Source organism: Peromyscus californicus, unplaced genomic scaffold (genome assembly GCF_007827085.1).
Source record: "Peromyscus californicus insignis strain IS unplaced genomic scaffold, ASM782708v3 Scaffold_4__1_contigs__length_199733344, whole genome shotgun sequence".
Classification (NCBI taxonomy): Eukaryota; Metazoa; Chordata; class Mammalia; order Rodentia; family Cricetidae; genus Peromyscus; species Peromyscus californicus.
Genome location: NW_026294562.1, coordinates 2,590,884 through 2,662,972, shown reverse-complemented (window position 1 = coordinate 2,662,972; position 72,089 = coordinate 2,590,884). Strand labels below are relative to the sequence as shown.

General features: G+C 42.1%; 3 protein-coding genes across 3 annotated transcripts in view; all 3 read left to right on the top strand.

Annotated features, from left to right (window-relative positions):
* LOC128094600 (pancreatic triacylglycerol lipase) overlaps window positions 1-10,161 on the top strand; it is a 13,793-nt gene extending 3,632 nt beyond the window's left edge. The window contains exons 5-12 of the mRNA XM_052713054.1: window positions 887-998; window positions 2,599-2,718; window positions 2,831-2,950; window positions 3,659-3,777; window positions 5,798-5,927; window positions 6,350-6,458; window positions 7,222-7,386; window positions 10,098-10,161. Coding sequence (XP_052569014.1) covers window positions 887-998; window positions 2,599-2,718; window positions 2,831-2,950; window positions 3,659-3,777; window positions 5,798-5,927; window positions 6,350-6,458; window positions 7,222-7,386; window positions 10,098-10,161 — 939 coding nt within the window. The remainder of the gene's footprint in view (window positions 1-886; window positions 999-2,598; window positions 2,719-2,830; window positions 2,951-3,658; window positions 3,778-5,797; window positions 5,928-6,349; window positions 6,459-7,221; window positions 7,387-10,097) is intronic.
* Window positions 10,162-27,835: 17,674 nt separating this feature from the next.
* Window positions 27,836-50,665, top strand: LOC128125639 (pancreatic triacylglycerol lipase-like). The gene is made up of 13 exons (XM_052763237.1): window positions 27,836-27,959; window positions 28,096-28,141; window positions 29,330-29,484; window positions 32,387-32,509; window positions 33,651-33,785; window positions 38,795-38,906; window positions 40,420-40,539; window positions 40,653-40,772; window positions 41,522-41,640; window positions 44,465-44,594; window positions 45,652-45,760; window positions 46,346-46,510; window positions 50,547-50,665. The coding sequence occupies exons 1-13, from the start codon at window positions 27,957-27,959 to the stop codon at window positions 50,608-50,610; spliced, it is 1,401 nt and encodes a 466-aa protein (XP_052619197.1). The 5' UTR covers window positions 27,836-27,956; the 3' UTR covers window positions 50,611-50,665.
* Window positions 50,666-65,260: 14,595 nt separating this feature from the next.
* The window catches only part of Pnliprp1 (pancreatic lipase related protein 1), a 15,746-nt gene continuing 8,917 nt past the window's right edge, over window positions 65,261-72,089 (top strand). The window contains exons 1-5 of the mRNA XM_052713261.1: window positions 65,261-65,337; window positions 66,349-66,571; window positions 67,001-67,126; window positions 69,472-69,606; window positions 71,059-71,167. Coding sequence (XP_052569221.1) covers window positions 65,261-65,337; window positions 66,349-66,571; window positions 67,001-67,126; window positions 69,472-69,606; window positions 71,059-71,167 — 670 coding nt within the window. The remainder of the gene's footprint in view (window positions 65,338-66,348; window positions 66,572-67,000; window positions 67,127-69,471; window positions 69,607-71,058; window positions 71,168-72,089) is intronic.

Genomic DNA, 72,089 nt, shown 5'->3' with positions numbered 1-72,089 from the left:
AGGAGATATCTCTTGAATTTTGTTAGTATTTTTAGTTTAGTTTAGTTCTGGGCATGAACCCTGGGCTGCTCCTATTAAGGAACCATTCATCAGATGAATTATAGCACCAAACTGCCAGGGTTTATTTTAATTTTGCCCTTCATTATAAAATTTGATATGCTGAGATCAGCCACACACTTATGTTTATTTTTTGTTTTTATTTATTTATTCATTTATTATTTGTGTGTGTGTGTGTGTGTGTGTGTGTGTGTGTGTGTGTGTGTGTGTGTGTGTGTGGTGTATATGCTCATGTGGGTGTGCGTACATGCTTGCGTGTATGTGTGAGGAGTGTTTTCCTGGATTGCCATACACCCTATTTTTTGACACAGTCTCCCCCGAACATGGAACCCATCAGTTCTGCTACACCAGAAGGATTGAGTTCTAAGGACCTGCCTGTCTTGGCCTCTCTAGCACGGAGATGGCAGGCGTCCATTTTCACATGGGTGTTGGGGATCCTAACTCGGGTCCTTGTGCTGCACTGGCTGAGCTATCCCCCTGATTTTCATTTATTTTATTGAACAGAAGCCAACAGCAACAAGATGGTCTGACTGGGGCATAGGAAAGTCTTAAAAAATGTCAAACTTAAATGTGCCTGAGTAGTTGCCTCATGGATTTCTGATCTGAATGCTTGCTTCACCATCTCTGATAATGACTCACATGTCCTTCAGGGGTTTCCTCTCAGCAGTGGGAGAACATGCTAACATTTCCATTCCTTCATAGTGATGGTGGGGATGCTCTGAGGGGAGGTGGCGTCTTCTTAGAAACCGGAGTTTGGAGGCACGCCTTTTTGACCATCTGGCATTTTGTATTACTTGAAAACATTTTAACGAGGCTATCCTTTCTACAGTCTGAACTTGGCTACTCACTTAACAATGTCCACCTCATTGGCCACAGCCTGGGTTCCCACATTGCCGGGGAGGCTGGCAAGAGGACATTCGGTGCCATGGGGAGAATTACAGGTTAGTCCAACAACAAATGCTAGATGATTAGACTGTACTCTCTGTGGGGACCGCAGGGAGGCACAGGAGAGAACTTTGGTGGGTCTGCTCTGAACTTTTCACCCTTTCTGAATTGTGCCAGGTGATCAGATCTCAGTCCCCCATGACATGATGAGCTGTTTCCTCACTTTCAATCTTTGCTCATCATTGCATTGTTTAATATTTAAATATATTACATATAACTAAACATGAATTAAGAACACCCAGAAGCATTATGCCTATTTCCCCATTTTCAGATATTCAAAAAGTCAGTTTCTATAATAAATACCATAAATAGCAGTAGACTTCGATCCACAGAGTTTGTGTACAATCAATTGAACTCTGTTTTAATGCTAGTAGATAACAAGTCCTCAGCCTTGGCATCTACAGTCCCATTGCTGGGGGAGGAGACAGATGGTCAGGCTGTCTGGATTTCCAGTTCTGGGTCCTGCTAATTTGATTCCAAATGCCATTTGCAACCGCAGACTGGCTGCATTGTGCAGTGGTCCACAGGCTCGGGCTACCTGACAAGGAAGACATTGCTGTCCCGATCTGAGACATGGCTGCTTCAGGGGACAGCCAGGTCCCTGCTCTGTCTCCACCTCTCTGTGCAGACCTGGCAATGGTCTTGTTCCGTGTTCTGGAAAAGTTGGTTATAGGCGGAAGCTTCTTTCTTGCCTGCCTGTTCTCAAATACCTCACAGTGCTTCCCAAATAATTGACTCAGAGACTTAATATTACTTATAAATCCTCAGCTGGTAGCTCAGGCTTATTACTAACTAGCTCTTACACTTACATTAACCCATAATTCTTATCTATGTTTAGCCACATGGCTTGGTACCTTTTCTCAGTTAGACATTCTCATCTTGCTTCCTCTGTGTGTCGAGGGGGCGGGAAATCCAAGAGAGATAGGGAGAGAAGAAAGGTGGAGTCAGGGAGATGCCTTCCAGCTGCCCAAGGAACGAGATGCCAGCAGACCAGTAAGGCCACAGCAACGTGGCAAAATATAGATGAATAGAAATGGATTAATTTAAGATGTCATAGCTAGCTAGCAATAAGCCTCAGCCATAAACCAAACAGTTTGTAAATAATATTAAGCCTCTGACTGGTTTCTCGGGAATAGGCAGGCGGGAGAGATTCATCCATTTACAGCTGGTTGCATTGGATCAATGGGCACATCTAGAATCTTAATTGGCTTATTTAAAAAGCATTCTTCCAGAACATTCTTTCCCATAGTTTACAATTAATTACCACGGCCTATTCTGCCAGGTGCTGTACCATGACAGATCATGGACTGAATCTCAGAAAGCCTCTGCCTTCCTGGAAGATTAGAATCTGGTGGAAATCTTTAGTCTGAAGAACCTTTAGTTCAGTGATTGCTAGGGTCAGTCATTTGATGGGAACTGCTGCTGGTGAGCAGGGTTCTTGAAGGAGCTGAACATCCATAAGCAGAGGCAAATCCTGGTACAGCCAGGGAATGCGTCACCTCTCTCCACGCACACCTCAGCATAGTAACCAATTCTTGGTGGAGAAGGTGACTTCGCATGCTAACATTAACTGATGACGCATCCTCTTTGCTCCAGGGTTGGACCCAGCCGAACCTTACTTCCAGGGTACACCTGAAGAAGTCCGACTGGACCCCAGTGATGCTCAGTTTGTGGATGCAATTCACACAGATGCTGCCCCCATTGTCCCCAACTTAGGTGAGCTCCTCCAGTCTGTCTCCTGGAAGATTTTAATCTTGTTGTTAGAATGATTGGCAGTGCCTTGATCACACAGTAATAGAAACTTTCCATTATTTTTAAAAATCTTCAGGATTTGGAATGAGCCAAACTGTGGGTCACCTAGATTTCTTTCCAAATGGAGGAGTAGAAATGCCAGGATGTCAGAAGAATATTCTTTCCCAAATTGTTGACATCGATGGAATCTGGGAAGGTAAAAACCTTTGTGCGCACAGAGATTTCCACTGTGAAAGTTCATGTTTCTCATTGTTAAACTTGCTAGCCACTTTGGAATTGTACAGATCCCATATGTTTTATACCAAAGGACCTTCTGTTGTGTCCCTAGATGTGAGTTCCACTGTGACAAGTGAGCATGGGAAATTTAGGCAGAGATTGTATTTGCAACCCAACTTTTTCCTTTCTTTTAAAAAAAGAACTTATTTTTGTAGGTATTTGGTCGGTATGTATTTAAGGGCATCACATATGTGCCTCCCTGGTGCACGTGGGAGCCATAAAAATTCAGATGCTCTGGGACTGGAGTTATAGGTGGTTGTGAGCCACCATGTGGGTGCTGGTTCCTGAACCTGGGTCCTCTGTAGAAGCAGCACATGTTCTTTACAGCTGAGCTGGCTCTCCAGGTCTTGAAATTCAGTTCTCAGGGACCCAGTTCAGGGAACATATTACATATCTATATGTCTGTATGGACCAGACTTTCCCTTCCTAAGTTGCTTTTCCATTTTGCTTAATAACTATTATGATTCTAGAGTGTGTTTTAATCTCTGTGTCACATCCTACATGCACTTCACAAACTGTTCTGTGTTGTGACCTCCATGAGTTTGTCCTGACTAGATCACCCATTTATTAGCTCTATGTTCTCCTCATAACATAAAATCTGACACTGACGTTACGCCTGACTCCACAGGAAGTCGTAACTTTGCTGCCTGTAACCACCTGAGAAGCTACAAGTATTACTCCGACAGCATTGTCAACCCGACTGGCTTCGCCGGATTCTCCTGTACCTCCTACAGTGTTTTTGCTGCGGTAAGAAGCTTCCCTCTTCCCTGTGGATTTCATTTGATGTGTTATTTTGTCACCCCTCATTGCTGGAGATCCAGTCATGGGTATGCCAAGAGTTCTGTCTCTGGACCCCTATTTGAATTTGTGGCTGATTCTCTTTATAGGTATGACTCACTGTTATGTCTCAGGTAAATGTTCAGTCTTGTTGGGGGATGGAGAATCCTAAAGAAACACATAAAGTGCTAGTTTGTAACTATCTGAGAGCCATGTCTAGAGGATGCTGATGAGCATGGAAGATTTTATTTAAAGCTGATCTTTGTTGTTGTTGTTGTTTTGTTTTGTTTTTTGAGACAGGGTCTCTCTGTGTAGCTTTGCGCCTTTCCTGGAACTCACTCTGTAGCCCAGGCTGGCCTCCAACTCACAGAGATCCGCCTGCCTCTGCCTCCTGAGTGCTGGAATTAAAGGTGTGTGCCACTACTGCCCAGAGCTTAAAGCTGACCTTTACGCTACAGAATTATGGACATATGGATACATCATTGCAATCATATATTCATCGGTAGTTTTTAAGTTTTGTCATGCTTTGTATCCAGGTTGACTTCTTCAGTGTAATCTTGAACATGACATTTCTATTGACTTAGGTTTTGGAAAGTTGACTTTTCACTATAGCTTTTTTTAATAAACAAAATTAACCACTTCCATCCAACAAAGAAAATTTCAAGTAGTCAATATTCCATGTAAGTCACAAGTACTAGAGAGATATACCTTAGTTATTAAGAATGAGGACTTAAATGACATTGGGCAAAGTATTTCATTTCCCTAAGACTTTTTCTTCATCTAGAAATGTGATGATGTCATACTCAATGCCCTTAGTAAAGCAATTAGTTACATGTTAAGTGTTTGGCCCAGAACAAGAACAACAAAAACATAATAATCACAGTATGGGAGAGGGGTATGTATCCTGTTCACATAAAAGTTTTCTATACAGTAAAAGCTGAGCACCTCCCCCTGGTTTGATTTTTAACTTTGTCTTCCTGTAAACAAATGATCCAAAAAATGTTTAGATTCCATGCAACAAAATGGAATGCTTCCATTCAACTGGGTATGGGCCCAAGTCAATCCTATTGATGACCCAATTAAGTGTGTCCTTGGCAGATGGATGGCTGTGGTCCCTGGGTGCATGGTCTCCTGGTTCCTTCAGAATCCAGGCCACATCCCTGTCTGTCTTATGGATGAACACACTTGGAGATGAAGTCTGGGACTTTGGTACTTTTCTTGGGAGATGTCCTAGAAAGCCTCACGCATCTCTCCCTGGCTTTCCTAGTCTCTCATTAGTTTGCTGGTATCCAGACCTGAGACTCCTCCAGGCCTGTCATCTAATCTTCTGATTAAGAAGTCCTCCACGCCCCCTACTGTGGAGCAGTGCCCCCTCCAGAGTGGGAATTGGGCTGTCAGTCCTTCAATTCTGCTGTTTATGCTCTCTCCTCTTTACCATAATCTCTGATTGAGGAGAGCATTTTCTTGTACCTGTCTTCTTTAGATGCCAGCTTCCTGGCTAACAGACAGCTGGATCATTTTATTTCCACACTGGGAGACTCAGATTCTGAGAATGTGAACATGCTGAGGGAAGCGAAGGGAATGGAGACGGGCCTGAGTTTTGAGCCTGTTACCCTCTGAACGGACCTTGTTGGGCCTGGCAAACACTGTCATTTCTTGTTCTTTCTTAAAAAAATTCACCTAGCAAGAGAGTGAATGTCTTAGAACAAATGAAGTTCCAGGGGCAAAGGGGGAAACATAAATACTTAAAAAGCCAATTATCCTATGGTGTGGTTTTTATATTTTTGTGTAATCTAACAACGAAATCGAAGGCTTACCCTGTGGATAATGAGGTGCCCTATTACCTCTCACTGAGACACATAACTTTTTACTGCTCCACCACGATCATCAGGGACAGAATTAGATTTGACTCAATTATAAACATGTAGAAAAATATGGTGCCCTATTAAAAGTCAGAACATTGCCAGTCATCATGTCCTGGATTTTACAGGACAAGTGCTTCCCATGCCCGAGTGGAGGGTGCCCACAGATGGGTCACTACGCCGACAAATATCCTGGGAAAACAAAAGAACTATTCCAGAAATTTTATCTGAACACTGGTGATAAGAGTAACTTTGCACGTAAGTTTCTATTTTTATTAATTTTTGGTTTTGTTTTCCTTTTGGGGAGGTGCGGATAGTTCTGGGTGCAGATAGTTCTGAGTATGAAATCTAGAGTTTGATAAATGCTAGTAAAGCGTTCTACCACGGAGCTGTACTCCTAGCCAAAAATGTGAACAAGATGAACTTCTTAGACTCTTGGCTTGAAAAACAAAACAAAACAAAACAAGAAGTCCTCGTTCATCAGCTCTGGAAATGTTCTCTACATCTGCACTTCCAATGCTGACCCTGAACACTGAGGAAAACAACTGGGACATTCTACCAGAAGAACTGCCAACAACTCAATGGATTATTCACATTCTGAGTTGTTGGGTGTGTGTGAGCCTGTCCTCAGCACCACTCCTCCCCAAGCTGACAGTGTGCAAATGTTGCCTCCTATGCAGGTTGGCGGTATCAGGTGTCTGTCACCCTGTCTGGACAGAAGGTCACCGGACACATTTTAGTTTCTTTGTTTGGAAGTGGAGGAAACTCTAAACAGTATGAAATTTTCAAGTGAGTAAAATGTCTAAAATATCACTTGGTGCTTCTTAAATTTTGGAATTTTATGAATGTCTTGTGTACATTGTTGATGGTTTTTTCTCTATTATATGTATGTAGCATATAATCACATATAACAAAAAGAGAGCTGTCTTGTAGCCTACACATTAATAAATTTCAAAATTATATTTTTAACCACTCACGTTTATTTTGTTGCCTGACATTTGACTGACAGTGAGTAAATAATTACTCTCTACATAATAGTAAAGAAAAGATTTTTTATAAATAGCATCATTTATTAAACTATGAGAATTGTGACAAAGAAACATTTGAGTCCATGTTAAAGATGACTAAAATAGCCGGGCGGTGGTGGCGCACGCCTTTAATCCCAGCACTCGGGAGGCAGAGGCAGGCGGATCTCTGTGAGTTCGAGGCCAGCCTGGACTACCAAGTGAGTTCCAGGAGAGGCGCAAAGCTACACAGAGAAACCCTGTCTCGAAAAACCAAAAAAAAAAAAAAAAAAAAAAAAGATGACTAAAATAAATCTGAGTTATTGATAGAAAAATCTACCACTGGGCTCAAATACTTGTGTGAATTTACTTCAGACATTGGAACTGACAAATGTTTAATCAAGCAACTTAGATTAAAATGGAATGTGAACTGGTTTTAGAAACATATGCATATATTATTATACATATGTATATTTATATGTATGGTTAATTCTGTGCATGTTTATGCATGTTCATACAATTTTTTTGTTGACATCTTAACTTCTCAGGGGCTCTCTGCAACCAGGCACTGCTCATGTCAGTGAATTCGATTCTGATGTGGATGTCGGAGATTTGCAAAAGGTTAAATTTATTTGGTACAACAACGTGATCAACCCAACTCTACCCAGAGTGGGAGCATCAAAGATCACAGTGGAAAGAAACGATGGCAAAGTGTGAGTAATCAGAACCAAAAAGATAAGAAGGACTGAATGTGTCTATTCACACTAAAATAGTTGACATCTCTCATAGGGGATCACGCATGTCCCAGCCACTTCTGCTTCCTAAGACCTCCTGTGTTTTTAGGAGACAGTGTTGAATGTTAGGAATGTCACTTGGATAGATTCATAGACAAAGGGAGAAGAATGTTTCCTTTGGCAGACATGTTAATACTATGTGTGTGACTCATGTGCGCATCATCCCCCAAACTTCATGGGTTCACCAGATTGCCACTTAGGTTGCCGGGAACGTGTTAATACAAGACAGATATATACTGTTCTGTATCACGGTCTCCTTGGTGAAGCCTGGGGTCCAGAGATCAGTTCTCCATTTTTACTGAGACTGACTTGCCCTGAGCAAAGGGATGCCAGGAGGGGAGAACAGACACACTGATCACACCAGTGGCAGCCCCAGCATCTGTGAGTGGCAGCCACATTCGGCTGCAGAATGCTGTTTCTTCTGGTGACAAGTGCTTGGTCATCCTTCTGAAAGCAGTGAGACTACTTCTCTTGCCAGAGGTGGAGTCCAAGGCCCCTCAGATACCGAAGGAAATGACCAAAACTTCACACAAAACACATGAACATCAGCTTTCAAGAAACTGAACTTTAAGTAACAGTAGACAGTGAAGCCTGAAAGACAAAAACCAAACCAGGTAGAGCCTTAAAATTGCCTCAGTTGACAGCCCCGAGAGACTTCTGAGATGTGGTATAGCAAGCAGGGTTGGGTGGGCTCTCAACGTTTAGGAGATGGAGCTAAGAACTGAGGTTTTGAGCAGCTAGATTTTATGGCACAGCCCACCAGAGAAGATAGGGCTACAGAGAGACATGGTAGAGTTCTAGGAAGTCCCTTGGATATTTGACACAGTCTGATGATGTCACAGATGTGAATAAACAAGCCATGGCCAGGAAACAAGTCACTCAGGAGAACTAGAGTGGTGCCCATTTCTCTCCAGGGTGAGACTAAAGCATGTTTCTATGAGGCAGACTGACGAAGCCTGCCATTTTATTGATACCAGGTGGAGTATTTAGTAAGGTCCTGTTTTTTGCTAGATTCAGCAAGACCTGAAATGGCTTGAAATAACTACATCCCACAACACACTTCAATAAGATGTAAAATTGTATAGCAATAACAAGATAAAAATCCAATACCTGATATTTTTAACTCAAACATTCCAAGTTACACAAACAGTAGGACAGTACAACCTATAGTGAGGAAAGTAATCAATGAATTAACATCCAGTTGAGTTGGCATGAATGTTAGAATGACAGATAAGGATATTTTTTATACTTGTCAACACCCATTCAGTTTGTTCAAAAAAGTTCAGGAGAAGATAACACATGTTAATAGCAGTAGGTGGGTGATAGGAGGTATATGTACAAGTCTATCATATGATAATGGAGGGGAGGGCATGGCATATGTACAAGTCTATCATATGATAATGGAGGGGAAGGCATGGTATATGTATAAGTCTATCATATGATAATGGAGGGGAGGGTATGGTATATGTATAAGTCTATCATATGATAATGGAGGGTGAGGGCATGGTATATGTACAAGTCTATCATATGATACTGGAGGGGAGGGTATGGTATATGTACAAGTACATCATATGATAACAGAGGGGGAAGGCATGGTATAAGTACAGCATTTAATGATGGAGTGCAGGAGAATACAGTATGAATAAGTACAGCATATGATAACAACATCATAAAGGATAGGAGAGGAGAACTGGAAAGATACTGTTGCAAGGCCCTGTGCCTGTGAATTGGTATACTTTCATTGGCAAGTTTAATGTAATAAGTTAGGTCTGTGTATTGCCAATTCTAAAGGAAACACTGTAAAAATAAAGAAGTATAGCAAACAAATTAACAAAAGATTATCAAATGAAAATTTAAAAAATCTCCAAGTGAGTATAAAAAGGCAGAAAGAACAAAAAACAAAACAACAACAACAAAAAACCCCACAAAGAACGATGATGGATTACACACGACCAGAGCAGTAATTATATTAAATGAAAGTGGTCGAAACACCAAGATTGGGAGACAGAGATCATTGGGTTTTTAGTATCAATACACAATTGAATTATGCTTATCCAAAATGTATTTTAAATATAAGTCAAAAGTCAGACAAAGGAAAAGTTGTGCTATTGCTCACTAGAAAGTACAAACTGGTGAATGCCACCATGAATGTATTTAAATAGTTAATTTTTAAAAATTGATAATACCAAGCATGTTTGAAGACAAGGAGAATCTTGGCTCTCAGGCACTGTTCATGGCATATAAAATGATGCAACTATTCTAGAAAATAGTTTGATGACAAGTCCTTAAAAGCCAAGCATACAGCCATAAACTGTTAGAGTTCCTAATATCATGGCTTCACTTCCCACAGTTTCTGTTAAACACTGTCAACAGTGGTCTGGAATAATATGGAAAATGAGCACTTCTTGTTCTTTGGGGGTGACTGACAGCCCTTCTGTAGACTAAGTTTACAATCACATTGTAAGTTTGGGAGGTGATTCAGTCTCCTTTAATACCCTAATGTCTGTGCCCTTCTCAGACTGCTGGAGCAGCGATGTGGAGATGTGTGAAGGGACAGGCATGGCTGTCCTCATGACCAGATCTCTACTTGTGTGAGGAAGAGGTGACCTTTTTGTGTTTTCTTTCCTCAGGTACAACTTCTGCAGTCAAGAAACCGTGAGGGAGGATGTCCTGCTCACACTCTCTTTGTGTTAGGAGGTTGCTGACATGTGACCACTGAGTACCACCATAATAAAATCTAGTATTAAGGCAATACATTCTGTCATCAGTGTTGATTATTTCTAGGGAAACTTCTGGATGAGATAATAAAGCCTTAAGTTCTCAGTTGTTATGAAGAGCCATAAATGATTGTTAACTTTTGCTGTGGCATTTGGGTTTAGGAATATCACTTAAATAATACCACCATCATGCCCTCTGTTACTATTATTAATGCAATTCTGTTCATTTAAGACAAAGCTTCAGGCTCAAAGGATCTCCCTCTTTGTAGCCCTGTGATGACAGTGATAGATTTAGTCACTTTCTCCATCACTCTCTGGTCAGGCGTCTCAGGATGATGGACGAGCAGGAGTCAAGGATGGGACTCTGAGACATGTCTGCTCTTTTCTATGGTCTTGCTTCTCTGGCTGTGGTTCTCCCAGAACCTCTGCCTCTCAGCAATCTATTTTCTTCCAGAAGCACAGAGACTCAGGACAGAATTCCTAGTACATAGTCTTGCTGGGTCCTTCTCAACATGGCTTTCACCTAGAACACCAATCTCACCTCTTAGCACATTCCTTCTAAAACTCCATATTTGGGACTTATCCCCAGGGACAAATTCTTCGTTGTCTTACAAAGTTTTTTTCACTTATACCTGATCTCAAGTTATACTATATAACCATGGAAACAAAAACTGTATGGTACTGTCACAAAAAACATTCAGGTAGACCAACAGATGGCTGTGGCAAGATGTAAAAAAAAAGCATGCATTAAGGAAAAGAGAGACTCTTCATGTGGTGCTAGGGAAACTGGATATCTGCATGTCCAAGATGGAAACCAGATTCCCATCCCTCACCCTGAAAAAAAAAGTCAATTCAAAATGAAGTGAAGACCAGAAATTGCTGTGGGAAAGCAATTCTATATACAGCCACAGACAAGGACTTGCTGAAAGTGACTTCAGTGGCTCAGAAAGGAATTGCAATACTGAATACACGTGGTTACATGAAATCAAAACTCTGTGGTATGGTGAAGGAAGCAATCAGCAGAGTGAAGAGAGAGCCTACACAGGGGGAAACTGATCTTTTCTGCTACAACAGGGGGTTTTCCACAGCTTTCCCTTGGTCTGTTATATTACCCAGCAGTGTTTGGTCAGCTTCACCATTCCTGTTTTTCCTGTTTTATATACTAGTACCCAAACCCCAGGACTCTAGAGGGGTATTTCTACCCCAGTTCTTCTAGCACTATAGATAGATAGATGTCAGATAGATAGATAGATAGATAGATAGATAGATAGATAGATAGATAGATAGACAGGTGTACATACATACATACATACACACATTCACAAAAAAGACAATGAGAGAGAGACAGAGTCAGAGAGAGAGAGAGAGAGAGAGAGAGAGAGAGAGAGAGAGAGAACACCTAAAAGAAAACTGTAAGAAATAAACATGGACTTCTCAAATTCTGCCAAGTAAGGAGTTAATATATGTTACCTACTATATGTATGTGATGGTTATTCTTGGTTGCCAACTTGAATACATCTGGAATTAACTAAAACCCAAATGACTGGGCACACCTGTGAGGGATTTTTTTTAATTAAATCATTTGAAGATCTAATCCAGATCTTATAGGTGAGAAGATAAACCTTTAATCTGAATCTTTTGAGGTGTGAAAATCCACCTTCAATCTAGACTGCTGGCAGTGTATATAGAGGACATGGAAGAAGGAAGCTCTCTCTTTTGCCTGCTTGTTCTTGCCCTCACTAGCAAGTCCATTCCTTCATTGGCATTAGACCCCACTTTTTTGGGATTCTAGCATATACTGAAGACCAGCTGAGACATCCGGCCTTGTGGACTGAACAACAACTGGATTCTTAAACCTTCCATTCATAGGCAGTCATTATTGAGTTAGCTGGACCAAAGCCTGTATGTCATTCCAATAAACCCTAACTAATACAGATTTTGGTGCCAGAAGTGGTTCTAGAGCAACAGAAGTATAAGGATGAATACTTTAGGTATCTAGAATAGGTTTTCCAATTTGCCAATACCTATAGTTACCAAAGCCTCTCCAATTACCAAAGCCTCTCCTGGGAGCTTGGAGAATACTGAAAGGTCATGGTGTGAACTGTTTTATAACTTAAGGAGACAAATGCATGTGATTATCCTTACTCACCAATTGTGAGAGGCAACAGATTTGATGACTCTCTACATAAAACTTTTGACAATTTGTGGAAAAATAAGGAAAATGATGATGCTGGTTGGATGCTCTTAGCATCTCTGGATAAATTGACAAAGAAAAACAATGAGCTCTGTGATGAAATTAACCAACTTCTAGTATATCAGAATATGGTGAAGGACAATAATGAACTCAGTGATTAAATTGACTGACTCCAGATGCATGTAAACAGTCCAAAGGTTTCTAAATGTATCCTAGAAGAGAATCTTCTCTCCAGCAGCCACAGTGCTCAAGTTGCAGGAAATCAAGCCAAAGCCCTCATGATAAGGTTGGCCAAATTACAGTGACACTTCATGTCACAACCTTGGAGGGTGTCAGCAGTTAAAGTAAGGGCATTACTTCATAAAGAATGGAATCCTGGTCTCAACAATTCTCGCTCATACAAACCCTCCTCTTTCTCGCCAATTGGACTTCTGGAGCTCCACCTGGGGCCTGGCCGCAGATCTCTGCATCCGGTTCCCTCAGTCATTGGATGGGGTTTCTAGCACGACAATTAGGGTGTTTGGCCATCCTATCACCAGAGTAGGTCAGTTCGGGCTGTCTCTCGACCATTGCCAGTAGTCTATTGTGGGGGTATCTTTGTGGATTTCTGTGGGCCTCTCTAGCACTTTGCTTCTTCCTATTTCTCATGTGGTCTTCATTTATCATGGTCTTTTATTCCTTGTTCTCCCTCTGTGTTCTTGATCTCCCGCTCCCCTAAGCTCTCTTTCTCTCGATCCTTGCCCTTCATTACCCCCAATCTGAGGGGACTGGATGCAGAGATCCACGGCCAGGCCCCAGGTGGAGCTCCAGGAATCCAATTGGCGAGAAAGAGGAGGGTTTGTATGAGCGAGAATTGTTGAGACCAAGGTTGGATAAAGCACAGGGACAAATAGCCAAACGAATGGAAACACATGAACTATGAACCAATAGGTGAGGAGCCCCCAACTGGATCAGGCCCTCTGGCTAAGTGAGACAGTTGATTAGCTTGATCTGTTTGGGAGGCATCCAGGCAGTGGGACCGGGTCCTGTACTCATTGCATGAGTTGGCTGTTTGGAACCTGGGGCTTATGCAGGGACACTTTGCTCAGCCTGGGAGGAGGGGACTGGACCTGCCTGGACTGAATCTACCAGGTTGAACTCAATCCTCAGGGAAGTCTTTGCCCTGGAGGAGATGGGAATGGGGGGTGGGCTCAGGGGAAGGGGGGGCGGGAGGGGGGGGAGAACAAGGGAATCCATGGCTGATATGTAGAATTAAATTAAATTATATTAAAAAAAGAATGGAATCCTGTAATTTGGGATGGGGATATGTGGGAGGACCCTATTGAAGCTGAGAACTTTGAACCCTCCGATACTCAAGGCTTTATCTCACCTGAGGAAAGTCTCTCTACTCTCAGCAGAATTTATACTCCACCTCATCCCCTGAAATATTGCCCTTTTTGCCATTGATTGAGAAAATTAATCCTTCATTGTAGGCAAGACAATACTGATGTCACTCAGGGCCCTCCAATCGTTGGCTCTAGACCTATAGCCAGACTTAAGACAAAGCAGACTCCTGGAGGGGAGGTAGAAAGTGTAGTTCATACAGAGGTGCGCTACACTACTATGGAGCTTAATAAGTTTTTTAATTCATCCAAGCAGAAGTCTGGGGAATATGTGTGGAAATGGATTTTAAGGGTGTGGGATACTGGTGAAGGAACATAAAACTGGATCAGGCTGAGTTTATTGATAAGGGGCCCCTGAGTGTAGATTCTAGGTTTAATATGGAAGCCCTTACAGTTAAAAAAAATCTCAAAAGTTTGAATGGTTGGCTGAAGCATTTATCAAATGATGACCTACTGAAAAGGAGTTTGAGATGCCTGCTAGTCCTTGGCTTAGTGTTGATGAAGGGATTTTAAGGCTTAGGGAAATTGCAATGCTAGGGTTGGAATACTGTGTAAAATCCAATCCTTCACAGTGGAAAGGCCCAGAAAACATGCCCTTACCTCATCCTGTGAGACACAAAACAGTGAGAGGGGGCACCAGCACATTTGAAGAGCTTTGTTACTGCCCTTTTCCTTGTGCCAGACCTTAGGGTTGGAGATGCTGTTGCTCAGTGGACAATTTAAATGCAATAGGTTAAATTGGGACCCAAGGTAGCAAAGGCCAGCTGCAGCACTGAGTCACCAAAGGCAAGGTGATCGAAGTTATCATAATGGGAAGCATAGACAAAGCAATGTCCATAATAGCCTGACCAGTAATGGTCAGCACAGGCAAAGTGAATTTTATGGTGGCATGACTTGTATGGACCTTTGGTACTGGTTAATTCATCATGGTGTTTCCAGGCAGGAAATAGTAATGCAGCACCTGGAAGAACCAGCTTCTGGGCTGCAGATAGCGCTCAAAGGAAAAGTCCATAGCACTGAGAAGCTAAGACTTCTTTATCTGAGGGAGTTTTAGGGAAAGGAAAAAAACTCACACTCTCTAGATGGTTCCTTTTCTCTTTATTCTCTCATGTTGACTCTGCATCTCTTTGTTCTTCACAGCTAAATATACCCAACAGAATCTTTCGTGTTGAATATAGGAATTACATTTGAAGGTCACATTCCAGTAAATGATAAGAAGCAGAGTCATCCAGACAACTACATGCAATAAATCTCAACTCCCTAATTGGTGGGCTGCAGCTGCAAAGAAAGAACCAGTCACTTTTACCTAACCAGAGAGATAGTCTTATAAAGAATTTTAAAGGAGTTGTAAAACTAAACTATTGAGGAGGATAAGAAAAATAAGGAAATCATATACTACATCTTATATATCTGAGTGTAATAACATTTTGTGATTAACAGTCTCATAAAATATTGGGCTCTCTCAGACTTGGAGTGTTTAGGGAGAGAGAGTTGTGTCACAAATACTTTTGTTGGAACTCAGGTTTACCTTAATTCTCTTAATATGAGCTCACTTAGGCACTTCCCAAGGTACAGTGACACTAAAAGCATTTTAAATCTTAAAGTGCATTTTTCTGTCCTGTGTATAACTTTAGACCACAAAAAAGGAAACTTGCAACTCTTTCTCAGGGCTGCAAAGTCAGATTATTTTCTATAGCCCTGGCCAGTTGGAAAATCTTTTTCCTTTGATGTAGTTGAACAAAAGCCATTTGTTCCTAAACCTCAGTAAATTACACTCTGTCACTCACACAATTTTAAGACCCAAAATAAAAACAGTTAGTTGGCTGAACTTTGTGTCTTCAAGTTACATACCAATATCATAAAACTGAGGTTAGGAATTTGTGCAGAGAGTTTAGTCACTGTCCTATGTTATCAACCAGACCTAACAAGAGAAACCGCCGTGGCAAGTAAGTAGGTTGCTTTGCACCTTTAACCTTGGTTCAACAAATCAGAAAGCTTGCTGTTGTGTCCTTGTAAACTGGACTGCTTTTCCCAGGAATAGCCTATCTTAAAAACCATCAGCAAAGCACTTGGTCTAATCTAAAGCTACTTTGAAGTTTTATCTCACCTAATAGTGTACAACTGTCTTGGCAGCTAGGGAAATTCAACTATTTTCCTATGTCAACCTGAGCTGTGATGTAAAACAGTTCCCTGACTTGTGTATCATTACTTGGTATTTGTACTTATTCATCAAAAACTCTGTGTAAGCTAACATTATTGATATCAAATGGATAATAAATACAGCTAAAGGAGGAGTCATCTTTTAGACATTCTACAGATAGAGATCCCAATAGATTGAAATGTGTTCATGAGAAAAACACACTACAATACAGGCAGTAAGGGATTTCCCACAGCTGCCAGGGAAAATTGCAATAGCACATGTGTAATTACAGACAGAAGCAAACAATATTCCAGAGTCTATAGCCTCATGGCCTTGCCTAAAATTAAGTTTCTCATTAGAGAATTTTTCTTCTGGTGGGCTGTTCTTATGTCATGGCTCTTAGCAAAATAGATAAGAAGCCTACTGCATTTCTGTTTGATCTATATAAGTGGAAAAAATCTCAAACAAATGAAAGAAAGACTACCTTACATCATGGCAAAAGGGAATCTTGGCCTGTGAACCAATTTCCAGACTTGAGCCAGTTTGCAGACCCAGAACTTGAATGAAGGAATGGCCTGGTTCTCTGAGGAAGGCCCATGATAAATACTTAAAAGTTTCACTGTTAACTTCTCTCCAGTCCCTCCCCAGAGGAATCTACAACCCTTTACAAGGGTAACTGTACACTGGGGGAAAGACAACAATCAGACTCCTGGGTTATATTGAAAACTGGTTTTGAATTGGTGCTGATTACAGGAGACCCCTCAAAAAAAAAAACAAAAACAAAAAACCACTGTGGACCTCCAGCCTTCAGTTAAAGTTGGGTTTATGGAGATCAGGTAATTAATTCAGTTTTAACTGAAGTTTGACTCATAGTATGTCCAGTGAGTCCCTAAACTCATCCTGTGATTATTTTCCCAGTGCTAGAATGTCTAGCTGGGATAGATAGACTTAGAAATTGGCAGAATTCTCACACTGGTTCCCTGATCTGTGGAGTGAGGGATATTATGGTTGGAAAGGCTAAATGGAATACTTTAGCATTTCCTCTCTTAAGGAAAAATAGTACATAAAAACCAGTATTTCATCAATGTCACATTAATGCCACAAAGGCCTTGAAAGATGCAGGGGTGGCGGTTCCCACCACATTGTCCTTTATTTCTTCCATCTGGCCAGTGCAGAAGACAGATGGGTCATGGAGAATGATAGTTGACTATCAAAACCTCAGTTAAGTAGTGACTCTGATTGCAGCTGCTGTACCAGATGTGGTGTCCTTGTGTGAACAGATCGACACATCTTCTGGTACATGGTATGCAGCTATTGATCTAGCAAATGCCTTTTTCTCAATACCTGTCCACAAGGACCATCAGGAGCAATTTGCTTTCAGTATGTACCTTTACAATTTTATCTCAAGGATATATTATCTCTCCAGCCCTGTGTCATAATTTATTTGGAAGAGATCTTGATCATCTGTCTCTTCCACAAAATATCTCATTTGTTCCCTATATTGATGACATTTTGCTGATTGGAACAAGGAAGCAGAAGGTAACAACAACTTTAAATTTGTTAATAACACATATGCACATCAGAGGATGAGAAATAAATTCAACCAAAATTCAAGGGCCTTCTACCTCAGTTAAATTCTTAGAAGTCTCTTGTAGAATATTATTTTAACTATGTAAAGATGTGTTACATTTGTTTATGCTGCATTTATTTAATTATAAAAAGATGCGTTGAATTTGTTTCAACTTGCCTGCCTAAAGCACCTGATTGGTCTAATAAAGAGCTGAACAGCCAATAGCTAGGCAGGAAAAAGGATAGGTAGGGCTGGCAGGCAGAAAGAATAAACAGGAGGAAAAATCTAGGTTCGAGAGGAGAATGAGAGGAGGAGGAGAGAACAAGGGAGACACCTGGGGCCAGGAGCCAGGCGGCCACCAGACAGACAGGAGAAGCAGAGAAAGTATACAGATATATGGAAGGAAAGAAAAGTAAAAAGCCCCAAGGCAAAAGGTAGATAAAGAGAAATAGGTTGGTTTAAGTTAAAAGAGCTAGACAAAAATGAACCCAAGCTAGGCTGAGCATTCAAAACTAATAAAAAGTTTCCATGTCATGATTTGGGAGCCACTATAGGAGTCCAGTGGTATGGAGCATGTAGAGTTATTCCTAATAAGATGAAGGATAAGTTATTGTACCTGGCTCCTCCCACCACCAAGAAAGAAGCACAACTTTTAGTGGGCCTATCTGGATTCTGGAGAAAACACATTCCTCCCTTGGGTGTGTTACTCTGGCCCACATACCAAATGACCTGGAACAGGAGAAGGCTCTTCAACAGGTCCAGGCTGCTGTGCAGGCTGCCCTAGCACTTGGCCCACATCATCCAGTAGATCCGATGGTACTTGAAGTGTCAGTGGCAGACAGGATGCTGTTTGGAGCCTTTGGCAGGCCCCTATAGGTGTATCACAAAAGAGACCGTTGGGATTTTGAAGCAAGGCTCTACCATCATCTGCAGACAACTATTCTCCCTTTGAAAGATAGCTCTTGGCCTGATATTCAGCCTTAATGGAAACTGAACATTTGACAATGGGCTATCAAGTTACCATGTGACCCTAACTGCTAATCATAAGCTGGCTGTTATCAGACCCACCAAGTCATAAAGTAGGACATGAACATCATCAGTCTATTATCAAATGGAAGTGGTATATACATGATTGGGCCCAAGCATATCTTGAAGGCACAAAAGTTGCCCAAATACCTATGGTTTCTACTCCTGTTACAATACCATCTGCTGCCAAGAATGAACCTATAACTTCATGGGGAGTGACCTATAACTGGTTAACTGAGGAAGAGAAGACTAGGGCCTGTAGCTTAAGTTTTTCTGCCTGGCCCACAGTCAGGACAAATCTCTCTCACCTGCCAGTCCCACAGTCGTTCAAACCCGACCAAGTAAACACAGAGACTTATATTGGTTACAAACTGTATGGCCGTGCAGGCTTCTTTCTAACTGTTCTTACAGCTTAAATTAATCCATTTTTATTAATCTATACCTTGCCACATGGCTCGTGGCTTACAGACATCTTCACATGCTGTTTTTCATCATGGCGGCTGGCAGTGTCTCTGTGACTCAGCCTTCCACTTCCCAGCTTTATTCTCCTCCTTGTCCCACCTACACTTCCTGCCTGGCCACTGACCAATCAGTGATTTATTTATTGACCAATCAGCAACACATTTGACATACAGAACATCCCACAACAAAGGCCTGGTTTACTGATGGTTCTGTGTGTTATGCAGGCACCACCCAGAAATGGACAGCTGAAACATTAAACCCCTGTCTAGGACAACCTTGAAAAGACAATGGTGAAGGGAAATCTACACAGTGGGCAGAACTTTGGGCAGTACACATGATCATACATTTTGTTTGGAAGGAGAAATGGCCATCTGTGAGATTGCTCAATGATTCATGGACTGTAGCCAATGGATTAAGTGAGTAGTTGGGGACTTGGAAAGATCATGATTGAAAAATTGATGAGAAACACATCTGGGGAAGAAGTATGTGGATAGATTTCTCCAAATGGGCAAAGGATGTGAAGATACTTGTGTCCCATGTAAATTCTCATCAAAAGGTGACTTCAGCTGAGGAGTTCAATAATCAGGTATATGGGATGACCTGTTCTGTGGACAGTCAGCCTCTTTTCCCAGCCATCCCTGTCATTGCCCAAGGAGGCCATGAACAACGTGACCATGGTGGCAGAGACGGGGGTTATGCTTGACAGCATGGACCTACACTCACTAAGGCTGACCTGGCTACAGCTGCTGCTGAGTGCCAGATTTGCCAACAGCAGAGACCAACACTGAGCTCCAGATATGGCACCATTCCTCAGGGTAACCAGACAGCAGCCTGGTGGCAGATTGACTAAATTGGACCACTTTCTTCATGGGAAGGACAATGATTTGTCCAAAATAGAGTAAATATTTATTCTGGTTAGATATTTGTCTTTTCTGCACATAATACTTCTGCTAAAACCACTATGTGAACTTACAAAATGACATATCTACCACTATGATATGCCACACAGTATTGCTTCTGACCAAGGAACTCACTTGACAGCCAGAGGAGTATGACAGTGGGCCCATGATCATGGAATCTACTGTTCTTACCATGTTCCCCACCATCCTGAAGTAGCTGGCCTGATAGAAAGATGGGATGGCCTTTTGAAGACATTGTTATAGTGGCATTTAGGTGTCAGCAGCTTTGAAGACTGGAGCAGGGTTCTCCAGAAGGTGGAATATTCTTTGAATCAGCATTTAATATATGGCATGTTTTCTCCACTAGCCAGGACCCATGGGTCCAGGAATCAAGGAGTGAAAAAGGATAGTTCCAATATAACCCCTAGTGACCCACTAGAAACATTTTTGCTTCCTGTCCCATCACCTTATTAAGTTCTGCTGGCCTAGAAGTTCTGGTTCCAGACTTGGGAGCACTGTTGCCAGGAGCCACAATAAACATTCCATTGAACTGGAAGCTCAGATATCCCTCTGGCTACTTTGGGCTTCTGATGCCCTTAAGGCAACAGGCTAAGAAAGGAATAACAATTTTCCAAGGGGTGATTGATCCAGATTACCAAAGAGAAATTGGATTGTTTCTCCATTATGGAGGTAAGAAAGAGTAAGTCTGGAGTGCAGGAGATCCTTTAGTGCATTTCTTGGTACTACCATGTCTTGAGATTAATGTCAATGGGAAACTACAATAACCTAATTCATGCAGGATAACAGGCCAGTCAGGAATGAAGATGTAGGTCACTCCCCCAGGAAAAGAACCAAGATCTGCTGAGGTGCTTGCTGAGGGTGGAGGAAATACAGAATGGGTAGTAGAGGAAGGTTGGCCAGCTAAGGCCTTGTGACCAGTTGCAGAAATGAGGACTATAATTAACAAGAGTGCTTTTATTGTATTTTGTTAAGAATGTGTTTGTACAAACATTTGTGTTTTGTTTCTTTGTTTATCATGTTATGTAACATAATTAAGAGTCATCATCATGTTGGGTTTTCATTCCCAACTTATCATTTATTGTTTACAGGGTCCATCATTCCAGCTGCATAGATAGCTCATTTAATCTTTCCAGCACATGGCTACATGTAGACTTTGAGATTTGTTGAAAGAAAACACACTCTAGAGAGACTACTACTCTGCCTCTGAGGAGAAGAGGATGCCAAGAGTTTGAAGTAAATCTCCATGATCAAATCAGCTAAAATCAAATCCACCAAAGAATAAGCCAGGCAAGGAATCTATACATTTTAACCAAACAGAAATTTTGGTCCATTTTCCCACATACAAGTGTCTTAGCAACTGTGTAGATCCCAGTTCATCCAGTAGGTGGCAATTTATTATCCAGTATCAAATGACTATTATAAATTAAGGCAAAGCAAAAACAAAAGTTTTCAGAGGCGATACTGTATAAAGGGATCCGTGGCACAATTTGAACAGTAGCATTAGGACATAATTAACATCAGCCACAAGGTGGCCTAAGGATCCTTTAAGTCATGTAAAGACCTAGGCTTTGCACAACTGATACATGCCACAAAAGCTTACTGGGTTTCTGTGATATAGCAATTGTTTTCTATTTTCTTTCATTGTTTTCTATATTTATTAACCACCATGTAGGCTTAGTTTTTATTTTCATCAGCATAATATTTATTGTATATAGTGACAAGTTTTATAACGAGACTTTTGTTAGGTGAATTTGAATACAGTGGGTCCAAAACCAAAATAATCTTGGGTTATCTTAATGTTGTTCTTAATACCCAGTCTATTGCTTTGCTCTGTACACAAATGAATATTCTTGTTATCAAAACTATATAACAGGATTGCCTTCAAGAAGATCTACAGGTACCCTGCTTCAACCTCCTGGGTGCTGAGATTAGAAAAGTATGGTTGCACACAACTCTGACAATTTTTTATATCCATTGTGAATAGGATAGTTTTCTTAGTTTCCTTTTCAAATAGTTGATTACTAGTGTATAAAATGCTAACATTTAAAATGTTGATTTTTATACTCTGAAGTTTTACTGATTCTTTATTAATTTTAATAGGAACTTTTTGTGCATCACTCAGCATTTTTCTATGTGTAAGACCATGCCATCTATAAACAAGGGCAATCTGGCTTCTCCCTTTCTAAACTGGATACATACTATTTCTTTCTATTGGCTGCGAAGTCTGGCCAGGGTGTCTAGTATTATATTGGGTAGAAATGGCGAGAGCAGATAGCTTTCACTCATTACAGACCTTGGGATCAGATCTTTAAACTTTTCCTCGGTCAGTATGGCCACCTGACTGCCATGTTACTTCTCAACATTGATGAAACAGTCTTCAGATATATCATGTGTTAGGCCACAAAAAGCCGTAAGAATTTAGGAAGAATGAAATCATTTCAGTTACCCTTTCTGACCTCAATGGCATAAAACTATAAATCAGCAGGAGGAAATTTGACAACCCTCTTCATACATAGAAATTAATCAGCATAGTTCACTGAAAAGATTAAAAGGGAATTTTTTTCAGATAAATGATAATGGAAACATTGCATAATAACCTTGCAATTTTTATATTATTATCTTTGAAGCAATGTTGTTTCTTTCATAGGACACAGAAAAGTAGTTATGAGGATGGTTTATAGTAATAAATGTCTACATTAAACAAGAAGAATCATGGACAACATAATAATGTACCCAAAAAACTAGAAAATCAAGAACATGTCAAACCCCAAATTATTAGAAGGATGTAAAGTGGCTATTCCTATTTTCCTGATCTCTAAGGCTTTCACCCCTATATTTGGCTCCATGTTTTTTATTTAATAAGACCATTTAGAAATTTGTCTACATAAGTGAACAGAGAATAAAGAAATACATTAGATCAATAGCATGAAGAGCTGCTTTATGAAGTAAAAGCAAAATTGATAGAGCTTTGTTTAGAATGAGACACAAAGGGAGAAAACAAAGTCAGTTGAAACGGGAGATGTTTCAGCTGATGCCACGGAGAAACAAAGCGTTGCAAGCGACTGCTATAACAGTGACAGGCCGAAAACTGTATATTCTAGGACAAATGATCAACTTTGGGCACATACAACATACCAAGATTGAACAATAAAGAAATAGAACATTTGAGCACTAGTGAGCCAGGAAATTGAATTAATAGTAAAAAGAAATGTCCAATCAAAGAAAAGCCTAGGATCACAGGGATTCAGTGCTGAGACATTAAAACTTACAGAACCTTCAAGGAGAAGGGCTGCCTCCTGGGGTGACTGATTATCTTAACTGGTAATTTGATCTGGAATCAACGGAGAAGGTTCTAGACCAATGGTTCTCAACCTGTGGGTCGCAACCCCTTGGCAAACTTCTATCTCCAAAATTTTTACATTACAATTCAGAACAGTAATAAAATTATAATTGTGAGGCAGCAATAAGAATAATTTTATGGCTGAGGATCACCACGACATTAGGAACTGTATTAAAGGGTCACAGCACCAGGAAGGTTGAGAACCACTGCACCTGTGAGAGCATTTCCAGAAGGACTGACTGACACATTCCCTCAATTAGGGCAGTACTCTAAGCATGGGTCCAAATTATGTCATGGTTTTTGTTGTTGTTGTTTTGGCAGGGCTAGGCATTGGAATATGTTCAACACTGAAATATATGACTGGCCCACTTTTACATTCCCAAAGTGTCTTGTATTACATTCCTCACAAGCAGTGCTCACCAAGAAAACACAGATCAATGAAAGGGAACTTGGATTTTAAGTAACAGAACTATCTACATAGCACATCTGACTGTCTGATGGTATGTATAGGACAGGCGAGGGAGCAGCTAAAAAAAACACTGCCACGTGGTCCAGCAAGATGGCTCAGTGGGGAAAGGTGCTTGTTGCCAAGTCTGAGAAACTGAGTTTGATGCCTAGACTCTATATGGTGAAAGAGAGGACAGTTTGTCCACTGACTTCCACGCATGTGCTGTGCCATGCAAACACAGTCACATGCACACACACACAGATGAAACAAATGACATTTTAAAAAGTAAATGTGTTTTCAAACATTAGCAACATCTGTGTGCATCTCTGGTAGTATATTAAGTGATTATGATGTTCCATTTAACCAAATAATATACCTATGCATTCAAAATTATCATTTACAAAGTTTTGGAGAAGAAACATATTTCTTCACAGTGGAAATTACCATAGTGTCTTAAAATATGTAAACATGCCCTAGATATATCAGAGTGGTATTTGTGAAATGTCACACATGTTCCAAGTTTATCCTCATGATTATGCTGTACAGCTTTTAAAATGGAATGACTCTCTGAACACACGTACAGATACAGAAAGTCAGGGCTCTGCTGTGAATATGCATGATTCCTTGTTTGGATGATTAAGACACTAATGATTTCAATTCATTATTTTTTCCAGAAATAAAACATGCATCTTTTGGTGCTGGCAAAAAAAAAAAGTGTATTTTTGAAAAACTATTGTGATGGCCTAGAAAAGAAATAATTGCCATATTTAATATTACAGAGATTTTATTTACTAAAATTTGCATTCAAGCAGTAGAGAGGAATATTGGATCGTAACAAACTAGATTCTCAAAAACATGTTTGCAATTTTGCTTCCTATTTTAAACCACTGCTGTGCTTACTCCTGACCACTCTTCAGATCAGTTCTGTGCTAAGGCAACCCAGGGAACGCTGGCCTTCTGCACGCTGATACAACAGGTCTGCTGAGGCTAGCAGGAGAAATGTGCACCTCTAGACTGCACTCCACAATCTTCAGAAGAAAGCAGACCTCCCTCGGAGATAGACTGGACTAGATGCCAAAGTGCGTATGTGCGGACACTTCAATGAAATTTAGGCATGCTTATTCTCTCTTACAGATTAGATAGTGAATCACAGTGGAGTGTTGACTGTCATTTCGCTTTCTGGGGCTGACGCATGTTACTGAGACAATGTTCTGAAGGTACAAAGCACTAACAACCCTTTGTAGTCATAGAATTTTCTTCTCAGGGAACTTTGGAATCTGATGTCAACATGTCTTTCTTCACACGGACAGCCTTGGCCATAGCAGGGCTAGATAAAAGGGGGGCTCAGGACAGGCTCGCTGGAGGCTGGGTAAATGAGATCCAGGTTGGCGCCTGTGTTATCCAGCTACACAGGTGTCTCAAGGCCTTTCTTTCCCTCACCTGAAGTTTCGTATCACAAAGCTGCCAGAATCAGGGTGTTGCATGATGGAAGCCTTACCTCCTGTGCAAACAGAGCTATTTGACCAGAAACCTCATGGTATACCAGAACAGACACTGGTTGCTATAGGGCACAACTATAGGCTCAACATAAAGTCGCCATGAGTAAATGCTATGGAGATGCAAAGCTTCAGCCCTTAGCTGCTTTGGGGAAGGTGGCTTTTGTTTAATTGGGCAAATGACGGTAAAGAAAACACTCAGAGTCGCTTGTTGTTGGATGGTGTAAGCAGTTGTTACTGTAGCCAGTGTGCAATCACATTGCTTTCTGGGTTCATTCTATCTTGGTTTGTTCATTTATTCAACAGTGACTTGAGGGCCTGCCATGCAGCAAGCATTCAGCTACATGTTCAACTGTGTCAAAGTGTTCCAGAAAATTCCATCCCTCTGTCTCTGTGGCCTGGGACCCGGTGTGATGTGTCTTAAGTGAGGAACATGCTAAGGGGTGGCCTGTTAAAGGCCTTGGGTGGCAACCTGAGGGAGACTGGAGAAGTCATCCTGAGGGAGAAGGGCATGGGCTGAGAGGGGGACTGGCCGGGGATGTGCTAAGACTCCATCACGGAACTCTGTCCCTGCATCTTGTTTTCATGTTTCCTTTGCCAGACGTTCTAGCTACACACACACACACACACACACACACACACACACAGATATACACAGACACACACAGATACACACAAACACACACACAAATACACACAGACAGACACACAACACATACAGACATACACACTCACAACTCACTCACACACAGACACAAACACATACAGACACACACAGATACACACACAAACACACACACTCACACACACACAGACACACAACACATACAGACATACACAGATACACACAAACACACAGACACACACAGACATACACAGACACACAGATACACACACAAACACACAGACACACACACAAAAATACATATATACAGACATACAGAGACATAGACACACAGACACACACATAAAGACACACTCACAAACACACACAGACACACACATGAAGACATACCACATAGATACACATACACAGACACAGAACACACACACACACACACACACACACACACACACACACACACTAAAATAAATCTTTAAATTTTTATTATTTTAAAGCCTGGAGAGACGGTTCAGATCTCAAGAGCATTGGCTGCTCTTCTAGGGTACCCAGGTTCAGTTCCAATACCTGTCTGGTGGCTATCAACAGTCTCCAAGTTCCAGGGGACCTGATGCCTTCTTCTGGCCCCCACAGACACTGCATGCATGTGGTGCACAGACATACATGTAGGCAAAACATTCATACACATAAAATAAGCAAAGATTAAAAGAAATTTAATTTGTTTTAACCAATCTGTCACACTGAAAAATCCCAAATGTGTTCTATCAGATTTCTTCTTAGCATAAGTTCCCAGAACGCTTTTCCCAAAGCTTTCTATTTTTTCTCTTTGTCTTAGTCACTCTTCTATTGCTATGAAGAGACACCATGACCTTGACAACTTTTTATAAAAGAAAGCATTTAATTAAGGTGGCTTACAGTTTCAGAGTTATAGTCTATTATCATCTTGGCAGGGAGCATGGCAGCATGCAGGAAGACATGGAGCTAGAGAAGTAACTGAGAGCTACATCCTGATCCAAGAAGACAGAGAGAGAGAGAAAGAGAGAGAGAAAAGAGAGAGAGAGAGAGAGAGAGAGAGAGAGAGAGAGAGAGAGAGAGAGAGAGAGAGAGAGAAAAGACTGGGCCTGGCAAGGGCTTTTGAAACCTCAAAGGCCACCCCCAGTGATCCGCTTCCTCGAACTAGGCCCAACCTTATAAGCCTTTGCAAGTAGTACTACTCCTGATGATTAAGCATTCAAATATCTGAGCCTGTGGGCATCACCACCACTCTTATTTATAATTTCCTTCAAAGATTGGCTCACTGACCACACCTCCACGCTCTCAGCAATACATATAACTCCTTCCATTTCTTATTTGTTCCTTGTGCATATTGTTCTCGAGAAATAGTTGAGTACTTTAGACTGTTAACAGAAGTCATGACTTTCTTTTCTAGAGAGAACGTGCCCTCTGAAGATGGCCTCTCTTCTTCTGTGTTTGAGAGGAGGAAAAGGTAACAGAAAAGCCATGTGTGCTGGTTCAAGTTGCTATTCAAATATGTGGAAATTGGCCACACACTCAATCCTGTACATTAAACCGTTAACTAAGAAGGGGGATGACAGCCTTCCCCACAGTAAAAACACAAATACTGTCCGTTCTTTACCATAGGCAGAACCTAAATTCCCGTGGTTGGATCTGTGTGCCCAGAAGGCAGTGATGCAAATGAGGCCACAAATCTATGGAGCTTTTGTAAAGGTTAAAGATGTTCTGAGGGTGAGAGGTGGAGAGACAGAGAAACACACACTACAGGAGAAGTTGGAAACGGGAGTGAGATGGGGCGCAGGAATGAGAGGCGTGGGAGAGCGGGGGCTATCAAACCAAAGCACAAATGTAAATAAAGTAGTAAGCTAATTTTTAAATATAATTAATTCTTTTTTAAAAGACGGTGGTTCTGGGCAGTACATGAGCACACTGTCGAGAACATTCCATATCTAGCACTTTCTCGTCTTCCCACGAACACCTTGGAACACAACCTACTCTACCAACCTGGGCTTATCTGTGATTAAAATTAGAAATATGTACTTGGAACCTGTCTCTTCTCATGCCACGTTTCCATGACACTGCGTGGAAAGATACGGCTCTCCTATAAAAGGACATCTCAGTGTTCCCTCGTTGTCCGTGAAACCTAACGGACCCGCCATGGTGAGTCAGAAACACGATTTTGAGACTAATTAGTCAGATTGCACCCATTTTCCCCCCAAGTCTGAGAGAACGGGATTATGTCAATCTTTTGAAACCCGAGTTCCTCAGACTCAGCCCTGCTTTCCCTTCTGTGCAGATGCTGCCGCTGTGGACATTTGCAGTACTGCTGGGAGCCGTAGCTGGTAAGAAAGGATGGAGGGGCAGGAGGAGGGAAGAGGGGGATCTGTGATTGGTATGTAAAATGGATAAAAAAAAATTCTCAATTAAAAAAAAAGAAAAGAAAAGATGTGTGTGGAGATGGGAGAGGCTTGCTGTGTGCTTCTTCCCAGAAGACCGTGACAGCTGGGCTCAAGCCTTGATGAGGATGAGGAGTCAAGTGAGTTTGATGAAGTAAGAACATAAGCACTTAGGTTATGTTGCCAGATAAAACCCCCATGGCCTGTTGAAGTGAATTGTAAACACACAAATAAATCAGATGAGCATTAATGTGTAATATATTCATTTTTAACTTTTTCTCAAAAATATTTAGATAAACATTTGAATTTTAACATTAATGTTTATATTCAAAGACCAACACTCCTAACTTGGATTCAAGGCAAGGGTTTCAAACACTTTCATTAACTAACTCTATGACCCTGAGAATAGTCCATAATCCTTACCCGTTCTGAGCTTTGGTACCTTGGTCTGTGAAATACAGATAATGAAATCTCTCTCAAGATGACAATGATGCTTAAGATAAAAGAATCATCTTGTCCAGCATCAGGTACAGAGTAAGATTTAGAGAAATGCATTCCTCATAGCTGCTGTCATGCTTACTCTGTCACTAATCTGGTCCTGATACTGCTCCAGACCCCCTTCTTAGACTAGCAAAACAGCCTACAGCTGTGTGAAATCCCAGATGTCCTGTGCTTTCCTCATCACAGGATCCAGCCTAGTCCACAAACATATTCAGCCGAGATGGAGACACAAAGTTTGGCTCTTGCACGGAACTTCATGTCTCCACCTTAAGTACAAAGCCAAATAGTGGCCACTGGTAGTTGAGAGCCAACATACACACAGCGTCCATCAGGAACTGGGACACAAGGCACCCCTGTTTCTGGGCATCAGTGGTCAGACAACTGAGTGGAGAAGCTGAAATGAGTCCCTCACTGGGGCTAGGCAGAGATATGAGGGGAACACCATGGTCCCTGAGGCAGAAGTGAGGACCAGCAGGCTGTCTGCCACAGAGGCACTGTCCTGTTAGGCTGTTTTTTGAGTGTGAGCAGGAGGGTGTTTGGGTCTGCCACAGGATGAAATTTAACTCATATTTTGCCTGAGAGACCATTAACATTCTGACTAAACTAATGCCTTGACACACTGGGTGATTTTAGGACGAGAAGTCTGCTACAATAGACTCGGCTGCTTTAGTGATGATTATCCATATGGAGGAACTCTGGAAAGACCTCTCAAAGTGTTGCCCTGGTCTCCAACTCTTGTCAACACCCGTTTCCTCCTGTACACTAATGAGAACCCCAACAGTTACCAAGTAAGAGAACAGATTTTATTTAGACGTGTTTTATGCTTCCATAAGAGAATCCTACAGTAAATGACTTAGAATTTAATGTTTGCCTGGCTCACAGATGTAGAAGAAGAGGACTCTGGGATCAAAGGTGTAGACCCTCAAAGCCCCTGGCTGAGTGCTTTCACATTGCATCACAAGATAGTGAAGAGCATCATGTGGTGGGAAAGTGTTGAAGAGATAAGGAGGGCAGACAGAGCACTGTCTCCTGAGGAACCTACACTTGCAGTTACCACTCCATTCTTCTAGTGCTAGCAATAACCTACTCATGGAGGCGGAGTCCTCGTGACCTGACCACCCATTAACAGCCCTCATTCTTAACGTCATGTCAGTGATAACTAAAGTTTTAGCTTTTTTTAGAGGTGACATTAAAACCATGTCAATAATTCTATCCTGACTTCCTCACATCCACTTCCTTCCACACACGACATGCCCCTTTATCTGCAGGACCCCTTAACACATCCCCTCATTCTCTCCTGTCCCAAAGCTCAAAGCCCCATCAACACCAGATGTAGATAAGACCCAAGGCATGATTCATCCTCTGACAAGTCCTTCAGTCCTGAGCCTGTGAGAGTAAAAAAAGATGTCTACTTCCAAAATACATTTATGGCACAGGCATAGGACAGACATTTCTGTTCCAAATGGAAGAAAGATCCCAGAAAAGAGAGATTATCCACCTCCAAACCGAGCAGGGATATCATTAAACTCAAAAGTAACTTTTTGCTTTACAAACAACCTCCAGAACATTCTCGGGTAAGGGTTGGGCCTCCAAACCATACTTACTGCTTTGAGGGCTCAGTCTACACAGCACCTCTCATAGGCCTGAGCCTCATACCTACAGATCTGCTGGGCTGGTGTTAACATGCTGCCAGTTCTGAGGGCTCAGGGACTCCATCAGGCACTGCTCTAGTCAGGGTTCTCTGTGCGCTTCTACCTCATGTCATAGTCTGTCTTTGACCCCAGGCTATCCACAAATGTCTCTCACGTCTAGATGAAAGTTAATGCCTCTCAGCCCTTGCATTCTGCAAGCCTGAGGAGAATATCACATGTACATAAACAAGATTTACTGAGTGTTTCCTCTAGAGGGGTGGCCTGAGTCACACTTGAACCACAAGTGAGCTACTCTTGTGACCTCTGAGACTTAACACAGCTTATATCAGCAAGGCCATGGACAACGGTCCAAGTCTACCTCTTGCAGAGCTCTTGTCCTCCGAGATCTTGGGAATGTCCTGCTCTTTCTTCTATCATTCTAATGGATGTCACCTGGCCCCCAAGTCGTAACCATCCTTTGGAAAATCTGTCACGGGCACATGCCTGTTCTGCTCTCCTAAAGCCTCCCATTCACTCTTTTAAATGCCCGGGCTGCACATTTTCCCAGTCTGTCTCTTTTGCTTCTCTTCTTGTTGTAACTTGCACCTTGAAATTGCTCTTCTTCCATAGGCTTCTGCAGTGAAGGTGCCCACGTAGAAGCCTGAATACTTTGCTTCCTTGATATTTCATCTGCCAAATAGTCTATTGCTTTTAAGTTCTGTGTTTTATAAAGTCCTAAAACATGAACACAATTCAGCTAAGTTCTTTGTAACTATAAAATGAAGATGGCCTTTTCTCCCATTTACAGTGCACTGCTCTCTCTCCATTTCTATTTGATATCTCATGAAAATGACTTTTTTTGTCCACACTTCCATCAGCACACTGATCATAACCACTTTAGCAATCTCTAAAAATGTCATATCTCCACCACAGTCATTACCCTCTTTCAGAGTGCTTACCAATACTATCCTGGAGAGTGCTCACTAATACTGCTCCATGTTCCATTCATGATAAAAATGGGGTGATTTTGAGTTTGCTTCTCTGTACTAATTACTCTGTACCCTGTACTAGAGCAGCACCCACGTTTTTAGGTGTTTATTATGACCACCCCACTCCTGGGATCAATTTTCTGTCTTAGTCATTTTTGGAGGGGGAAGCAGAGTGGTATAATAGTATCATTAATTTGGTAAATTATAAAACATATACATTCATTTGGATGAAAGCCTGGAGTCTAGGGAGTCCAAAATTCAAGGTGTGATCTAGTGAAAGTCTTCCCATTTCAGCACAAAATAGAAGGGAGAGGGAGGAAGGGAGGGAGGGAGGGAGGGAAGGGACGGGGAGGGAGGGAGGGAGAAAGGGATAGAAAGAGATAGAGAGAGGTGGGAGGGAGCTGATGTACCCTTTTATCAGGAGCTCATTCCCACAATAACTAAACAAACCTACAATGATCCCATCAATTCACTTATAAGAGCTATGCAGTTACCTCCTAAAGGCCCAGCCTCATGCTGCCACAATAACCAGTGAACATCACATGTTTTGAAAGGGATATTTACACCATAGTAGAAAATACATATTCAAGGCTTCTGGGGATGATCAGTCAGATAGTGAAATCTGTATCTTCACAGACTTCCAAGGAAAAGTCTATTTAACTTAAAAGTTATAAACATTTGCAAATGTTCTACTACCTCTAGTATCTTTCCATATTATTTCATATTTCCCATTATTATATATAATACATATATAGTACATATATCCCGAGTATATGTATTTATGACACATATGTGTGTGAGTATATACACCACACACACACACACACACACACACACACACACACACACACACACACACACACACTTTCATTACGTGCAACAAAGAGCCTCACCACCAATATTATAGTGGCTACATAATCTCAAAGCTGCACAGTTTTAGTGTCGACTTTTAGGTGATTCATTAGTTTAGCTATAATATGAGAATTCTTATTTCCAAGGATCTCAAATCCCAATAGTCCCTGCCTATCTGTAACCTACTAGAACTTGACCTGAAATACTTTGGCAAACAGGTGATCACTGCAGATGCTTCAAGTATCAGGAACTCCCATTTCAAAACAAGCAGGAAAACCCACTTCGTCATTCATGGATTCACAGACAAGGGAGAAGACAGTTGGCTGTCCAATATCTGCGAGGTGAGGGCGGGCACTCCCCCAAAGGAGGCAGTCGCAGAAGCGGATGGACCTGCATCTGAGAAGAGTGCTGGTTACCACAACACAGGGATGCCTCTGAGGCCTGCTGAGCCGGGGCTGTCACTGGAGAGGGAGGGGGGGTGGCAAGGGTGGACAATCAGGACAGTGAGGTTGGCCCAGGCAGTGACCATTGGATAATGCATACAGGGACGTTTTTTGCTTTACCAGGAGAAGCTGCCACATACATGGTTCCCAGTTGATCACAAAGCCATTTGTTCTCTGTCCTTGAATTTCTGTATGAAGAGCTAAGGGACTCCATTCACACAAACTTTTTCTTTTAATTTTCACTAGGTGTCCTGAGATCCTCTGCTAGCCATGTCTAGGAATACTTTGAGGGCTTTCATGTCTGCTTTTGATGTTTTTGTGGCTATGATTCTGTTTTCTTTCATTTGTCTTTGGCTCTGTTCCTAGTAATAATGGACAGTAAAAAGAGAAAACCAATTGGATAAGTTTCCTTAGCAATGAAGGAATATTGTTGTTGATTCAGTTATTCATAGACTCCAGTAGACATATGGCAGATGGTGCTTTCCTGTGAAATAACTCCAGTGATGTACAATACAATATGCTGATCCAAAACCAGATTCGACTCCCAGTATGGAAAAGCCTGCTCCAATAGCTTTACTGTGTCTTCATATATAAGAGATCCTTTTGATTTTTATTGGGCACTCACTGTGCTCCATGACTTGTAGACACTGAGGATACAGCAATGAGAGAAATAGGCAGTATCCTTGAGAGCTTTCTAGTAAGACATAGTGGAGTTCTAAGACATGGGAATGCACTAATTAGATAACTAGCTGTGCCATTTACATTTTTAAAATAAAAAACATCTCTGCATCTGCTGCAGGTGAAATATCAAGAATGCAGTTCCCGTGGGGCCATGCCTCAGTCTGGAGTCAGCATTAGACTTGAGGAAGAATTCTATGTCCATTACCAACTATGTGTTCTGGTCATAACTTTTGGATTTAAAAAGTATGTGCATGATACTGTTCAGGTCAAGGAGAGAATTTACCCAGTCTTTAAATGTGTTAGTAACAAATCCAGGTCCTGGATTATTTATATTCTTGTTTGTTGCCTTTCCTATCAGAACATCTTCCAGGTGGAAAGTGCAAACTGCATCTGTGTGGACTGGAAAGGCGGCTCTCGAACTGGATACACTCAGGCAACACAGAACGTGCAAATCGTAGGTGCAGAAATTGCATATTTGGTTAAGGCCTTTCAGGTGAGTGCTTCCTGATTACTTAAAAACCCACACCCATTGTTTTCTCAACTCTCCTACCTAAGAAAATTATAGATATGAGCACTTCACATTTCAACATATTTTAGCTGACACATAAAAATTGAACATATTTAGTGCGTACCATGTAGTGTTTCCATGCAATGTATGCTTTGTTGTGTTCAAATCAAGATAAATACACGTGTCTAAGGTGAAGTCATCTGTTATCATTTCTAGGTTTTGAGATTTATTTACATGTTATAGTCTACGCTCACCTCACTGTGCAATACTACCCCAGAGGTTCTTACCTGCTTGTTACTTAGTGCTCATTGATCAATAATTTCCCATTTCTCTCCACTTTTATGCTTCCTAACCTCTCATAATCACAGTTCCACCCCTCCGTTTCTACAAGATCAACTTCCTTTTAGTCCACATGTTGGTGAGATCATGTGGTACATTTCTATCTATGCCTGACTTGACATGGATTTATCCATGGTCTTGCAAATGACAGTGTCACCCTTGTCATGACCAAGTCCTATTCCACTGTGTATACATGCCATGTTTTGTTTATTTATTTATTTCAATTGATGGACCCTTAGGACGTTTCCATTTCTTGGCTGTTATGAATAATGCTGCATGAACATTAGGAGTGCAGGTGTCTTTTACCACACTCAACAGTAGGGGTGTTGGGTCATATGATAATTCTGTTTAACCTTTTGAGAACTCTTTGTGGTACTTTCCACAGTGACCATGCAGTCAGTCTCCCTCAGTACACTGCAGGGTTTTGTTTCTCCACACTCTTGAGAGCATGTAGTATCTTTGGTCTTCCTCCCACTAGATATTCTTACTAGAATTAGGAGATAGCTCACCATGGTTTTGATTTGCCTTTTGCTGATGACTGATGATGTTGAACACTTTTTCACATGCCTGTTGGCCATCTGTATATCTTTTGAGAAATGTCTATTTTGTCATATTTCCCATTCATGAAATCAGATCATTCCCTTTTTGCTATTGAATTATTTGAGCACCTTTTCTGCATTGGATATATCTTATTGTTGATTTTACAGTTTGCAAATATTTTATCTTATTCTGTGGGTTTCTTCATGGAGAGACTTTTAAAATTGATATAACCCACTTGCCATTTTTGCTTTTGTTTTCTGTGATGTGGGGCCATGTCAAAAATAGTTCTTGCTCAGGCCACTACCCTGAAGCAAGTATGACAATTGATGAAGACACCCCTGTACTGAGATTTGGCCTTCCACCTAGTTGAGACAATAATGCAAAGCAATCTAGATTTGGGTTCACCCAAAAATCTACTTCTCAGAAAGTTGTTTGTTTGTTTGATTGATTGTTTTACTTAAGAGAGTTTGCAAAAACAGTGTGGAGGTTGTTTCTAGTGAATTTTAACATACTCTGTTTGTTCTAGTTTTGTTGGTTATTAGAAATGAAAATGTTGTTCTCAAGATTAAGCTAGCTATATTTTTTAAAGAAGCACAAAGATTTGAAGCTAACCTGACTGGGTAACCTGAAATAGAAAATGTTAAACTTGAATTTGATTTGATAGTTGCATTTCTAGTTCAATTCTTCCTTCATCACCTCTGAGTAACACCTCTCATTCACTGGTTCTCTTTTTACCATGATAGAGCAAAAGACAGACCAATTTTTACTAATAGTAGTCTAAATCCATTTCAATTTTTTATTTTGATTGTCTGAAAACTAAAAATGAAAGACTTTGACAGGGCAGAATGTCTAAAATTCCAGTTTAGAGAGAATCTCCGTATGGACCTGTCTTGAATTCTGCAATAACTGAAAATCTGCTGGAGAGACTCTTCTGTAGGGCAGCTTTTCTAGACTGAATCTACCCATCTCAGTTCTTATTTGGCTTCTTAGGCGGAGTCTAGGAATGAAAGTAAAGTAAGATAGATTAATGGGAGAAACATCTGTAATGTTTATTGGTTTTTTCATGCACTTGGAGTCACAAGAGAAAAGACTGAAATAGATGGCAAAATAATAAAAAACTTTCATGATTTTTAAACAAAGTATGAAAATTTTTGTGAAGAGTGGGATCTTTGGTGTGTAAAATGAATAGAAAAATTTTCTTAATAAAAAAAAAGAAAAGAAACACCAAAAAATTAAAATTAAAAAAAAGAAGTGTCAGAACAAAAGTCTCTCAGACAGGGGTGGAAAATTCCAGGAGCACCAGTGTGGAGAGGAGGGACGCTGATAGGAGTGGAGTGATCTTAGCCAGTCTACACTTCCCCACTGCGGCATGAATTCCGGTCCCTGGTGACGAGCGCCATCTCACATTAGTACAAAGAAGACATCTTTCTCACAGGAACATCTACACCATCCCCATGAACCAGGACCTCAATCAGATGTTTATGTCAAAGAGGTTCTGTGGCAGCAGAGCTTAGTTTTGAGTCCTCAATTTGAAGCTTTATTTCCAGAATATTTTGCTACTAAAGGCCAACTTGGCAGCTCTTTGGAGAGTTGAGTTCAAGGTTGTGAAATGAGATTGGCAAAGAAGTGGGGAGGGGGCATAGATTGGCACAAGGAGAAAAGAAGGAATTCGAATGTCCCCTCCTACATGTAACTGATCTCTTGGCCCTAAGGCCAGTCAGGTCCATTCAGCAGCACAACCCAGCTTCTCTTGGGAGGTGAGGCTACAGGCAGACTCCATTATTATTGGGTCTCTGTGTGGTGCCAACACAAAGATTGCAAATAAGTGGCATTTCCATGGAAACAAAATAAAAATAAAAGCTAATAATAATAGAAGCATTTAAATTAGTTTCTGAATGTGAAGGGTAGCCAGATGATAAAATTTTTTTTAGGTATTAGTTCAAAATATCTTCAATTGAAGCAAGGGTGGGTAGTAGAAACCCGATAGATTCGATTTCTAGCTTAAATACCACCCAGCTTCCATTTCCAGGCTTCAAGAAAAACACCCATTGTTGATTTCCATGATCCCAAGTCAGAAAAGTAGGAGAAAATTGGAACTGTTAGTTTGTAGCTTGCAATCAGATATTAGGAGAAAGTTAGAGAATTCAGGATTTAATCTAGTTTAGCGCTAAATAATAAAATCTAAAAACAAACCAAAACATCACCCAAAACTGGGCTAGAATGTAATATCTATTTGCTACAGGCCTTTCATCTAGGATATATTTCTTTTTCTCGGCAGTCTTCCCCTATCTACCAAAGAATCGTAGTGAGACTCATTTGTTGTCAAAACGAAATTAGTCTCATTGTGCTTGGCTTGATTATTTGACAAATGCACAGAGAACAATGAACGACTCTTTTTAAACTCTGTTTACTGGAATTTTTTATGTGTGGTTGTATATTTTGCCTGCATTATGTCCATGCACCACTTGCTATGTGGTCTCATCACAGGCCAGAAGTGGTTGTTGGACCCCATGGGACAGGAGGTACAGATGGTTATGGGTTGTCGTGTTTGTCCTGGGTATCTGGAAGGGCAGCCAGTGTTAGCAACCACTGAGCCACCACTTCAGGCCCTTGTAGGAATTTTTTTTATAAGAAATCTTATATTAGACATTAAAAGCCTTTTAAGACTAGGAAGCCAAGTGAAGCATTCAGTGCTAAAGCGTGCCTAATGAAGTCTTCTCTTCTCAAGGTCTCCACCATAACTTTAAAGTCCTGGGACGTCCAGGACATGGCCTTTGACTCACTATGAGGCTAGAAATACTATAATGGAAATGTGTATTGAAGATGCCTAGGCAGCTTTTACAGGAAGTAGTGGGTATTCTTGTAGAATCCATAAACCTGAAGCATTCAGTGCTAAAGCGTGCCTAATGAAGTCTTCTCTTCTCAAGGTCTCCACCATAACTTTAAAGTCCTGGGACGTCCAGGACATGGCCTTTGACTCACTATGAGGCTAGAAATACTATAATGGAAATGTGTATTGAAGATGCCTAGGCAGCTTTTACAGGAAGTAGTGGGTATTCTTGTAGAATCCATAAACCAACCTCAGTCCCTTCAGGTTGTCTGACCACGTCAGGAAATAAGTATTCTGGTTAAGGCTTTTGTCATATAACTGTTGCTACAAAATGTACCCTGTAAGAAAGATAACAAATTCTTAATGAACTTACACAAATAACTATATTACCATAGAAATAAGAATTTACACAAAATAGTTTCTGAACCATTGAGGGATCAGTTAGCAAAAAGAAAATTAATGTTTTAATTGTTGTTCACATAGTATATTTTACCAAAATTGCTATAGGATATAAATAACATTAAAATTTTTCAATTAGAAAAATCAAAACATAAAAAAGCATCAGTAATGTTTCCAAAAGAAAGTCATAGTTCGTCAGTCTCAGCCCATATAAGCCATTTGGTTTCCTGCTTAGTGTGGAAGTATAAGTTCCTAGAGTCCATCCATAGCCTCTTTGGAATTTTGGAAATTCTTAAAAAATACAATATAATATTAAGGTTTCTTCATAAGCCTATTTTTAAAAGAACTTGTCAGGGTTTTTTTTCCCATGAATTTCCAAAGTCTTCAGAGAAGAACTGGCATCACACAGCAAATGTCTGTAGAAAAATGCACTCAGTTCAAAAGTATGACTGCCAAAGAGACATGACTTTCCAGGTGTGGGTGTGTGCCTTTTAATTCAGAGGTGTGGGTGTGTGCCTTTTAATTCAGAGGCAGAGGCAGGAGAGAGAGACATATACCGAGGGGAGAGACACAGAGAGAGGGAGAGAAAGACACAGAGGAGAGACAGACACAGAGGAGAGAGACACAGAGAGTGAGAGAGACACACAGAGGGAGAGACACAGATGGGAGAGAGACACACACAGGAGAGGGAGAGAGACCCACAGAGAGGGAGAGACACACACAGAGAGGGAGAGACACACACAGAGAGGGAGAGACACAGAGGAGAGGGAGAGACACACACAGAGGAGAGACAGACAGACACAGAGGAGAGACAGACAGACACAGAGGGAGACACACAGAGCGGCAGGCGTTTTGATGACCATCTGATTGCTTCCCTCCCCCACAGTCTGACTTTGGATACTCACCCTCCAATGTTCACCTCATTGGCCACAGTCTGGGTTCCCATGTTGCTGGCGAGGCTGGAAAGAGGTTGAATGGGGCCATTGGACGAATCACAGGTTGGTCACAACAATAAAAGCTACAAAATTAGACCACATGTGGTCTCTGTGAGATCCAAAAGGAAGGTCAGGAGGGAAATCTGGAGCAGAGTCCTACCTAGCTTGTCACGCTTGGGTGGTCTGATCAGACCTGAGGACTTGGTAATTGACGTTGACTCTTGGGTTACAGTATTCTCTTTAAAAAGTATCGTTACTGCATCTAAAGTGAGACTCAAGGGCAACGGGAGGCATTGTTCCTTTATTTCCTCCATGGTCAGATTGTCACAAAAGGTGAGGTTCACGTGCAGCAATGGGGTCTAACCCATCGCTAAAATACGTGTAGTTACTGGATTCTGTTTCAATATGGATGCGTGATGACCCTGAGCCTTGTCAGCGGCAAAGGCAGGGCTGCAGGGAAGGGAACCACCCTGACTCCTCTGGGTGCTGCTACCTGTACTCAGAGGGCCTTTTTGCACATGCTGTCTATTCAGGTAACTACGTGAGGAAGACATTGTCCTAGATCTGAGGCATGGACACTAAGGGAACAACCAACTTCCTCTCTGCCTTCCTACTCTATGTGTTGACCCAACAATTTTTTCTCTTTTTAAAGCTTGTATGTATGTATAGTGTGTGTGTGTGTGAGAGAGAGAGAGGGGGGGGGGGAGGGGGAATCATCCACGTATGTTCAAAGAAAAGATACATTTGGTGTCTTCTCTCCCCCACCCCATAAGACAAGGTTTCATTATGCATCCCTGGTTGGCCTGGAAATTGCTAAATAGACCAGATTGGCAGTGAACACCCAGAGATCTGCCAGCCTCTGTCACCAGAGTGCTGGGATTAAAGGCATATGCTACCATATTTTTGGAGACAGGTGATCACCAGTTGGCTATACTGAATGGCCAGTGAGCTCTGAGGATCCTCTTGCCTTCATAGCTCCTGTGCTGGGGTTACAGAGGTGGGGTGCTGCTCCTAGTTTTTATGTGGATATTGGGGAGCCTAACTCATGCTTATATGGCAAGAATTTTATTCATTGAACCATCTCCTTGGCCCCTCTCCTTTTTTATACACTTTAAAAAGTTAGTTACATTAGATTGATGGGGGTTATTTCAAATTTCTATCAATTAATTTGATGAAAACAGACATTCTTCCAGAATATTCTTTCCTATTGCTCAGTGAGGAGCTATGACATTCTCGGGTCTTACTCTTCTGTGAATTTACTGTCTGTTGGGAACACTGAGCCTGAACAGCTTTATAGTCCACTGTCTCTTGTGGTCAACCTCTTCTCTGCTGCCAGTGACCAGCATTCTCTCAGGGACTAGACATCCTTAAGTAGAGCAAATTCACTTCCAAACAAATAGAAAACAACCTAGAAGCAGCTTCCTCTTCAGAAAGTGGTGGGTGGAAGATGTGGTCTCTTTCTCCCATGGGTAATTGGGGATTACAGCCAGTGTTTGTACTCAGGTCTGGAACTACTGAAGAAAGTTGGATTCACCTGAACACCAACATAATTTACAACACAGCTTATTTGCTCTAGGGCTGGATCCAGCTGAACCTTACTTTCAGAATACACCTGAAGTTGTCCGATTGGACCCCAGTGATGCCCAGTTTGTGGATGTAATTCACACAGATTCTGCCCCTATGATCCCCAACATGGGTGAGTCCTAAAACCTGCCAACCCAGATGTTGGGCACACACTTTACAAGTAAGAATGTCTTAAGGCATCAATAAGTAACATAAACCTTTCCCTGCTTTTAAAAACTTCTTCAGGATTAGGAATGAGCCAAACTGTGGGTCACTTAGATTTCTTCCCAAATGGAGGAGAAGAAATGCCTGGATGCCAGAAGAATGCTCTCTCTCAGATTGTTGACATGGATGGAATCTGGGAAGGTAACATTATCATGGAGACCAAGATTTTTTTTTACCGGGGAACAGACAGCTCTACTCCATGTTTTTAAACTTGCTGATGCCACACAGCCTCTAATTTTATACAACAGAGGTCTCTAACTACATCCCTTATATATAGACTTCCACAGGGACAAAGGGGCATCAGAGACCTTGAGAAATATAGTTTATCAGTGGACATTTCAAGAACCTAACTCAGGGGACTGGAGTGGCTTAACAGTTAAGGACACATATTGCTCTTGCAGAGGACCTAAGTTCAGTTCCCAGCACCCATGCCACTGACACTCACAACCACCTGTAACTCCAGGTCCAGGGGTGTCCATAACTTCTGACCTCCATGCATCTATACACACACACACACACACACACACACACACACACACACACACACACACACATACTTTAAAAAGTAATAAATAAAAAATGCAAACATTTTCTAAAGAACCTAATTCAGGGAACATATTACTAAACTGCATTTATGTCTATACAGACCAATCTTTCTCTTCTCTAGTTACTTTTCCATTTCACTTAACAACGTTCATTATTTTAATCTTAAGCAGTGCTGAACTTCAGATCACATCTCGTTTCATGAATACACTTCATAAATGGTTTTATGCTGTGATTGTCAGGAGTTCACACCCATTAGAGAAGTCTATCCCATACCCTATATCCTCATCACAGTGGTAGTTTTAGAAAAATAAAATCTGTCATTGATATCATGTCTAACTCTACAGGGAGTCGTGACTTTGTGGCCTGTAATCATTTAAGAAGCTACAAGTATTATGCAGACAGCATTGTCAACCCAACGGGCTTCGCTGGGTTCCCTTGTGCCTCATACAGTGACTTCACTTCAGTAAGTAGCTGCATTTCAATGAGACCTGTGTGGTTCACTATACATGACATCATTCAGTGAATGTTTGTGCTTTCATATTATGATAGGGGAATACACCTTAATACGAAGTATTCAAGGGCTTCAGAGAATTCAGTTCAAAGACATAATGACTTGTGTATGTGGCAGGTGCAAGCATTTGTCTTAGAAGTAATCCTAAATGAAGGAAAGAACCTGCAGACATCTGAGCTGTGTTGATAGGACATGATGAGCATGGAAAATTATCTTTGACTCCTGACCTTTTAAATTGTGAAGTTGTGGCCGTGTGGAGATTCTGGGAATTCTCACAATAGCTGATATGACTTTGAGTCTTTTTGCTTCTTATCTTGACACCGAGGTTAGACTCTTATATGTTCTAGAATGTGCTGTGCCTGGTTTGCCTGGATGTTTCTTACAAGACTGACTTTTCTTCCCACACTATTCTTTTCAAATAAATATCTCTAACCTGTGTAATTTAATAAAGAAAGTTTCAAGTGAATACATCAAGGCAGTCAAAATTACCAAGAAGTATGCTCTGGTGGTTGAAGAAGAGATCAAAATTTAGCTCTCACTGTTTAACTGAAAAGCTCTAGAAAAAAATCAGTCACTCCTTTTTTTAAGACATTCCTTCATCTGTATATGCAAATAATAATGGCATCTAAACATATTTGAGAAGAAATGCTAATGAGATGATTTATTTTAATTCCCCTAAAGCAAAAGTGGCAATAATCATTATTTAGTAAATGTTGGTTATTATGAAAAAAAATGGAATCTATTCTAATTCACAAGTACAGTAAGACTATACAGTGACTAGAAATACGCTTCTGATACCCAAGGATGGAAAAGAGAGAACAAAAAAAAAGTGAAAGCTTCAGGTGTCACCTGGTTAGTGCAGGGGCAGATTCAATGGCGCAAAGGTCCCTTTAGAGGGCACTTAGCACTTTTATAAAATAGTGTCTTGGTCTCATGAATGTCTCTGCCTTGAACCTACTTCTTTAGCATCTAAGGGGTTGGTACAGGGTCGTATAAGATGAATTGCTAAGTAGTCTTATTAATAAAAAAAAAACAACCCAGAGCCAGATATTGGGGTGAAAACCGAGACATCAGAGGAATAGGACAAGCCGCAGACAACATCACCTCACCAACCCTCAGCCTCCAGAGAGAGCCACTTCCTGTATATCCACGCCTATATGCCTTTCCAAGCCCTCTTACTTCCTCTCTCTGCCCAGCTACATCACTTCCTGTCTGTCTGTACAGACCTTGAGACCTTTATGATTAGTGCTGGGATTGAAGGCGTGTGTTACCATGCCTGGCTCTGTTCCCAGTGTGGCCTTGGACTCACAGAGATCCAGACGGATCTCTGCCTCCCAAATGCTAGGATTAAAGGTGTGTGCTACCATTGCCTGACTTCTATGTTTACTATAGTGGCTGGCTTTTTCCTCTGATCCTCACATAAGCTTTATTGGGGTGCACAAAGAAAATATCACCACAGGGTCACATCATCCTAGTGGTGACTTGTAAGTGTGTGTTCTATATAGACAGTGGCTGATAGTACACAGTAGTCCTTTGGTACATGGTCTCTTGGTGACTTTGGGCTCTGAGCCATATCCCTGTCTGTCTTACTGATGTTACACTCTCGGCAGTTTGAGATGAAGTCTAGCGCCTGCCTACTCTTCTGGCTTCATAAATTCCCTTGGGGCCATCCATAGAGGCTTGGATGATAGAAAGGGGAAGAGGGTGGAGGGAAAGAAGAGGGGATATTTGCTGCATATTCAAATAATGGTTTGAAGAACATCTGCTCCAGGAGACATCAGAGTGGATCCATGGGAGCATGATTCCAGGGTCCTCCTGGAACTTGAATGAGTCACAAGGTTGTTTATGATGAGAAGATAAATGGGCTTCTATATCTCACTGTCTTACATGGACCTACTTTGGCCAAACCCTGGGTCTAATCAGGATACGCTTCTTAGTAAATAACTTTCTTTCAGTGTGTCAGCAAGTTCAAAGCATGGCTCACAGAACACATGATGAAGATGGGGCCACTCCTGTCACCTTTCTTCCAAGTGCATTCAACCACTTCACAGTGGTACAGTCTCCCCTTAGCCTCTGTCAGCCCCATCATCTTGTCTCGATTCAATTCCCCATGAGCCTTTCCTGTGGAGATGCCTTCTGTGGTGGTGTGGGGGGCAGGGGGGGCAGTGGGGCTGTTTGTGTCTCCACAGACTGTTCTCCCGTCTCCATCTCTTTTACCACAAACTCTTGTCCTGGGAGGGGAGGACATTGTCTTCTGTCTTCTTCAGTCACCAGACACCTGGTTAAGCTTTAACAGTTAACTCTATGATTTTTCTCTACATGTCAGGGGGTGTTCTAAGTTGTGAATTTGCAGTCACATCCTAAGTGAAAGCCATGGGAACTGAGAAAGGACTAAGTTGAGCCTCCCACCCTCTGAGGGGAGTCCAGTGTTCCTATCAGTTGCTGATTGTCACCTGCTACTCTGACTTATGCAGCTTTTTCAAAATAAATTCTACTCTTTGAGGATATAGCTCCTGCTTATCATGCTCCAAATCTTGAGTTCCACAACCAAGGCTGTAGGTTGTATCTTTTGTACAAACATGAATGAATGAATGAATGAATTAATGAATGAATGAATTCTAACAATTCTTTAGACAAATGGATGTCTTAGGGTAAAGAGGCTAAGCTAGAGAAGCAAAAGGGAAGATGAATACATGCAAGTCAGAATGCTTCCATTGTAACAAGATGGTTCACTATCAAGGAAAGAACATCCTCATTCATCGTTTGCTTTCCCTAGGACAAGTGCTTCCCATGCCCGAGTGGAGGGTGCCCACAGATGGGTCATTACGCTGACAGATATTCTGGGAAAACAAGTAGAGTGGGCCAGATATTTTACCTAAACACTGGTGATGCCAGTAATTTTGCTCGTAAGTTTATATTTTATTTACCTTATATTCCAAGTACAAGATATTTTCTCATGCTCATTGATAATGTGTGAAATTGATTTCTGTGTGGAAGATTTAAGCATGGCTCCACACTGTGTAAAATGCCCAGTGCCACACAATGTAATGATGTGGTCTGAGTAGCAGGGCACGGCACATCACCTGGGATACTCATGAAATGAAAACAAACTTCTCCACATTTTATCATGGAGCAGGATTCAGCAGACTTCCTCTGCTCCATACTCTTGTGTTCAGTCATAAGTTTTGTTGAACAGAATTTTGAGATTTTGTAACAAAAGAAAGTGATCTCTAAGATGGCTGGGACAGTTGGAATTGACAGAGAAGAGACATATTTAGGATAGTAGACCCATGGGAGCTGGGCAGGGGATGGGGTGTGGAATGGTGAGGTATAAAGACAGGCTGGTTTCTTCTCTGGATGATGGAGGAAGAAAATTACTAGGATGGGTGTGAATGGGGTTAACAGTCCTAGAAAAACTGAAGACAAAATTTATTCTCCCTCCAGTTTGGCCCAGGCTAGTGTTAAAGGCACAGACTAACGTTCACAACTGACTACACCAAGGCAACCTTCTTTTGATTGTCTAACTTGGTTTATTTCCAAGGCTAATGCAAAATGGAATTATAGAATTTGAAAAAATACAGCTTGCTTACACAAAAACATGGCAGGACTCTAAAACTTGGTAATCAATAAAAATAAAGCAAAATGACCCATTCTACTATTTTCTGATGACCTTTTAAGGTAGAGTTCTTAGAACACTGAACACTGAATTGCCACATTACTAAATTGAAAGCAAAATATATGTCTTAGTCCTTTGACTTGAAAATCAAACTGTATGAATTTTGGAAGTTTCTACACGACTCTCACTCATCAGGGTTAACCCCTAAATAGGAGAGACTTGAGACTGTGCCATCAGTAGACTTGGTAACATTGTGTATAAATTTTCCAAAGTTCTAATGCAGTGGGATCTGAATTAATCTGTTTTCGCTCTCCAACTGATATCCTGTGACAATTTTGCTGTTGAAGGCTGGAGGTACCAGGTGACTGTCACCCTGTCTGGACAGAAAGTCACAGGACATGTACTGGTCTCCCTGTTTGGAAATGAAAGGAACTCTAAGCAGTATGAAATTTTCAAGTGAGTAGAATATTATTCTAATCTTCTTCACTGTTATAATATACTGCATAAGAGTTTGGCTCTTCCTAACCACATGGAGGTATCATCACATATTGCATGGAGGGACTATTTTTCATATTTACATCTCAATACATTTTAGAATTCTACTCCTGTTTTTTTTTTATCTTGATAACCTCTTGTGCATACTCTGATGCCTGACACATGAGTTGTAAGCAGTAAATAATTCTTTCCCTTGCAAAAAGCTGGGGGAAAGATGGCACAGTAATGTCGTGAATGCATGATATCCTGAGAGATATTGTGTAAAATCTTGATTCCAGTTTTATTAAAGTTAGAGTTGTCCTTGAAGTAATTAAAATCGTAGACAGCAAAAGCCACCACTTAACATACATGTGGGAATGTATTTAATACAGTAGAAAGACAAATGCCTATCAATGCACTTAACCCAAGAAGCATTGTAAGCTTTTAGAAACTCATACATACACGTGTCACATGTGTGTTTATGCACAAATGTGTCACACATGTGTTTATTTATGCATGTGTTTCTGTGTGCTGCATATTATTGTTGTTACCATCTTCACTCCCCAGGGGCTATCTCCAACCTGGAAAGACTCTTACCAGTGAGATTGACTCTGATGTGGATGTCGGGGATGTACAGAAGGTTAAATTTATTTGGTATAACAACGTGATCAACCCAACTCTACCCAAAGTGGGAGCATCGAGCATCACAGTGGAAAGAAATGATGGCAGAGTGTAAGAAACAGGGGAGGAGAAGGGCTAAGGAGCATTCATCATTCTCTTCTCTTTAGCATTTTCTTTGAGGCTACATCTCCTACAGAGTCACATGCCCTAGCCAGGTCTACCTCCTAAGACCTCGTGTGTTTTTATGAGATGGTGTCAAATATTAGGAATGTCACTTTGACAGATTCTTAGAGGAGGGAGAAGAATGTTTCCTTTACCATACAGGCTTAGACTATGTGTGTGACTAATATGTGTGTGTGTGTGTGTGTGTGTGTGTGTGTGTGTGTGTGTGTGTGTTGTCTCCTAAACTTCATGGGTTTACCAAATTCCCACATAGGTTGTTGGGAACTCATTAATTTATCAAGGAACAGAAATATGCCTCAGGCTTGCTAATGGTCAGAAGGTACAAGGCAACTAGATGTCAAAGCACAGCCTGATAGAGAGGTGGAGAGGAAGGATGGTCTAGAAAGTTTAGAAAAAGGTCTAGAAAGCTTCCTCATATGTGTGAGCAAGCCAGTCATGCCCAGGGAACAAGCCACTTGGAAGGGTTAGAGGAGGCAGTGCCCTGTTCTCTCCAGCAGTGGGACCATGGCCTATTCCCACCAGGCAGAGTGCAAATGCCTGTCATCTGCTGACATTGGAGAGAACACTTGCAAAGGTCCTGTTTCATGGTGTGGAATGAGTTACATAGACTGAGCAGGATTTGACATGACCAAATTCTTTCCAAGCAACCAAATTGTATCTCAGAACAAACTTAGATTTATAGAGACATAAAATTATCCATCAGGGAACATCTTAACAGTCACATGTGGAAATGTAACTCAAGGATTGACAACTCTACAAAGAGACCAGGTGATATAATTTAAGATGAAGAGACCAACAAATTGATGTCTAGTCAGAGCTGACGCTGATGTTAGACAACATATAAGAACTCAGGAGTTATTCCACTTCCATTTCACTTATTCAACAAAATTAAAAGAAAGCAGATGTGCAAAAAGAGCCAAGTTGAAATTCTACAGATTAAAAATACAGTGTCTCATATTAAAATACAATGAATAGCTTAGAAACTGAATAAAAAATTCATAAGGACAAAATGGGAACTACACAAAATGAGATATAAAGAAAACCATTTCTAAACTACAAACAGTATCATGACCTACTAGAAAATGCAAGACAGATGATGTAGCTGTTTTTGAAGACCAGATAGACAAGAGGGACAGAAAAAATCTATTTGTAAAAGTAATGTCTCCAAAATTGTGCAAAGTATTGAAAAACTATAAACCAACAGATCCAGAGAACACAGCTAACACTCATCCAAACCAAATCATTCACAACCAGTTATAACAGGGAAGCTCACAAAAGCAGCCAGAGGGAAAGACAGCACAGAGAAAAGCTGAGACAAAGGCCACAGCCAGCTCCTCCCAGAAGAAGCCACTTCACTGTTCTGAAGAGAAGCAACCTCCATTCTGATTTCTTTCCTGTTGCTGTGAAGAAACACTTGGAACCTAAAGCAATTTATGGAAAGAGTCAGTTTATTTGCCTCACACTTCCACTCACAGGCCACCTCTGAGGGCAGTCTGGGAAGGAATTCAAGCAGGAACATGGAACTACATTTCTTGTACAGTCCAGGACAACTTCCCAAGGGATGGTGTAGCCCACAAGAGCTAGACCTTCAAATTTCTATTAAGACAGTCAAGACAATCTCTTCCATAGACATGTCCACAAACCAACGTGATAAAGAATTTCTCAAATGAGACTCCTTTTTATCCCCAGGTAATTCTAGGCTGTGCTAAATGGATAGTTAATGCTAAGTAGGACACATACCACTTAACTTAGGCTTTGTATCCACACAAATACATTTCAACAATGAGAAGGAAATGCTTTCCAAACTACCACCACTTAGACAGTTCTTCACCAGCAATCCACTACTACAGGAAATGATAGAGAACCTTCAATCACATTATTCTAGTAGGAAATGAATCTACAGAAAGGAACCATGAAAACCAAATTAAAAAGAGAAATTATTTTGAAAATGCACGATATTTTAGGCATTCTTTAATCTCCTTTAAAGCAATTGACTATTGAGAAATAATAATATAAGTGAAGTGTATTCTAACAATGCCACGTAGGGGAGGAAAAGAGAGATAAAAATACAGTCTTGGAGGGTCATCACCCTGTAGGTGAACTGCTATAATATCATTTGGAGATTTACTATGATAACTTAAAAAAAATATGTGTGCTTTTAATTCTAAAGCAATCAGTAATTCAACAAATTGGGGAGGAAGGGAACAAAAGAATTTTCAAAGTATGACATGGAAACAGGGAAAGAAAAGCAAAGATTATAGAGTAGGAGCAAACACTGAATGAAAATGCTACAACTACTTTGGAGGTCAGGTTGCTGACTTCCTAAAAAGCCAAGCATACATCAACCTGCCATGCAGTCACACTATCTCAGGTCCAACAGAATTTCCTCAGTTGAAAGTACTAAATGGAAATTCCAGAGATCAAAAAAATCTATAGTTTTAAATTACATGCTCTTCTGAGTAGTATAAGGAAAGCTCCCGTTGCCCCCACTTCATCCCAGCATACAGTCAGCTCCTCTGGTGTACCCATGACATCCACCGCCCTCATGCTCATCAGACTGTCTGCTGTGATGCAGGCTTGGACTCAAGTCTTTATGATCCTTCTTAATGTCTAAAGCTCCAGAACAGGACTGTTATACTTCCATTACAGCATCAAGGATCACTCTAATTACCTACTGTAAATATATATATTTATATGGGGGGAAACGTGTGTGTCTCGGTGCACATGGAGTCCAAAGGATAACATACAGCATCTAGTTCCCTCCTTCTACCATGTAGGTCCCAGAGCTCAAACTCAGGTACTCAGGTTTAGCAGCAAGTGCCTTTACCCACCAAGTCATCTTCTAACCTCTAAATTTCTTTTTTATTATTTTTAAATTTTATTTATGTGTTGCATGTATGTCTGTGCACCATGTGCATGCCTGGACCTGTGTTGGATCTCTTGAAATAGGGATTGCAGATGGCTGTGAGCTGCCATATGGGTGCTGCAAATCAAACCCTGGTCCCCTGCAAGTTGAGTGCTCTTAACTGGTGAGCCATCTTGGCAGCCCTTTAAAAAATATATTGTTTTTATTTCTAAACCATCCTCCCTGCCCCCTGCACATGGTCTCTTTTCTCCCCCTAAATATTCCCCATTTCTGCTTTTGTAACACAGATTTGCTGGAGAAACATTTTCATTTAAATGTTCAGAATTTATTCTGGGTCAACCAATGCTCAGTAGAGCTATTGTAATAAGTACGTCTGCCTGTGAGGCAATTCCCAGTTATCCCCATTTTACAAATAACTACATACAAGTTCAATGCCAAAATTCGAGCGAAGTTTAACTGCAGCAAGCCCATTAAATATGACTGAACTACAACACTTCAGTATATCTATATTTACTCACGTAGCCTTCATTAATATTAGTTCTTAACCTTTACCCTGACATTTGCAAAGCTGTCAGACCATGGGAAGCAAAATGAAGAGAAAAAAAATGGGCGTTTTCTGAATACTTTTTAAAGGCCATGCACTTTACATCTACTAATATATTTTATTAAGTAAATTAAATCCAAAGTGTCACAAGTATTGCTTACAGGGAAATCCAGTTACTGCAGTTCAATGTTGAATTAGAATAAGAACAGCGAGTTGCCCTCGAACCCTGTGGGCTCTGTGCAGGGCTGCGTTGCATGTTGTTCTCTGCTCTTGCTCAGTTGCCTTGCTTGGCAGTAACTATTTGACAGACCAGACAAAAGAGCTCTTCCTGATCTTTAGGGCACCCAAGAGTAGCGTCTCGTTTTTTCTATTTGTACAGCTGTAAAACAAACTTGGAGGGGAGAATTTAGTACTTCAAAAGTCAGTGGCCAGCCTCAACTGAGAGTGTGCACTTCAACCAGACTCAAGGAGAGCGATAGTCGTCTCCATGCCTCACACAATGGCCCCAGCTCTGTGCCAGGAAGAAGTGACCTTTCGGTGTTTTCTCTCCCCAGGTTCAACTTCTGCAGTTCCAGCACTGTGAGGGAGGACGTCCTGCTCACCCTGACATCATGTTAAGAGCCTGTTGACAAGGGGCCACTATGTGTAGCTGCTAATAAAATCTGGCAGTGAAGCAATCCATTATGTCTTTTGTTCTCAGTTCCCTTATGCAGGAGGACACTTTTTAACGTGGTAGTTAATATCCCAAATCTTCAGCTGGTGTGACTACAGGTTATGGTTACATTTTTTTACGTATCATGTGGTAGTTGTAATTTATTAAGCGGCACTGTTTACCATGCGAGAAAAGCCATGAGGCACAACGAAACCCACTCTAAGAGTTTATTAATGGAAGGGAACAGATGGGGGTGCTTAGGCCTATGGAATGACCGTGTAGGAAGAAGAGGGAAGGAATAGGTGGGACCCACTTTTATAGGTGCGCATATGGGCTTATGTAGCTATGCCACGCACATGCATAGATTACATGATCACGCTGCATGCAAATTATGTGATCACAAAACTCACTGATTGCTGTGGATATCGCGCTGTATAAATAAAACACTGATTGGCCAGTAGCCAGACAGGAAGTATAGGCGGGACTAACAGAGAGGAGAATTGAGGGAACAGGAAGGCAGAGGGAGAGACCTGCCAGCCGCCGCCATGACAAGCAAGATGTAAGGTATCGGTAAGCCACAAGCCACGTGGCAACTTATAGATTAATAGAAATGGGTTAATTTAAGATAGAAGAACAATTAACAAGAAGCCTGCTATGGCCATACAGTTTGTAAGCAACATAAGCGTCTGTGTATTTATTTTATAAATGGGCTGTCGGACTGCCGGGGATTGACGGGACCCAGAGAGAAAACTCCAGCCACACTGATTATGTAGGACAAAAGGCCCTGGGATGACTAAACATCTTGCCTGGCTACTGGACAGCGCACACATGTAGCTGGGAGGAGTGGCTAGGAATTCTAACATTCCAGATTCTTTGTTCTTATAAAAAATGGCAAGTGAACAGGAATGGGGGCTGTGTCTCCCAAAACTGCTTCCAGCTGACTCAGTGGGTGTTGGTTAACTTTAGGGGGAGGGGCTTTTGAGGTAGCCAGATGTCCTAACGTAGTGGATTGTCCTCTGCTGCTCTGGGAATCGTCCATTGTCTTCCACTGCTTCAGGCTCTGTGACTGGATCTGACAAGGTGCTGGCAAAGCAGAAGAAGTTTAGAAAAAAATTTACCTTGGGGAGGTCTTCAAGGGGTCCCAGGATGAGGTAGGGGTCCTGGGACCAGGAAAGTTTGAATTATACTTATCTGAAGTGGATCTGACCTGTTCAGATGGATGCAAGCTGGCTCTGGAGCTCATGGCTGTAGACGAAGTTCTAAACAGTCTTATTAAATAAGAAACACAGAGCCAAATACAGGGGTGAAAGCCATAGAGATCAGAGAAATATTGACAGCCACCAGCTAACCTTACTCACCATGCCGCCAAGCTTCCCCCGAGAGAACCAGCTTCTTCCTGTCTAACCTGCGCCTTTATTGCCTTGCTGTTCTGCCTTCTCATTGGCTCTTAGCCCAGCCACCTCACTTCCTCATCACTGCCTGTCTATACAGACCTCCAGGTCTCTATGATTGGTACTAGGATTAAAAGCATGTGTCACCATGCTTGGCTGTGTCCTTGAACACACAGAGACTCTGCCTGCCATGTGATCGGATTAAGGGCATCTGCTATCACCGCCTGACTTCTGTTTATGGCTGGCTATGACCTTTGACCTCCAGACAAACTCTGTTTATTAACATACAAATAAAATATCACCACATTTCAGTACAAATAAAATATCCCCACACATGGTACCCATGTTATTTATTAAGCGATGCAATGTTATTTACTAAGCAGCACTGTTTACCATGAGAGAAGTCACAAGGCACAACGAAACCCACTATAAGAGTTTATTAAGGGAATAGAGAGGGGGTGTGCATAGGCCTATGGAATGGCCATGCAGGAAGAGAGGGGAGGAATAGGTGGAACCTGCTTCTATAGGTTTCCCCCCAGCACATGTGCACATAGGCTTAAGTAGCTACGCCATGCATGTGCATAGATTATGTGAGCACGCAGCACATGGATTACATAGAACATAAGACCCTGGGATGACTAAGTGTCTTGCCTGGCTACTGGACAGCGCACACGCAGTCATGTAGCTAAGGGAGTGGCTAGGAATTCTAACAGTAGTCACACTTGGGAATGCTACGTACTTGGCAATTATCTTTGTGTCTACTTACTACTACTGATGTCATTCTGATCACTGAAGGCAGGCTTCCAGGATCAAAGGATTCCCTCTTGGTAGGCCCATAGCGAAGTACTAAATCTAGTTTCTGTTCCCATCATCCTCATGTTCTGTGCCTTCCCCAATCAGACACCCCATGCGTGATGGCAGGACAGGAGTGAGGATGAAGCATAGGAGGCTTCCTAACTGTCACCAGACACACACCCATGCCCAGTGGGGTTTCCCCAGTCGCCTGCCTCTCTGCAGGCCATGTGATCTTCCTGAAAGGTAAAGATTTGTGCCACCTGAAGAGAAACATGGGCCACCTGCTTCCTCATCCATCCATCAGTGTGGAAGCCCAGTCTGTATTCACCTGATCCTTCAGTGTGTGATTTTCAGCATGGTTCTTGCTAGACTGTGGGTTTTTTTTTTTTGTTGTTGTTGTTGTTTTGTTTCTGTCCAAGATTATGTAGGTATCCAATGGCAACAGAGTATGAGATTCATCCTGTTCCTCCCAGAGTAGATTCACAGAATCCAGCTGACTGCCCACTCTGGGTTGTCATTTTCCCCAACATATGCCTTATACTTCAGGCTCTTGCTAAGTACTCTGTGCACCAGTTACTCATTTAATTCAAATAAGATCCTATACGCTAACTAGATGAAGCAAATGAAGCCAAGCCAAGATGTTTAACTCCCTGGCCATTTAATGGTGGATCTACTTTTCCCAAAGTCGCTTTGGAGGCCTATTTGTTCTCCTGAAGCAGAGTTGGGGTTTAATAATGAGATTTTACTGTAGATTTAAACATAAGGGTTAAAAGAATATGAGGCACTCAGAAGAAAAGACAAGATACACTGATGAATATATCCAAGTGTGGTACAACCTCCTTAACCGAGAACCACAGGCCATTGTTTTTAGGGTAGTCATACATAGGAGCATTTCAAAGAGCTGCTAAGGAATTTAAGTGAGATCATGGGTAAAGCAGCTCCTTGGGGGCGTGTCTCTCAAGATCACAGCTGATGAGGTAAGTTTGGATTACAAGGATGCTAGAACATAGGGTATCTTTACTGTGAACAGTGTTATTTTTTTTAATATTATTTTAAGTGTATATATTGCTGCAAGCCACAATAATATAAAGTAGGATTTCAGCTGATTATGACAAGCTAATACTTGGAAGAAGCCAAGGGCCTTCCAGAGGTCAAGCTGAGGCTCAAGGAGTCTTAGTGATACTGACTTTTGGTTATTAGCCATTTCCTGCATGAATTTCTCCTGAGCTATTATAGCTTTTCTATCATTCATTGGGCATAATTTCCCCTCTGCTAATGGAATATTTAGATAACCTTCTGTGCAGTAACGCAGCCAGGATCCCTAATTTCAGGCCTTTCTGTAATTATCGTCATTAGTAGCATCTGGCCAGGACCATCCTCGGATGGACGAAAGTATCTTATCTGAGATACCTCACAGATTCTCTAAGAACAGACTTAAGCATCCAGACTGTTTGAGAAGGCCTGGTGGAAGCTTAACTTTCTCCTTTCCAAAGTCTTAGCTCTAGTTTTAGATCCACCCTTAACAATTAACTCAGAACTAAAGGGTTCCTACTTACAGGTATATCTAGTTGTGATGGAAGTTGCCTAGTGACCGATCACACTTCCTCCACCCTGCCAGAAATGGAGGGAGCTTGGGGAGATGAGGGATGAAAGGTAGTTTTATTTTCAGAGCAAGGACGGAGAAGAAAAAAGAGAATGGAAGAACTAGATGGGTAAGAACTGAACTGAGATGGCGAAGAACTAGATTGGAGGACCAGAAGAGAGTACTAGAAGGATGAGATGGAAGATGAGGAAGAGCCAGATAGGGAAGAACTAGGTGGGTAAGAATGAGATGATGTAGTAACGCCCGCGTTACTACCGGTTCACCATGTCCGAGCAAGGGGCTGGGGATTAAAAAGAGAGACAAGACAGCAGGTCATTCGTCTCAGTAGAATGCCCTTTATTGGAAGGAAGAGGCCTTAAATACACACTTACAGCACAGTGGGAGAACCTGGGAGGGCAAAAGTTCGCTACAGATGTTTTACATTCTAGCAATTACACCAATATGCAGGATACCAAACAAGGGACCTTCGGTAAGCAGTTAAGGAGAAATGAATCCAGCAGGGAATTAACATCTGATCAAGGTCAGCAAGCAAGGCAACAGCTCCCCAAGAACAGGGGCCAGGGCCCAACAAGATGAGAAAGCCCAAGATGGGGCAGAACTAAGATGAAGGAATTAAGATAGCACTTAGAGGGAACAGCAGAAAGAGGCAGAGGGTATCAGGCAAGAAAGGAGCAATTTATGAGAGCAGAAAAGAAGCTGTGGAGAGAGAGAAGTATAAGGTGTATGGACTAAAGAGTTTCGTGCATGTAGATTCATTTTAATACATCAAAGATTAGATTATCAGCTGGTTGTAGATTCTCCTCGGACACTAGGAGAGGACTATCGAGGGGCTGGACCCCAGTAGTCCTCATCAATGTATGTGTGTACTTAAGGGCAGGGATGTGCTCCACATGCATGCAGTGGCCATGGAAGCCAGAAGAGGGCATGGGATCCCTTGGAACCGGAGTTACAGGTAGTTGTAAGACACACAATGTGGATGCTGAAAACTGAGACCCCAGTTTCTCTGGGAGAGCAGCAAGTGCTTTTAACTGCTGAGTCTTCCCTCCAGCCCAAGGTTAAATCTCTGTATTAATATTTCAATTAAAATCTTTAAAATTATTAAGAATAAACATTCTGTGTGAGACTCTCAGATGAGGTCTGGGAAAGGAATGGAGCCCCACCCAAGGTCAGAAGCTTCCAGGCCTGAAGGCAAATACATTGTTATTTTAAAATAAAATATCTAAGTGTGAGAGGAACGTGAACTCTGGGTTGGCAGCCTTTACCGTAAAGGTTAACTGTGCTGAATTCCTGCCTCTGTGCTGGACTCCAGGGTGAGTGGTTCCATGTCCCACAATTTCCCAGCCTTTCTATGCTGCTCCAATGTCTCCCTTTAGGACTCTCCAGAAGGCGGAACAACTGTCTTGTGTAATTTCTTTGACGCTGAACGGGAACATAGATCCTACTGATCAAAAGCAAACATCAGAATCACGTCAGACCTCTCGTCAGCAACCCTAAAGCAAGGAGGGGAAAGGAGAGCATGGAAGAAAACATCAGGCCCTGAAAGTAAATAACAGGAAGCAAAGTATCTTCACAAACGGATGGTGAAAAGTAAGAATAAACCAAACCCCACAGCAGCAGATAATGTAAAAACCAGGCCTCCCTCTTGCTTCCCAGAGCTGCTAGGCCTCTCACTGAGAATGATAGACTAGACGGATTTCAATGGGGAAACAAACTCCAGCTATCACGTTTGCTGTTACTGACTAAAAATTGGCTTTTCACTATTCCTTTATTGAAAAAGAACTTGCCTTTCAGTGGTTGCTCAATAGCCAAGCACCTCTGTCTCATGGTAAATGATTGAATGTTTTCAGAAAAGAAAGGTAAATGTCTACAGTTGATGTCAGCTGTGAAAGTCTAAGAAAATGATTTAAGGTGTGTGAAAATAAGACTTAGAAATGATAAAACTTCAAAGCTCACTCAACGGAGCCTTAATGAGTTATTGTTCAAACTGGTCTTGGTAACAGAAACGGTGACTACTAAAGCTTTTTAAAAATAAGTAAAATTACCATCTTTACAGGCTTAAAATTTTAAACTTTCCTTTGGTTGTTTTATAAACACAAACTTAAAAGTGATTCTCATTATACTGAAACATCTGTCCAATCCGTATCTACAGTCCTCTGTCCAAGAGGAATGAATGTCCACTTCTACCCTAGAACTATCTTCAGGGTTCAGAAGCTCTTCTTCCGCTGTGCTCTTTCCTGCCAGGAAGTTCATTTCTTCTTACTGATGAATGTTCATGCTTCTTCATGTTGATAACTTTTCAGGCTTCACTTTGCTCCAGCTCAAGGTGTGAGTCTACTCAGATTGCTTACAGACACTCATTAACTACTATTTCTACTATGATTTCAGTGCAGATTACAGACAGTGGTCATGCTAGCCTTTATCTCTTTTGTCAACTTTAAAGGATTCTTGCCTTTGAGTCATCTGTCACAGGTCAAAGACTCCTTCCTCCCAGCCTGTTGAGTATGCTTTTCATCTTCCTAACCTCCTAGGCAGAGACAGGCCTGAAAGTTGCAAGTGAAGACCACCCCCCCAAAGCTCCTTAACTTTGCCATCTGTCCCAGCAGATTTATACTCAGCTGATAGACATCATCCAGGAATCATCTTCAGCTTTGCACCTGCTCCAAAATGGGCTCATCTCACTAACTCCAGTTGTTCCCACAAACCAGCCAGGCCTGGATTTGCTGAAAGTCAGTGTGAACCAGTCCAGCCAAGAGAAAGAGAACTGGTCTGTAAACTACGGCCCCCAGGGGCCACCTCTAAGGTCCTTTGGTCTCCCTTGGGCCCGTGGCTCCCACCTCTCTCAGCTTACTGATCTCTATCCTTCCTATGATAGTGTGATGGTTCCCTGTCTCTTCAGGTACTTTCAGGTGAAATTACCTATGATCAGTAAACCAGATGTTTCTAAGAAAACTTTGTCAAGTCTTCCACCATAGCCTGCCTGCCTACCTCACCCCAACTTTGACTCACATTCTGACTGTCCTGGGCTCCATGACCATGTCTCTACCCATGTAAGGAGCTGTGAAGCAGCCAGAAAAGTGTGTCCTCCTTATCATCAACAAAAGGCTGGACTGTTGGGTCCAAAGGGAAAAACCCCGAGCACTCTAAGACAGGCCAGGCCACTGGCTTGGTTCAAAAGGATGGTCTTGGCTCAACTCCAGCAGGACTATAGGATTGCTGGTAGAGAGACAAATCTCACTCTTACCACTCCTCAGGAACCTGCTCCTGCTCTTCTCTCTGCTCTGGGAGAGATAGCCCTGGCCCTTGCCAGTCTGCCCTGCTCCTCTGTCCCCCAGAGAGGTAGCCAGGGCAGCTTCAGACTTCCTCTGGCTATTCTGCCTCTCATATCTATAAAACCCTTCTTCCCACCCATAGATCTGTTAGCAGATCTCTGAGTCCTTGCTTACATGGAATAATAAAGAGCAAGACAGTAATAAATGAAACAAAGACTAACAGACCAATACTTATCATTGAAGACGGGTTTTGGAGTGACAGGACTTTCCAAGGCACAGCTGTGATTGACTGGGAGACCTAGGATATCAGACACCTACAGTCACCAAACCTGGACCTCGGATGGACCCCAATGGCTTCTGGGTCCATCGTCCCATGCCAATGAAAATTAATGCTGCAGACAGTCACGGGAACAAGCATAGCAGGAGCAGGCTGTGCAAAAAGTATTACAAAAAAGTGAAAATCTGAAGCAAGGTGAGAAACGGAGGAAAAGCGAAATTCCCAAGGTGTGGGTGGGGCTTTTGAGAGAGGAAAGGAAAGGTTGAACTCTGTTGTCTAGGGGTTTATACAGCCATGGCAGAAACTGGATGAAAGCTGAGGTAATTTTGAGATTGACTTGTTTTTTAGGCTATCGTTGGCCAAGCCAATTAGGGTCCTACATGCTCTATGTATGTTCCTCTGGCCCAACCTGGATAGGAGTGGTTGAAGAGCCCCCTCTGTCCACCTCTGACTTCTGTTTTGTTAGTTATTGGCCTGTGAGTTAGTTATTTGTCACTTGCCAGGTGGGTGTTCTACCCTCCCACCTCACAGGCGTCTATGCTAAGACCTCCTCATTATTTGTTATTTGTTAATTATTGACATTTATTATCAACTTGTCTTTAAGAAATAGATGCATTGGTCCCTTCCTAGTTAACTCCTTGTCTATGGCATGGTCTAGGGTCTTAGTCCTAAAATAGGGGGAGACTGTCTTAGAAGCCCTCTGTTATAATTAGCTGAGTTAGAAGCAAGACTACATAAAAGAGCAAAATTCTCAGCATATGCTTGCCAGGAGGGTCTCATGGAAGCTTGGCAGCTGTCCTGCTGACCCTAGCCTTGCTTCTTAGAGTTCCTGTTTGTCTCTTATCAGGTCTGCTCGGCTATCTTACACCAACTGAAAACTCTTGATTTCTCATCCTTGGTGTTCCTAGCCTGCTTTTCCCCTAACATTCCCTTCAACTCTAACATCTGTTCTCACTACAGCATGTGTAAACATCGAAGTTTTTCACCATGGGCCCCTTTCCCCTGCCACCTGCAGAGAGATAGCAACTGCCTCAGAATAAAATTGATTTTTAGAAAAGAGAAATAAGATTGACAAACCCCTGGCCAAACCAATAAAAAGAAAAAGAAGATCCAAATTAATAAGATTATAGATGAAAAATGGCAAGTTGCTATAGATTCAGATGAAATCTGGAGTATCATTGGGGAATTATATACAAAATTATATTTCCCCAAACATGAAAACTTTAGAAGAAATAGAAATTCCTAGATATGTATGACCTACTAAAATTAAATCAAAGAGATTTAAACAACTTAAGCAGACCAGGAATGAGCAACATCGTGGAAACAGTAACAGTCTCTCCACAAAGAAAATCAAGACAGATTCACTGCTGAATTCTACCAACCACACCACACACACACACACATACACACACACACACACACACACACACACACACACACACACACACACACGCACACACGCACATGCGCATATGCACACACACTAGAAAGCACTATAAATTCTTTGAGAATTTCACACATTGTAATTTGATCATGCTCACGCTCCTCCCCCAACTCCTCCCAAATCCACCCCCACTTCCATACCCACCTAGCTTTTGGTACTCATCTAATCCAACTAGTTCTGGCTATATACTCTTGGATGTGTGACCATCCACTGAAGTATGTTTGGCCTATCAAGAACCACACCCTTAAAGAAAACTAACTTTCCCTCTTCCTGTGGCTATCAATTACCAATAGTTCCTCAGTGAGAAGTGAGACTTCATGACCACAAGCCAACACCAATACTCCTCAAACTGTTCAACAAAACGGAAGGAGATGGAAAAGGATGAAGCTCGTTCATGAAGCCACTATGACCCTGACACCAAAACCAGATAAGGACACAGCAGAAATAGAAAACTATAGGTTAATATTTCTGATGAATACATATGCAAATATCCTCAGTAAACTTCTTGAAAATCATATTCAAGAGTCCATTAACGCCTGGCATTGTGCACAGGCCTATACTTCTAGCAGGATGAGGTGAGAGGATCACCATGAGTTCAAAGCCAGTCTGAACACTAGTGAAATCCTGTCTTAGAAATATAAATAAATAAATAACACACTAAAAGAAGATGTACTTCATAACCAAGTTGTCTTCCATCTTAGGTAATACAAGGTTGGTTCAATATATGCAAATAAATAAATGTAATACAATACATAGACTTAAGGACATGAATTAAATGATCATCTCAATAGACATAGGAATTTGACAAAGTTCAGTATCTGATGAAAGCCCACAAGAAACTAGAACTAGAAAGATCATACCTTGCCTCATAAAGGCTGCAAACAACACTGTAGTCAACTTTGTGCTAGTGGGGGATGTAGCGTGAATCTTAGAGGGTCTTATTAATAAAATCAAACCTGAGGCCAGTTATTGGGGTGAATACTGGAAGATCAGAGAGACAGAACAAGCCACAGCTAACCTCACCTGGCCAACTTCTCAGCTGATCTTGTTTCCTCAGCCTGGAAGCCTCTGTGTCCTCATATCTGAATGGCTCTCAGCTGAACTGTGCTGCTCAAAACCTAAAAGCTTAACCAGCCAAATGCTTAAGCAGCCAAATGCTTCTAGTTTCTGGTCCTCACACCTTATATACTTTCTGCTTTCTACCATCACTCCCTAGGATTAAAGGCTCCCTTTCTGGGATTAAAGGCGTGAGTCACCATTCTTGGCTGTATCCTTGAACAGATGGATTTCTGCCTCTGGAATGCTAGGATTAAAGGCGTGTGCTACCACTGCCTAACTTCTATGTTTAATATTGTGGCTGTTCTGTCTCTGACCCCAGATAAGTTTATTAGGGTGCACGATATTTTGGGGAACACAATACCACCACAGGGGAAAACCTGCAAGTATTACCATTTCACCCTCTCTGCCTTCTTACATCACTATTATTCAATACAGTGTTCACACTCTTGGCTAGAGCAATACAGCAAGAGACAAACAAATATAAAAGAGAAAGAAGATATCAAAGAAGCACTATTTGTGAACAACATGAGCCTGTGATCAAAAGACCTTGGTAATTCCACCAAAAAGTTCTTAAACCTGATACATATTTCATCAAAGTAACAGGGTGAAAATTCAACATATGGAAAATCAGTAGCTTTTCAACATACCAATAATGAACTTGCCAAGGAAGAAACTAGGGAGGACAAATCCCACTCACAACAGCTTCAAGAAATCTGAAATACCTAGGAATAAACCTTAGTGAGAAGGTGAAAGACCTTTACAATGAACTTTAAGACCTTGAGAAGGGCAGGCAAGATGGTTCCGTAGGTAAAGGTGCTAGCCACCAAGCCTGACATCTGAGTTTGATCTCAGGAACCTATTTGGTAGGAGAGCACTAATGCATGCAAGTTATCCTCTGACCTCTGTAGGTGTGCTGTGGCAGGAGTGCGCAAACACACACACACACACACACACACACACGCACACGCACACGCACACGCACATGCACACGCACACGCACACATACAGACAGATTTTTAAAAGACTACCCTGAAGGAAGAAGTTGAAAGGGACACTAGAAGACAGAAGGACCTCTCCTACTCATAGATTTGTAGAATCAGTATTGTCAAAAAAAAAAAAAACCTATCTTGTCTAAAGCAATCTCCTGTCAACACAATTCCCTCAAAATTCCAATAACATTCTTCACAAAGTAGAAAATAATCCTAACGTTCATATAGAAACATAAAATCATTTCCAAAGCGATCCTGAACAGAAGCAATGCTGGAAGTGTCACAGTTGATGGTCTCAAACTATACTCCAGAGCCACAGTAACGCAAACAGCATGGCACTGGCACAAATATAAGCATTAACCCAACGATGTAGAATACAGGAATACGCTCACAGATACAGACACATGGTGAACATATATACATACAGCAAACACCCATACATTAAAAAAACATTTTTAATATATTTTAATTTTTTAAAAAAAGATTCTACTTGGCCTCAGTTAGAATGCTTATCATCAAGAAAACAAAAGACAACAAATTCTGGGAAGGATGTCAGGAAAAAGAAACACTTGCACACTACTGGCGGAAGTGTAAACTAGGGCAGCCACTATGTAAATGAGAGTAGATTGCTCAAAAATCTGAAGATAGAAATGCATATGATCCAACTATACCACTACTGCTAAGCACACAGTGGACTCTTAGTCTGTATACCACAGAGATAACTTGCATATTCATGTAATTACAACACTATTTACAAGAGCTATTTATAAGAGCTAAGAGGTGGAACAAGCTGTCCTCCATCAACCAGTGAATAATGAAATCATGGTGCCTATATACAATGAAAACATGGTACCTATATACTGTCAGACACGAAGAAAAATTTCCTGCAACCCAAGATGACTGTGCTACATGAAATAGCCAGGCTCAGAAAGACAAACCCTGCATGTTTTCTCTCATATAAAGACTCTTAATTTGGGGAGACCATGAGAGGAGAGTAAGAACTATTATGGAGTATGTGAGGAAGAGGTGGCTATGATATGTGCATGAATATATATCATGAATTGATGCCAATAAAACAGAATACAGATGTAATATTTCAAAGCAAATTTCAATTCAAGAATAGATTCTGACCTGATGAGCTGGATTTACAGACATAAAAGGGCTGACAAAACAAAACCAGATAACACAGCGTGGGTTGGTCATTTCAAGGTTATTTCCCTTGTGTAGCTAAAACAGGGGGACTTCCTTATTGTGGTTATTTGGGTTGACTAACAACTCCTGTTTTATTGCAAAGAAAGCTGGCCCACTTCACTGTTCAATTTGATTACGTGACATGTAGCACGCATAACTCTCTTCTGTCTGGTTCTAACAGTGGATGTTTATAACTACTGCTAAATAAATTTTGTAGGAGGATACAGTTCTGCAATAGCCTCCTGTTCTAGGCCAGCACAGTCCATAACCAAACCATTACTCCAAAGTAATGTTCCTGCAAGCACCGTGTTCATTCAGTGCAAATGAAAATATGAGGCTTCCCTCACACAGTAACAAGCCATGGCAGAGCCCCGCCACACAGGTTCACGAACTGACACCTCTGGACAGGCTTACCCATCCAACTGAAGCTCCTCCTAGCCTTCAGGTAAATACTTGCTTTTCCCTATGTCTCATCTAGGGCTACTGTGTTTTATCTGCCCTCATTTGATTTTCTTGCCTCAAATCTACACCAACACTTGGGTGGTGGTAGATTCTAGATTTAAAGAGAAGGGAAAGGGTTAGGTTGAAGCAGCCGTAAGTACTGTAGAACCACCATACTGTTGGCGTGAATCAGACACCTAAACCAGTGTAGCAGAATGGAGAATTTGTAAGGTTTTTGGATCTACAGCCTGCTAGTTTTTGAGAAGGGAACCAAAAGCATATACTGGAAAATGAAAATTCTCTTTAATAAAATGTCCTGGACTGTTTCAGGGAAAAATATGTCCAAACCGAAAAGAAAGTAATTCAAAAATTACATTCCAGCATACATAACAATGAACACAAGATAATACTGACTCCAATTTAAGAGCTAAAACCATAAAAATTCTATTAGAAAATATATGGGAAGTGCTTTATAACTTTTAAGGGAAGTACTTCACGACATTTGTCTAGACAAAGATTTCTTATATTTGACCCCAAAATTACAGGAAAAAACAACATGGTAAATGGGTAATGAATGGGTTTGTGTCTTTACTCCTTAGCTGGGTGATTTATTTTTTTTTTTTTTTGTGCCTCAGTTTCCACATCTATAAAGGGAAGCGAACAGTAAGTCCCGCCTGGTGTGGCTGCTCTCAGGCTTAGATGAGATCATTTGGAGGACTAGCTGTGCTTGAACCACAGTGACTAGAGGCTGCTGTTCCTGTTCTGTTTTTTGACAAGGTCTCGGGCAGCCCAGGCTGGCCTCAGTTTGCTGGGTAGTCAAGGAGGACTTGGAACTTTTGAGCCTTCACCTCTCCAGTGCTGAGGTTGGGTGTGTACTGCCTATGTGTACCGTGCTAAGGGTAGAAGCCAGGGCTTCGTACATGGTAGACAATTACTTTATATCCCTAACCTGGATGCTACTCTTCATTACTCTGGGGGTGGGTGGGTTCCCTTTCTGCTTTCTTAACATGAGGGCCTATGGCCTTTACCCCAGTTCTTAAGCTATTTTGGTGTGTGAACTTGACATAGAAACATATTTAACTTAGGGGCATGTCTGGGACCTCTACGCACTTGCTCTGTGAAGGCTTATCTGCCTTGTGGGAACTGGCCAGCTGCTCATGGGTGCATAAACCTGAAGGTGAGTGAGGGTCAGGTCTGTCTTGCAGCTGTGCAGGAGAACAAAATTGACATGCTGTAGACCACTGGTGTGGGATTTGGGGGAACCTGAACCCCAACTGTTCAAATTACAATGAGACAGTACAACCATTACATCTGCTTTAAGTACTGCATTTCAGATTGGTTCACTGCTCAACATGTTAATGGGGCTGGAGACTGTGGTGAGGTACTGAGGCAGGCAGTGAGTTTGTCTTCAAGGCTCTTGTGCCTGGGTGTTTCTATTCTGCAATTGGGGATACTTTAAAGAAGAAATTCTCTTAACAGATGTTTCCATTTTCTTTCTACTCTTCCACGGCATTCCCATCTGTTGTACATAAGAGAATACCCCCCTGCTAGTAAGGTTTGCTGCTATCTTTTGGGGGGGGGGGTTGGGGGGAGTGGTCATGCTAGAAATAGAAACCAAGGTCTTGCCCATGCTAAGAAAGCATTCTGTCTTTGAGCACAACTGGACCTTTATTGTTTTTAATTGTTTTTATTTTGAGACAGAACCTCACTAAGTCACTCAGGCAGTCCTTGAATTCATGCCCTTTCCATCTCAGTCCATCTGTGTGCACCTGTACACTGCTTGGCTCCTGCGGATTCTCACAGACATGTAGTACAAAAGCTGCAGGCTCTTCTGCCTCTGTCAAGCATGCTTTCATCTTCCCGGGCTTGTGGGAACATCTGCCTGCCATCCCAACCTTGTGTGAAAATACACACGGCACAGATTGAAGGATAGAGTTCACACAGCTCCTGTTCTCATCACTCACTGTTTGCTTGAACTGGAGTCCAAATGATAAGACTGGAGTATAAAAAGGTCCTGGTGGGTCCCAGGGGAGACAGCTCCTCCTCCTTTGACCACATAAGCCACCTTGGAATCTGCTCCTCCACTAGCTAAAAAGCAGAGGTAAGACAGACAATCCTGAGTTCCCAGGAGACTTTGCTCATGGATCCAGGCTGAGTATGTTTGATGTCCTTGACCTTGTTGTAGATGCTGGTGCTCTGGACAATTCCACTTTTCCTCCTGGGAGCAGCCCTAGGTAAGTGACACCACAACCCTGTATGAAGTAATGGCGTGTTCCCACACTCTCAGCAGGGCCTGGAGAATCTTCATCCTAGACAGCTTGCAGGAGCCCATACTTTCCTAGGCTCCTGGGAAAAGTAGCAGAACTCACAGTCTGGGAGCATGAGCTGGGTAATTGAGGTGGGGAATAGTCCCCTATACCCAGAGGAGCTTATAGCCTGAATTTTTGAGGAACGATTCTAAAGCATCTAGAGGTGACAAGTGGACTTTCGGTTAGTTAATGTGGACTTCGCAGGGGGTGCTCTGCAAATATGTTAGAAGACTTTGAAAGGGGATTTTTGGATGTTTCAGATTCTTTTCTTTTATTGAAAATAGATTTCTTTTCATACGATATATTCTGATTATACTTTCCCCTCCCCCTACTCCTCCCAGTACACCCCCATCTCCCCTCCCATTTGGATCCACATCCTTTATGTCTCTTGTTAGAAAACGAACAGGCATGTAAGGAATAACAATAATAAAATAAATAAAAAACGAACAAATAAGAATACAACAAATTTATCAAACAAGAAAGAGAGACAAATGAAAAGTACAAAACCTACACACAGGCACAGAGACACACATGTTCACACACGTAAGAACCTGTAGAAACCCCACTGGACACCACAATAGATCTGCAAAACAAATTCATCATGAGACAAAGAACCTCCAAAGATGCTGTTGAGTTCATTTTGTGTTGACTATCTACTGCTGGGCTCAGGGCCTGCCCTAAAGAGTGGTTTGTTTCCCCACTGAGACTCCTTTGGAGGAAACCAGATTTTCATTTGCAAGTGGCTATCAATTTGAAATAGCTTCTGGGTTAGGAAACACAACTGTCCTCAGAGAAGCTTCCTCCTGCAGTAGCTGGGAACAAATACAGAGACTCACAGCTAGACAATCTGCAGAGTCAGAGACCTTGGAACACTCAGCCCTAAAAGGGATGTCTGCATCAACCCCTCGCCTCAGGGCTCAGGGAATTCTGCTGAAGAGGAGGCAAGTGCTTGGGAGCTCAGCCACAACAACTTCTCCTTGAGTCTATCCATTCTCTCTCCTCAGGAAAAGAGGTTTGCTATAATGACCTTGGATGCTTTTCTGACACTGAGCCCTGGGCAGGCACAGCCATCAGGCCCCTAAAACTTCTCCCTTGGAGCCCTGAGAAGATCAACACCCGCTTCCTGCTCTTCACCAATGAGAATCCAAATGCTTTCCAGGTGAGACTTCATGAACTCTGGTGTGTGTGTGTGTGTGTGTGTGTGTGTGTGTGTGTGTGTGGCGGGGGTGGGGTGGGGGGGGAGGGCGCATTTCCTTATCTTTGTACCTACTACCCATGCCCTGCCCCACCTTCTGGATGAGTGGATGGTTCACAGCTGCAGGATCCTCCTGCTAGCTCCGTGGCTCTGGTCTGGGCACAGGGCTTACTATGCAACAAGCCCATAGAAACGGTTAACCCTGTAAATCCCATCCCAGACCCAGAAGAGGCAAGGAATCGGGAGTAGAGGTCAGGATGGGTGTCCTAAAGTGCTGACTTTTGTGCTCAGCCTGCAGAGGCCAATACACTGGCCAGGCAAGGATGGAGAGGAGGAGAGACAGGCTTGAGGGACAGGTCGGCAAAAAGCTGAAACCCTTTCTGTTTGTCATAGGTTCTCCAGCCCTCTGACCCATCAACCATTGAGGCCTCCAATTTTCAAGTGTCCAGGAAGACTCGGTTCGTCATCCATGGCTTCATAGACAAAGGAGAAGAGAACTGGGTGGTAGACATGTGCAAGGTAGGGACCGTCTCTGATCCATGCAGCCATGACCACCGAGCTGTCTCCCTTTACACAGCCATAATGCATATGCTTGAAAGCAAGAAATCTTCACAGTAGCTCAGATGCTTCTCTTTACAAAGCCCCAATTCCTCTTCCTGTTTCTAACCCACATCTGCAGCCAAAAGCAGGGATTTGTTATGGAAACTCACCTCTCCCTCACTGTCATGCTTCCTTTTCAGCCATGGTCCAGGAATGCCTGCTCTCGATTTTTAGCAGCAGTATTTGTATTTCTGCAAATGAGGGATTGTGGAGTTTTGTTTGTCCAAATCTTCCCCACATTCCTAAGAGTCAGAGGCATGTGGCTGGGACCATTTGTTTAAGACACAAGGAACTAAGGTCAACAGGATGACTTCTTCTTTTTTCTTTTATTTGTTTATTTTTTTAAAGTTTTGTTTTTCATTTTACAAACCAATCCCAGTTCCTCCTCCTTCCCCTCCACCTGCCCCCTACCTCCCCCACCCCACCTCTATCTCTCCCCAGAGAGGGTAAGGTCTCCCTTGGGGAGTCAACAAAGTCTGGCAAACTAAGTTGAAGCAGGACCAAGCCCCTCCCCACTGCATCGAGGCTGAGCAAGGTATCCCACCCTAGGGAATGTGTTCCAAAAAGCCATTTCATGTACCTGGGATAAGTTCTGGTCCCACTGCCATGGGCTCCCCAAACAGATCTAGCCACATAACTGTCACTCACATTCAGAAGGCCTAGTTTGGTCCCATGCAGGTTCTCCAGCTGACAGGCCAGAGTCCATGAGCTCCCACCAGCTTGGGTCAGCTGTCTCTGTGGTTTTCTCCATCATGATCTTGACCTCACTTGCTCCTGTGATCTCTCCTCCCTCTCTTCCACTGAAGTCTAGGATTTTAGCAACAGGACTACTTCTTCAGAGGCCCCATAGAGAGTGGTGCGATAGAAGAACACATCTGGTGGTGAGGGCCACCACAGAAGGACACAGACCTACACACATGCACATGAGATACAGTCACAGAGACACACAGACGCACACGTGGCTGTACATGCACAGTCACACATGTATACATGTATACACACATGTAAAAGACACCATATTTCTTTCTCAATTATGTATACAGATTCCATCTATCTGTCTAAGGAATTATGCAACCACCTGCCTTCCACACATACACACACACGTTATATATATGTGTATATATATATATATATATGCATACATATATCAAGTAAAAATATTGCTAAGAAAAATTACAATTTGTCACTCTGCACCTTCCGGTCCCTTCCTTAATAAGTACTTTTTTTTTTCAAGTCAGGGTTTCTCTGTGTAGCCCTGGCTATCCTGGAATTAGCTCTGTAGACCAGGTTGGCCTTGAACTCACAGAGATCCACCTGCCTCTGCCTTTTGAGTCCTGGGATTAAAGGTGTGTGCCTCCACCGCCCAGCTCTTTTTTTTTTTTTTTTTTTTTCCGAGACAGGGTTTCTCTGTGTAGCTTTGCGCCTTTTTCCTGGAACTCACTTGGTAGCCCAGGCTGGCCTCGAACTCACAGAGATCCGCCTGGCTCTGCCTCCCGAGTGCTGGGATTAAAGGCGTGCGCCACCACCGCCTGGCTTCACTGCCCAGCTCTTAATAAGCATCTTGTTAATTGTTTTTAGCACCAAAATTTCTAGGGTCTGCAGGGATTTCTCAGGGTTGCTTTGATAATAAAAGTCCCAAGGAACACAACTGCCAGAAACTGGAGATGCCATGTGTGTTAGCACTGTCAGGAAAAGGTCAGAAGAAGACCTCAGCTGTGGGTGTCAGGCTGACCACATGCACAGCCTGGCTGAGCACTGAGGACATTTCTCCTTCCTAACTCCTCAATCTCTCTCACATCCGAGCTCTTCTGTTTTTCATATACCTGCTGTGTGCCCTCCAGGAAATTCTGTGCCATCTTGACTGGAAAATGACAACTCTCTCCCTCTTTATAGCTCAAGAAATGCCCAGAGGTCTGGCATGTCACCTAAAGGACCTCTCACAAGCAGAACCAAAGAGTCACACAGACAGTAGTCACAAGACACTGTGCTGAGGTCTTTTCTTGTTAGACTGGATTCCTTTAATGGTGTAACTGATCCACTTTGTCAGATGTGGTTGAAGAAATCAAAGGGACTGGCTTTTCCTTCATCTTTAGGATGTGGGTCTTCTCTGCTGCTGGTATTTACCCTTATGGACTGCAGGATCCCCTGGACAGGATCCAGTCCATCTCAGCACTTCAGCTAGAAGAAGGGATGAGTAACTTCTGATCCCTGCCTAGAAGGGTTTCCCCATGCCCTATGTCAACACTGTGTCTCCCCAACCCTAGAACATGTTCCAAGTGGAGGAGGTGAACTGCATCTGTGTGGACTGGAAGGGAGGCTCTCAGACCACCTACACGCAGGCTGCCAACAACGTGCGAGTAGTGGGTGCCCAGCTGGCTCACATGCTTGACATCCTTGCGGTGAGTGGGCCGGGGGGGGGGGGGGGGTCCAAAGGTGAGTTTAGGAGTCACAAAGAGGAGACACGAAGAATGAAGACCACCTTAGTAACACATGAGTAAAAGAGAGACTTACTGGCTAGCACTTAGTGATGGGGTTTTATTATCCTCTGATTTACAATTGAGGAAACTGAGGCACAGGAAGGCTAACTAGCTTGTCAAAACATAGAGCAGGTGAGTAGATGAGTTGTCTTTGGGGCTCAGATCATCTGGCTCCAGGAGCTGCCCACTACACAAGTGAGATTTGTGCAAAGTAAAGCCTGGCATTGTCAAGGGAAGCCAAACAGAGCCAGGGGGCAGGATGTGCAATTGACAGCGAGGGTCCCTATGACCATGGGTCCCGGTGGTGCTGGGAAATTTTCCCACTGTAATCATTCCTGTTGTTTCTTCCTATCCTGGTCTTTGATCTTAGCAAATACTTTAAGTCTCTCATTCTGTGTGTTAGTTCAGGAATTCTTTATAGTTACTTTCTGTACCAGATCAAAGTCCCACTATATTGTGTCCTATAGATAATAGGTCTACAAAGAGCCAACTGCTTCTGCAATCCTACAGAAATCAGAACCCATGGGGTTGCACATAAAAACAGTGTAGACCTGTTAATGATAGGCCTGTTGGGGGATATCACAAAACACTGTGTGAGAATGCATTGGTGATCTCAGGTTTCTAGAGAAGATGGTCAATAGCGTGCAAAGAGACAAAGACGATCAATGAAGTCCTAGGCCTTCCCTACATATAGGGAAGACTTGCAGTGACCACAGAGTATGATCTGTTAGAGCAGTGGTTCTCCACCTGTGGGTCATGTCCCCTTTGGCAGACAAATGACCTCTCACAGGGGTCACAAGACCATCAGAAAACACAGATATTTTACATTATGATTCATAACAGTAGCAAAATTATAGTTATGAAGTAGCAACAAAAACAATTTTATGGATGGGGGTCACCACAACGAGGAACTGTATTAAAAGGTCACAGCATTAGGAAATTTGGGAACCACTGTGTTAGAGGGTTCTGGAGACGAGGGAGTGGGTATGCAGGGTTATGAAGGCACATGGGGATAGTTAATCCATCTTGTATGTGGGGGTGGAGTGCCATTTGGGAAGTCTCCCCTAAAAGAGGCATCTGGATTGCTGAAGACAGGATGTTTAGATGGTAGCTGAGCAAGAAGATAGGAAGATGGGCTACAGTGTGGTGTAAAACAGGCCCGGGGTGAAGGAGCAGGACACTATTTGAGGTCACAGTGAGTTTTAGTTAGAGAAGAGTCTAGGAAGGGCCACCATGAGTCGGGAAAGTCCTGAGGTCCCTGTCAGGAACTGGAGCACAATCCTGAGGCCCCAGAAAGCAGGGAAAGTTCCCAACAGGGGAGTCACGCTAACCAGGGCACAAGCATGTCCCGCAAATGTGATCTTTCCTCTCTAGACAAACTACAGCTACTCGCCTTCCAAAGTCCACCTCATTGGCCACAGCCTAGGAGCTCATGTGGCAGGGGAAGCAGGAAGTCGGACTCCAGGCCTAGGAAGGATTACTGGTAAGGCCCCAGGTCATGAATGGTCATAAGCCTGTAGCCTAGCTTAGAGCTGTCTGAATCCCTTGGCTGTGGCAGGGCTGGGTACAGCCCAGACAAGAGATCTCAGGACACTTCTAAGCAACACGTGGGCCATCGCTGTTGGTAAGGAAGATGGTGGCTGTGTGTCTCTGTGATGCATCTGCTATGGCCCTAGCTGCTCCTCTCCGGGTGCAATTTTTCCCTTGATGTGCGTCATGCAGCAACTTTGAACACCAGGAAAATGCAGAGTATAGCTAGTCTGGACAGAAGCAAGTATGCTTGAACAGGGACTGTGCTACCCATTACTTCCTTCTTCTCTTTGAAGGCGGGGCAGAGTGGAACCTGGAAATTGCTTCCCACTCTTTCTCCTGGTAAAAGGATCCCAGCTACTGTAACTACCAAAAACACCCTTTAACTGGCACCATCAAAACGGCCTTCAAACACAGCAAAGTCTTTGCATTATAACAAGGGCAATAGAATATATCTACACAAGGATATTAATGCCATTATTAAAGGAAGCATCAGCTAAGTGCCTGATTACCCTAAGTACTGCAAAAATTACTTTGTGTTCCTCATCTAATCCTCAGAACTGAAGAAGCTCCTTCAGGGAAGCAAATAGGTTGCCCGAGAATGCACAGGTTATATGATTCCATGCCAGTCCCTGTGCCTCACATTGAATATTAAATTACTTAGTCAACAACTATATAAATTGATGAAGTTATTACCTTCAATTTATACAATAGGGAAACTGAGATACAAAAATCTTGAGTGACTTTCTCAAAGTCATATACAACTTGCCCCAAAAGTAGCTTAGTAGAACCAGCAACACTTATAGGCCCAGGACTCTGTTTTCTTCACTAAGATAAAAGGAAAGAAAATGAGAATATGAAATACGAAAGATACA

Bases quoted from the DNA above. Each gene is read 5' to 3' on its own strand.
- LOC128125639 (XM_052763237.1), top strand. The intron at 28,142-29,329 runs GTAAGAAAGGAT...GGGTGATTTTAG, and splicing joins ACTGCTGGGAGCCGTAGCTG to GACGAGAAGTCTGCTACAAT. The intron at 41,641-44,464 runs GTAAGTAGCTGC...TGCTTTCCCTAG, and splicing joins CATACAGTGACTTCACTTCA to GACAAGTGCTTCCCATGCCC.